At 43.4% G+C, this 53,974-nt stretch overlaps 3 protein-coding genes across 3 annotated transcripts; all 3 read left to right on the top strand.

The window, feature by feature from the left end:
* The first annotated feature begins 5,663 nt into the window (after window positions 1-5,663).
* On the top strand, window positions 5,664-13,200 carry LOC127215782 (keratin, type I cytoskeletal 26). The gene is made up of 8 exons (XM_051176281.1): window positions 5,664-6,205; window positions 7,055-7,137; window positions 8,012-8,168; window positions 8,279-8,440; window positions 8,526-8,651; window positions 9,670-9,887; window positions 11,913-11,956; window positions 12,834-13,200. The coding sequence occupies exons 1-8, from the start codon at window positions 5,768-5,770 to the stop codon at window positions 12,983-12,985; spliced, it is 1,380 nt and encodes a 459-aa protein (XP_051032238.1). The 5' UTR covers window positions 5,664-5,767; the 3' UTR covers window positions 12,986-13,200.
* A 9,753-nt stretch (window positions 13,201-22,953) lies between these two features.
* Window positions 22,954-29,685, top strand: Krt25 (keratin 25). Its single transcript, XM_051176253.1, has 8 exons — window positions 22,954-23,385; window positions 23,902-23,984; window positions 24,627-24,783; window positions 27,494-27,655; window positions 27,744-27,869; window positions 28,182-28,399; window positions 29,061-29,128; window positions 29,450-29,685. The coding sequence occupies exons 1-8, from the start codon at window positions 22,969-22,971 to the stop codon at window positions 29,557-29,559; spliced, it is 1,341 nt and encodes a 446-aa protein (XP_051032210.1). The 5' UTR covers window positions 22,954-22,968; the 3' UTR covers window positions 29,560-29,685.
* Window positions 29,686-46,808: 17,123 nt separating this feature from the next.
* Window positions 46,809-52,022, top strand: Krt24 (keratin 24). Its single transcript, XM_051176214.1, has 8 exons — window positions 46,809-47,452; window positions 48,330-48,412; window positions 49,435-49,591; window positions 49,841-50,002; window positions 50,099-50,224; window positions 50,824-51,041; window positions 51,248-51,330; window positions 51,893-52,022. The coding sequence occupies exons 1-8, from the start codon at window positions 46,889-46,891 to the stop codon at window positions 51,994-51,996; spliced, it is 1,497 nt and encodes a 498-aa protein (XP_051032171.1). The 5' UTR covers window positions 46,809-46,888; the 3' UTR covers window positions 51,997-52,022.
* Window positions 52,023-53,974: the final 1,952 nt, after the last annotated feature.

Here is a 53,974-nt window from a genome sequence, read left to right as displayed (position 1 = left end):
TCTTCAGGGCCCACCCTTATCAAAGGAGCTGCAAGTGGATAGTTGCCAGGGAGAAAAAAAAATAATTCTTTATTGAACATATGGCCTTTGGAGGATTTCCATGGACAGTCCACACCCGTGCACATATAAGCAGCACTAACTGGACTTAGTGGGTTGGAAAAAAAACTATCTAGTTGGGAGAGGGACATACCAGTTACTTTTCTGTCACTGCAATTTAATACCATAACTAAGGCAACTTACAGAAGAGAGAATTTCTTTTGGCTTACAAGGTTAGCATCCACAATGGCAGGGCAGAGCTAACAGGCAGGCATGGCGGCTGGAGCAGAATGCTGACAGCTTACATCTGAACCACAAGCACAAAGCAGAGAATTGATTGTGGTGAGCTTTAAGCTCTCAAATCCTACCCCCAGAGATACCGCCTCCAGCAAGGCCTTGCCTCTTAAACCTCCCCAAACCACTGCCGTCAAGTGGGGATCAAGTGTTCAAATGTCCAAGTCTATAATTGGAAGGAGAAAATATGACCATATTTCATTATCTACCTGTATGAAATTCTCAAGAATAAAGAAAAATTAAGGGAGGGATGGCTCAGAGGTTAAGAACACTAGCTGTTCTTCCAGAGGTTCTGAGTTCAATTCCCAACAACCACATAGTGGCTCACAACCATCTGTAATGAGATCTGGTGCCTTCTTTCTGGCCTGTAGGCATACCTCCAGGCCGAACACTGTATACATAATAAATAAATCTTTTTTTAAAAGAAAGAAAAATTAAAATTCATTAATTAATTAAAAATAGGGGCTGGGGTGTGGCTTAGTTTGTAGAGTGCTAGCCGAGCATACACAAAACACTTTTTTCTATCCCAGGACTATGCAAACCCTGAGTGTGGTGGCACACCCCTGTGTCCACATTCTGAGAGGTGGGTGTAGGAGGACCAGAAACTCAAGGTCATTCTTAGCTACATAGAGAAGCCAGCCTGGACTACATGAGACCTCACTTTAAAAACATAAATAACACACCTAGGTAAACCTAAAACAAACATGCTCACTTAACTTTCTGAATAACTGACTTTTACATCTTATACCCTTATATCAAAACCGGGGGAGAAGGAGGGGGGAGAGAATATCTTGCTGTACAGTTCTGTAGTCAAAAATACTTAGCCACTGTAGAAGACAGTTCAACAGGTTCTTACAAAGCTAAAAAAATACACTCTGACCGTTCGCTCCAACAATTACTGGAAACCACTAGATCCTTACTCCTGTAACCAAAGGAAGTGAAAACATTGCCACACACAAACCTGCACAGGAGGGGCTGGAGAGATATCTCAGTGGCTGAGAGCACTTGCTGCTCTCCCAGAAAACCGAATATATAATGGCAGATCGGAATGATGGGGCATTAACCAGAGCTATGAAGCCATGAAAAGACAAGAGAGGAAACGTCAATGTGTATTACTAAGTGAAAGTAGCTGGGAAACAAAACTATGGAAGCAGTGTGTTGATCCGTGGTTGCTAAGGATTGAGAGGAGAGGATAAATGGGGAGCAGAGGGATTCATAGGACAATGAAGTACTCTACATGCTACCATGAGGCCCCGCATGGGTCAGTACATAATTGTCCAATCAATGGGGTTCACCAGGAGTGCATTCCAACGTGAACCATGGACTCTGGTGAGTGTGGCACATCAATGATCTGTGGAACAAACATACTACTCCAGAGAGGACTGTTCAGGTGGACCAGTTTGGGCTGACAAGCAGGGAGGCAAGGTGATGGTGTATGCGGGAAACCTTTTACCTTCCTCTGATTTTTTGCTGTGAGTTAAAAACCGTTCTTAAAAATTCTTGATAGCCTTTTTAAAAAGTGACTAAATAGTTAGCTCAGATTTCTTCAGTGTTTTAGAATGATCACCAAATCATCCAAACTAAGGGAATAGAATGGTTCTACTGGAGCCGGGCTGAGAGAATAGTTGGGTATATCTGTGGCTTTTAAACTATAACCTCAGTGATAACAGATACCCAGAACCTGTGTGCTAAGCACTGGTCTAAAAACCACCCTATGAGTAGATACTGTGCTCATCATCAATTTATGAGTAAGGAAACTGAGTCAGAGCAGTGGAGTCATTTTCTCAAAGTCACACAACTAATAACTGGAGGTGCTGGAGTCCAGACAGACTGACTCACAGTCCTTGCTTAGCTGCAACCTAATGCCCTGCTGGTGAGAACCAAGGACTCTGTAGCTCCACCCTCCTTCTAGTGAAGAAGGGAGATCGCTCTAGTTTTCATCATCTCTTCCCCAGAGACGCCGTCTTGCGGGGGTGGGGAGGGGCACTAACACACCACAATCTGATTCCCAGAAGAAACTCAAGGAATCTGGTAACAAAACAAACCTCATCCACATCCAAGAAAAGTGTTTTTCAGGCTAAGTAAGGTGGCATGGGTAAAGGGTTGAGTTGGATCCCCAGGGTCTACATGGTAGAAGGAGGAAGGTGACACCTGGAAGTTATCCTGTGATCTCCACATGCATATTGTAAGTACACACATGTGCACACACACAAATATACATACAAACATACACACATAAAATGTTTTTTATCGAAAATGCTCTTCTAATAATAGCCAAGAGGAATATAAAATGCCCATCTTTAAAGTTTTTAAGTTGTTTTTTATTTATTTTGTGTGGGTGTAGATGTGGGTGTGTGGACACTGCATACCATGGCACACACGTGAAAGTCAGAGGACAACTTGCTTCTGTAAGTCCACCATGTGGGTGCTGGAACCAAACTCAGGTCCGGGCTTGGCATCAAGTGACTTTGCTTACTCCGCCATCTCATCCAACCCACCCCCCAGAATTTACATTTTAAACAAGGGAGTATTTGAAACTAAGCAAACCTGTGTGCACAGTGAGAGGTTGGTGTAAGATCATTAAAGTAAGAGAGCAATGAAAAGCTTCATGCCCATCCAAGATGTGAAAACGGCATAAAAGTTAAAGTTCCATTCAGTTCAATTTCGGTGGATACCAGCAACATGCACAGAATGCCACACTTTAATACCGAGCAGATTCTTGAGAAACAATGGATGATATGCCACGGGCACCGCTTTCTGACCAGGAACACATAATCTGAAGAAACCAAAACAACAACCGATGAGACCTTGGAAATTTGCTCAAGTCATCTTCTACTTCCAGGAAGGTCTAAAGCATGTTTACACTTTTAAAGTTTAGAGGGATAGAGAGATGGCCCAGCAGTTTAGAGAGCTGGCTGCTCATGCAGAGAACTTGGGTTCAATTCCCAGCACCCACGGGGCAGCTCACAAGCATCTGTAACTCCAGTTCCAGAAGCCCCAACACCCTCTTCTGGCCTCCACCAGAACCAGGCATGCAAGTGGTGTGCACAGATGTACATGCAGACAAAACATTTATGTACACACACAAATAATAAATTAAACTTTAAAACAGGAAATCTGTGAAGAAAAGTGAAGAGACATCCATGCATAAACCCTGACTGTGTTTCCGGAAGTTAAGTGTCACCCGTCCTGTTTTGTTGGAGATGTCTGTGATCTGTGTGGCCGTGTCATTTCCAGAGCCAGCTCATCTCCAAAATGGTTCTAATAATATATGCTTAACGTGTTCTACAAAAGACAGGTTAATTAGTATTTATAAGCTACCTGGAGATAGATAGATTGTGTTAATAATACTCTATCGTCTCATTAGCACTCTTTAAAAAAAAAGAAAACAAGTCTTACAAACTATTACTCTGCCAACACACTGTTTTGGTTCTTTCATTCGTGGGAAACATTGGCAAAAAAAAAATTATACTTTGACCAGACCACTGCAAATCACTAATAATTCTCTGGATTTAATTTAGAAATCTTATAGTACATTGATAAAGTCTGAATTATAATTTTGTGTCAATTACTTTTCAATATTTGTGCTTTTTAAATTCATACATTCTAGACCACTGAATAGCTCTTGTCTTGGAGTGACAAACATCTGCTACTTCTCAAACTTCAGTATCTACAACACTGAAAAATCTCACTGGGGAAAGAATTCATGTTTTCAAAACTAAACCTGTAATCAGTCAGCTGATCAGTTTGTCCCCATCATAAATGACAGCAACCTGGCCCTGTCTGATGTGTCCACCTTATTATAATAATACAAATAATTAACATGTATAAAGTGTCTGTGCCCTTCAGACTGTCTTATAGTCATTCATTATTAGAGCTGCTCACTGAAGCCTTTGACTGGCATTGTCGGATGTGATTATATTCATTTCTTCCCAGAGAAGTGAAGCACAAAGAGACGGACTAATTTCCCGAGGGCTTCATGAAAAAAAAAGAAAGCATCTGTTTCCCCATGATGACCAGTCACCTAGGTACCAGATTGTGGATTTCCTAGGGAGTGATGGACATAGCCCTTCCTTTCATGTGTTTCATTTCCCACTGATCAACGTGAAGCTCATGTCTCAAAGTCACACGCTTTATGTACACAGATGAAAACTAGAGAATCATGATGGCGTGGGGTGGGGTGGTGCATGCCTGTAACCTCAGCTTTGGGGAGGCAGAGGCATCAGGAGGATCAGACATGTTCAAGGTAAACTCCAGGCCAACCAAGGGTATATAGCGAGACTCTGTCTCAAAAAGGATTTTTTTTTAAAGGATAAAGGCAGACAATTTGGAGTCTTGGTAGTTCTGCTCCTAGATCAAATCAAAAGCTCTCATCGGGCTCAGTGACATGCATCTGCAATGCCAGCACTCAGATGGCTGAGAGAGAAGAATTGGAGTTCAAAGTCAGCCTTGGCTCAGTGAGACACATCCTAAAAGTTACTACAGAGCTTGTTACTCCTTTTCAACTTACTGCAAACAAGTACAAGGGGCTGCAGCCGAGAGAGCTCAGTAATTAGTGTTTGCCATACAAGTACGTGGACATGAGCTTAGTTCCCAGTAGTTGTGTGAAAAAGCCAGGGCCTTGGGCTTCTGCTTGCCATCCCAGCACTGAGGAGTCAAAGATATGCAGATCTTGGGGGGCTCCCTGGCTAGCAAGCTTGGCCTGCTTCACAGGTTCCAAACCAGTGAGACCCCCATCTCAAAAAACAAGCGAGGTGGCTGACGGGCAACACCTGAAGTTTCCCTCTTGCCTCCATACCTGTGTGCACCTATAGGCACACACATGTGGGTCAGCACATGCAAAAACATGAATGAGCAGCAAACGCCATGAATATGCATATACATGCACAAGTCAAAATAGACTAATTTAAGAATTCTTACTGGCAAGAGGTCACTAAATATGGAGAACTTCATTAAGAAAGGAAAACACTCAGTAACGGTGGGACAATTGAGACATTCTAGTGCATTTCTACACCACGGGAGCTAATATTTCTAATGTGAATTCATTGTTACATTGCGGAGGGGGAGGTCTCTGCTCTTTTCCGGGGGTCAAAAGGCTGTAAACTCTCATCTTGGTAACACAAATGATGGTGTCCGCTCTGTGATTTATGGGGCTATGATTTAGTGTTACTAAGACTTCAAGGCTGTGAATTAGGATCACTGTCCCTGGCACCTTTTTCATTCATAAAAAATACCCTTGGGGCACTTTGCCACCTACTGGACACTATTAAAAATCACCCAATTATGAAAAGCAGCAATTAGGATACAACTAATGTTTTATTTCAGATCGGCATAGTTGAGATGAAGTCCTATAAAAGCCAGTGGGGTTGTCACCCGTAGAAGATAGACTGGCTTTGCGCCTCTCTGGGGAAGAAAGTCGCTGGGTTGTGCTGTCGCTATGTCTTTTCGATTTTCTGGGGGATCCCGGGTCTGTTCCCGAGCTGGGTCTGTCAGGCTGTCCAGGGCAGGGGCAGGCTTTGTGGCTGGGAATGTGTGTGTGGGGCCCGGAGCAGAAAGCAGCTTTTCTTGCACCCTTGGAGGCATCTCTTCTGGAGGAGGCTTTGGCAGTGGCAATGAGATGTCAGGAAGGGCTAACAACACTGGTTTCCTTAACAATGAGCCTGGACTCCTCTCTGGGAATGAGAAGGTGACCATGCAGAACCTCAATGACCGTCTGGCATTGTACCTGAACCACGTGAGTGCCCTGGAGGAGGCCAACACTGACCTGGAGAAGAAGATCGAGGGCTGGTATGAGAAATATGGTCCTGGCAGTGACCGTGGACTCAACTATGACTACAGCAAGTATTTCTCAGTCATCGAGGATCTGAAAAGACAGGTAAGAAATGCAGAGTCCCATGCTGTGGTTACAGGCATGGGGCGGCCATAACTGAAAGCAAAGGAAGCCTAGGAAGTAGTTGGCAGTGGAGTGTGGTGGCACACACCAGTCATCGTAGCTACTGAAGAGGTGTGACAGAGGATCGCAAGGCTGAGGCTGGCCTGGAAACTTAGAGACCCTAACTCAATTAAAAAAAAAAAAAAAAAGCTAGGTATAATAGTAGACCTTTTGCCCAGCATGACTGTGATTCTCAGTTCAACCTCCAGTGCCATAAATGAGCTTAATTCATTCATTCATTTCAAATGTACTCACCAAGTACATAGGGTATGGAATTTGCTCACTCATTGTTCCTGGAGTTAAAGGGGTGCCTAATAATTTAAACAAATGTAGAATCAAATAGTGAAAGAGAAATAGCTTCAAAAATCACTATAATTGAACCAGACCTGTAATCCCAGCCAAACCAGAGGATCACAAGTTTGAAGCTAGCCTGGGTAATTTAATGAAACCCTTCTCAAAACAAAAACTGAGAGTTAGGGACATAGTTCAGTAACAGAGTGTTTGCCCAGCATGTAGAACCACAAAGACGTTGCACTAACTTTTTTTTATTTTGATATTTATTTCATACTTTTTGATGAACAACAATGAAATTCTCTGTGGGGCGCTTTATTGTCTGAATTTTACCCATGATTGTTTTGTTGTTGCTGTTATCTAATATGCTAGGCAAGATCTCTACTACTGAGTTATACCCCAAAACCAAAGTTCTCTGAATATCCAAATCAAGATACCAATATAAACATTTGCAGTGGAGTCACACTGATTCTGGAATGTACTTTGATCTGTCCCCTTCAGATTGTTTCTATGACCACTTTCAATGCCAACCTTATTCTCCAGAATGACAATGCTAGACTCACGGCGGATGACTTCAAGATGAAGTAAGTAGGTGAAAGTGAAGTGATTGTTATTAATAATGGCTAAAAGACTACAGCTGTAGTAAAGAGTGTATCTCTCACTTTTAAAAGCTATATTTTGTGTGTTTTATTTTATGTATATGGGTGCTTTGCATTTATGTCTGTGTATGACTTGTGTGCCTGGTAACTTTGGAGGCCAGAAAAGAGCATCAAATCTACTGAAACCAGAGTTACAGACAGTTGTTAGCCGCCATGTGGGTGCTGGGAAATCAGATGCAGGTCGGTCCTCTGGACAATGCTCTTAACCACTGAGCCATCTCTCCAGTCCCCCAAACAAACTATTTTAATGAAACCGCTCTATATTGACAAAGAAGTGGAATTTAATACATCCTTATAAAAAGATCTATCACAAATTTTTCAAAATCTGACACTATTTTATTATGATATGTTATTAGATGGCCAAGATCAACTGTAAGGAAATAACACCTCTAAAATAATGTATTTATAGGGGCTGGGATGTCAAAATTTTGCCACAAAATCATGAGGGTACCTAAATTCAGACCTAAAAAAAAAGAAAACAGCATATGTGTAAATCCTAATGTTGGTGCCATGGAGACAGTAGGGGCTTGCTGGCCAGTCAGTCTGGGCAAATTGGTGAACTCCAAAAAACAGAAGGTGTCGAGTTGGTAAGAAAGACCCCAATATTGACAATGCATGCACATGTACAAACATACTTACAAACTAATAGGTATCTCAAGCTATCTTAATAGTTTGCCATGCAAGAAGCCTCAGAAATACCAAGCAAAATCAGAACACCCCACTCCTCAGTAAATAATGTGTCTTTACAGGTTGTGTCCACTGGTAATCTGAATTCTAAAACACCTTTGCACCCTTTAAGGTATGAAAACGAGCTCGCTCTGCACCAGAGTGTTGACGCTGACACCAACGGTCTTCGCAGAGTGTTGGATGAACTGACGCTTTCTACAACCGACTTGGAAATACAGCATGAGGCTCTGAGCGAGGAGCTGATGTACCTCCAAAAGAACCACGAGGAGGTAAGGGCGCCTGCAGAACAACCTCGCACAACATTTCCTTCTTCAAGTCCATACCAGGGTGTGGATGTCAATCAAAATGCTCCCGAGTGTTAAGGATTACCCCTTTCCAGGAAATGGAAGTCCTGCAAAACGCATCAGGGGGGAACATCAATGTGGAGATGAACGCAGCCCCCGGCGTGGATCTAACCGCCATGTTGAACAACATGAGGGCTGAATATGAAGATCTGGCTGAGCAGAACCGAAAAGATGCAGAGGCCTGCTTTAAAGAGAAGGTACATCTGCAGCAGGTGACACGGGAGGGGCTGGTTCAGTAAACAGTCAAGCGCATTACTAACCCTTGTGACAAATCCTCTTCAGAGTGCGACACTACAGCAACAGATTTCCGATGATGCAGGAGCAGCCACGGCGGCCAGAAATGAGCTCACGGAACTGAAACGCAACCTGCAGACTCTGGAAATAGAACTTCAATCCATCTCAGCCATGGTATGTAAGAACGGAGCTGGAGGCGTGCATCTGCCCACTTTCCGCTACTGCAGAAAAACACCCCCAAGCAGGACAGTTTGCAAGGAAAGAGGGTTTATTTACTCACGGTTTTGGAAGCTGCAAACCCAAGCAGCACGGCCCTCTCAAGCAGCGACATCACATCATGGCGAGTGGCATCATCGCGACAGAAGTTTGAGCAACATGAGGCACGAAGCTAGAGCACAGGGAGGGACCACAATCAACTGTTTTAAAACAACTCTCTCTGAAGAACTGTGTCTGACTAGAACTAAATCACCTTACTCTCAGAGCAGTGTCCTTGGTGACTTAACCCCACCCCACCCCATCCCTACCTCCTAAAGATCCCCGCATACCTTAATATCACCATACTGGGACCAAGCTTCTGGTAGATAAATAAATCCTTGAGGGGACATACTCAAACTACATCCCCAAACCTAACATTATATGGGCACAGGTAAGTAAACACATATATACGATGGATATTTTTTAATACTTTATTTTATCTCTATGAGAGTTTTGCCAGCATGAGTGAATGCATAGCTTGTATGTGTGGAGCCTGTGGGGTCAGAAGAGGATGTCAGGTCCCCTAGAGCTGGAGTTACAGATGGTGAGAGCCGTCATGGAGGTGCTGGGAACCCAAGTCCTTTGAGAAAACAAGTGTCCTCAGCTGGTGAGCATCTCTCCAGCCCCTATAATATGAATTTTTATAACACTAAATGTAGTATATCTAATTAAATGAGCAAATATGCTACCTTAAGTAATGTGAGTTCCATAACTAAATGACTACCATATATTAAGTAACAGGAATCCCATCCATAAATATTACTACTGCACACCACTGCCAAAGGTCAACAATTCTTTTTCTGTATGAATCCTGCCAGTTTTGATTTCCAGTTGAAAATATGATATGTACACCTCGTACAAACACTTCCTTCTACCTTAGGAATGCTTCGGTGTGGACACGTCACCCTCTCTGCTCACTCCTCTGCCTTTCTTTCAGAAACAATCCTACGAAAGTTCACTGGCTGAGACGGAAGGGAATTACTACTCCCAACTCCAGCAAATCCAGGAGCAGATCAGGGTGCGGGAGGAGCAGCTGCAGCAAATCCGAACAGAGACGGAAGGCCAGAAGGTGGAGCACGAGCAGCTGCTGGGCATCAAAACATGTCTAGAGAAGGAAATCGACATGTACTGCAACTTACTAGATGGAGAGGAACGGTAAGAGCTAACGTGAAACAACTGTCGAATGGCTGGGTTCTTACATGTTCGTTATACATGTGCTACATACTACATAAGTGCTTAATATACATAGCATATATTACATATTTAGTACATGTTCTGCTTGTTTTGTAATTGTAGCATATTACATCTTAGAACTTCTTAAAATAATATGTGTATATATATATATATACACACACACATATATATGTGTATTTCCAATTATGTACATTATTGCATCCAATGAAATGAAAACAGAAGACAGAAATTTGAAATCAAAACTTACCAGGTTCTTTTGGATTGAGTGCTGTGGTTGTTGATGATGACGATGATTTTTTTGAGACAGGATCTCATTACCCTGAACTCCGTGTTCTTCCTGCCTCAGCCTCCTGAGTACTAGGATTATAGGCATGGGCCACACACATAGCCTAGAAATCAAATATCTTACTATGGAAAATATTTGCATGCATAAGTATATGAAGGGTAATTAAAAACAAAATCTTGATCATTCTACTACTCTAGTGCAAGAAAAAAATTGCTCTCATACGTCTATATTTAAATACATTTTTTATAACTTAACCTGTTTTATTACTTCCCTGGTTACCACACACACTCTCTGAATGATGATTAAGATTTCACTGCATTACTGTATAGTGGTGAGCACAGACACCCCCTGAGAAGATGTCATTAGAGTTTGTTAGCCAAGACCCCAAACGCCCCAGAATTGTAGTCCTGGGTGTGACATTCATCCTGAGAGAAGTTGAACACATGGATAAACCTCTTTGAACCACGGTTATCTTTTTGGTAATGTTGTGAATACAGCAAAACGTCTGTTCTCAGCTAAGGCACCTCACTGTGAAGGTGAAGTGCCTTGACAGAGGCTGACTCTCAAAATCTACTAGGTCATCAGTGGCTGCTACCAAACACTGGCCCATTTCACACTGAATAAGCTACCTTCTTCTTCAGTCTCTGAGGCCAGGCAGAGCCCGCCTCAGACTATTCTTTCTTTGTTTGTTGTTGTTTTGTTTCGTTTTGTTCTTTGTTGATTTTTGTTTTCAATATGTGGCAACCTCAATTTCTCCATCCTCCACTCCTCCCAGTACCCCAATACCTCCCCTCTCTCAAAGATCCACTCCTCCTCCTCCATTTCCTTGCAGAAAAGAACAGGCCTCTCAGAGATCCACCAAACACAGCATAACAGGATATAATAAGACCAGGCACAAACCCTCCCATCTAAGTTTGAGGCCAGCCTGGTCTACAGAGTGAGTCACAGGACAGGCAGGGCTACACAAAAAAAAAACAAAAAAACAAAAAAAAAAAAAAAAAACCCTGTCTTACATAACTTTTTACATCCATGTGTTGCCTTTCTAACATTACAAACTACTGTGTTTCTTAGATCTCTATTTTCTTTTTTAGTTTTTCAAGACAGGGTTTCTCTGTGTGACAGATCCCTGGCTGTCCTGAAACTAATTCTGTAGACTAGGCTGGACTCAAACTCACAGAGCTCTGGCTGCCCCTGCCTCTGCCTCTGCCTCTGGAGTGCTGGGATTAAAGGCACGTGCCACCATGCCTGGCTAGGTCTCTATCTTCTACAACACCTAGTCCAGCTCCTTCTATAAGCAGGCACTGAGCTGTTGAGGGGAAAGTCAGGAGAGGAGCTTGTGATGCCCATGTTTCTAGATGGAAGAGATGATGTCTGGCCATAAATAGCCATTTAACTTCTTTTAATTATGCTGCAGTCACAAAAAAAACTTATTAAATAGAACAATTTTAAACTTACTGAAACTAGAACTCCAAAATTATTATTTCTGGTGCTGGAGAGATGTCTCAGCAATTAAAAGTGAATTTAATTCCCAGCACTCATGTCAGACACTTCCTCTGGCCTCCACAGGCACCTGCATATATGTGGACATACACATGCACATGAATGTAACCAAAAGTAACTTATTAAAAACTATCAAATTCACAGCCATTTATGAGCTCTAGTTGAAAAAAATATATAATGCTCTACTCTTCTCTTCACAGAAGAAATGAGTCCACGAGTTACAAGCCTGCGAATGAAGCCAGTGGTATGGAGGGAATTTTAGCATAATTTTGTCTGAGTATGGGGGGGGGCTCCTCTGTGTGTGTGTGTGTGTGTGTGTTTGTGTGTGTGTTTGTGAGGGGACCTGCTGTGGGGGGGGGCTGCTGTGTGTGTTTTGTGTGGGCCTACTATGTGTGTGGGGGGGGCCCTGGTGTGTGTGTGTGTGTGTGTGTTGTGTGTGTGTGTGTGTGTGTTGTGTGTGTGTGTGTGTGTGTGTGTGTGTGATTTAATTAGGCTCTGTCTCAAAATAAAGATAAAATGAGAGCTGGACAGGCATCCAGGAAACCAGCCTTGGCCAGGTTCAACCTCCAGTTCTAATGGGAAAAGGGAGAGAGTAGGGGGAGGAAGGGAGGGAGGGAGGGAGGAAGGGAGGGAGGGAAAGAGGAGAGAGGGTTGATTGTTCCAGACCTGATGTTTTGGTTGGTTGGTTGCTTGCTTGCTTGCTTGGTTTGGGTTTGGGTTTTTTTGAGACAGGGTTTCTCTGTCTAGCTTTGGAGTCTGTCATGAAACTCACTTTGTAGGCCAGGCTGGCCTCAAACTCACAGAGATCCCCTTGCCTCTGCCTCCGGAGTGTTGGGATTAAAGGAGTGTGCCACCACTGCCCCACTTAGACAGACCTGATGTTTTAATGGTTTTAACACATACTTTATTTGTGCTTTCAAGTACCCTTTTGCAGAGAGGGGAAGAGAAGGGGATAGAATTCAATCAATCCTGGGTCTTGTTAAGCACTAACTTTAAACATAGCATTATATCCCAATTGTCTTCAAACTTGCAAAAACCAGTTTTTAAAAACAGACCTGCCAGGACTAAGTACCTTTCCCCTGTTAAGACTGACCACTGACATTTCCCTGTCTTCGCTGTAGACTCAACAGAAGAGTCGTTTATGAGAACGGTGGCTGAAGAGCTAGATCATCTTGGCAGCCTCCTTTCCCTGCGAGTGCACTCTGTAGAAGAAAAGTCTTCTAAAATCAGCAACATCACCATGGAGCAGCGGGTGCCCTCCAAAGCCCCGTGATGATAGGAAGATGATCCACAACACAAAAAGCTGCCTCTGCAAAATTCCATTGGCCGAGTAACCCAAGAAAATTATCCATGTCTGTTCTTAAACTCAAAAGGACTAGACTCAGGTTTCCTTTTCTTCATCTTCTCACACTGTCATTGGCAACACAGGTGGAGGTGCCGGGACCCTTCCATGACAGAGAAAAGAAATCCATGGAGAGCTGATATGAAGCAGAGTTGGGGACTTACAAAAAGGCATTTGATGAGCTGCATGTACCCAAGCATCAACCAGGAGTCTTTTGCTTTTTGTTGTTTAGATTTTTTTGGCTAAGGGTTTCTCTGTGTAACAGCTCTAACTGTGCTAGAACTTTGTAGACCAGGCCGGCCTTGAACTCACAGAGAACTGCCTGCCTCTGCCTCTGCCTCCCCTCCCAAGTGCTGGGAGCAAAAACGTGCACCATCACCATCCAGGAAACACTTAGGTGTCTTTATCACTGTGTATATATAGGATTTTGGTGCCTCTCAAGCTGTATCCCTAAAGGTTACAAGAAACTCCCCTCTTGTTCCTCTAACATTGCTCAAAGGGTACAGCTTCTAACAAGGTTAAAACTTAAGAGTTTCCTTCTATAAACAAGGTTGGAAGATGGATTGATGGAGATGTTGTTTAGATTTAGGAGTAAGAAAGGAGTGAAGGTGATAATATGACATGCTGGTCCTAAGTAAGTATAATTTAGCTTGACAAGTTGTCTTTGGGGAAAGTCATGTACTGTCTCTCTGGCCATTTGGGCTTCACCAGGGATTTCTGAAGTTCCCTCCCTTTCTCTGGAGAAAACGTGTGTCACACTCTGGGAACAAAGGCATACTTTTTTGTCCTTTCCTTCCATGTGACCATACTGTTCCTATCTGTCTATCCTGTCCCAGTGCTTTGGAAATGAAACAATCTTGGTAGTTTTTGTTTTTATTTTGTAAACCTGTGGCCATCTCATGAAGAGTTCTTCTGTTGCAAATTTTGTTTGTTTGTTTGCTTGCTTGCTTTTGGAGACAGGGTTTCTCTGTATAACCTTGGCTGTCCTGGAACTCACTCTGTAGACCAGGCTGGCCTCAAACTCACAGAGATCTGATGGCCTGTGCTGGGGTTAAAGGTGTGCGCCACTACCACCCAGTGCAAATTATTTTTATATATCTGCTTCTTTTTAATTTCCACAGCTACTCCTAATGTGACCATGCCAAGGCTGAAATCATCGAGCTTCATCTCACAGTCACATTTGCCTCAATGACAGTAGAAAGCAGAAAGGGTACTAGCCCTAACCTTGGGTCCCAAAACCCAGTTAACTGTGCAATGATTATTAGGTCTTCTGTGGGTGTAGAAGTTAATATATCCATTGATCATTAGGGTCTGGTCTTCTGTGGGTGTAGGTTAATATACCAGTAGATCATTAGGGTCCATTCACTCTTCTGATGCTCACATGAATGATCAGGGAATGTTCTGGAATATGAACCTGGCTAACTCTTTTTCCACTTGGTAATGCATGCACCTCTTTCCCCCAAGCCCATTGTGATGACTAAGCAAACCTAGAACTGTTCCACTCAAGCAGGACAGTATTGCTGTAAATAAGGATCAGGATAAACAAATAGACCGAATAGATGTTTATTCAGGGAGAAATAACTTACAACCTAGACAGATGAACACCAGGAAATTCAACCCGATCCTCTCCTGTCCGAGTCACGCCAGAAAGAGAGCGCCTTCCCTGGCCCCCTCTGACCTCCTTCCACAGGTCACTTCAGCCCATGGCTCCACCCCCCAATGGGCGTGGTCAGTGCCACAGAAGGACTATCTCACTACAGGACAGGGCTTCTAAATCTTACTGACATCCTCTGAGTATAAGACCATGCCTGACACTGTGCAATGAATAACAAAGAAACTCACAACTCAGCAAAGGGCAGAGAATAAATGCCCATGGTGTGTAGCACTCAGCCATAAATGGAGCATCCTTATTACATCCCCTGCCTCAAAGTTCAGGGAACATATCAGAAAAGGGGAAAAGACTCAAAAGGCAAAAAGTCATGGAGGACCAGACTGAAACAGTGTCTTTTGGACATGATCGGTCCACTGCACCCACAAACGCACTCAGCTGTGGTTGCCCACACAAGATGAGCACAAAAACAGGCCAGTCAACAAACATGAATCAAACGGAGGGCTCACAAGCCCCTACCCCTAGCTGAGGTACTACAGATCACTGATGGCTTCCAGGAGTAGGAAAGTCAGTTTTCGTTTGGGGGTGTGACCCCTATTAGGTATACCAATCTCCAGTGGGTGGCTACACACCAATCTGTAAATGAGAAACACAAATTGAACTAAATGGGTTATAAAAATTGGGTGGGGCATGAAGTTGGGAGGGGGCTGGAACATGGATGTGGGAGGAGTTATGGGAAGAAGAAGGGGTGAATATGATCAAAATACAGTCAGTGCACACAATAAATTCTCAAAGAATTAAAATTAATGAAAATAATAATAAAAATAATATTGTGCCTGAAAATCTGACACGACCTTCTTCTTGGGAAGTGCACCTAGGAAAACCACCAGAACATTCAGTTGAAGAAGTTTTTTCACTTGTGGCCAAATGAGGCAGGCAGCAATACAATAACCTGGTTCTCCAACACGCATGACAGGCACCACTGAAGGGCCTTAACGAACTGGAGTACAGGCAACATGAAGTTCAGAACAGAAGTGCTCACTCCTCTGAGGGTGCACCTCTGTCCTGATTGCAGTTTTTCCCAACTCCCATATGATATAATTGACTCCGACGTGTAGACAGTTTCTTAAGATGTTGACATAGCTGATTGTTCACTTGGCAGGACCTGTTGTCATGAATGACCCCACTTGTAATGCTCAAAGCTATAATTTCAGAGTGAGTTAGATTAAGTCAGGTTAGAAGTGCCACTAAGAGCAGAACTACAGTGGCAATTGCTTATATTTATCAAGTGTGCTTAAATATACTTTAAATGAATTAACCAATGTATAAATGAATTAACCAATGTAATCTTCTTTAAAAATTGTAAGCTCTGTTTTATTTTTAAGTTTATATGAGAGTTTATATGATATATATATGTATATGTATGTATGTATATATATATATATTACACATACACACACACACACACACACATATATATATATTTCAAAAAATTAAGGAACTTCCCAGCTGCACAGCTGATATATGATAGGACCAAGGTTCAAATCCAAATCTCCTTCTCACCCATGAGAGCCCTTGCGTTTATCCCTAGAGGGGCAGAACTGATAGAATAAGTATATATTCAAAGAGAATATACTAATCATCTTATGCAATACAGTCAGTGTAGTCCAACTGTGGCAGTCTTCACAATGAAGAGGGTAAGAACTCAGTAGCTACATAGTCCAAGAGGCTGTATGTCCCAGCAGTCCCAATCTGCTGCTAACAGACTGGAAGACTCCTGGAGAGCCACTGGTTTTCAGTTCATGTTGGAAAGCCAAAGGAACTGGGTTCTGATATCAGCAAAGGATGATGGACAGTAGGAGAAGCAAAAGCTGGGAGAGCAGCAGAGGAGATGCACTGGCCAGCAAGAAGCAAAGACAAGCAGGCAAAAAAGCAAGTTTCCCCCCACCTCAGACATTCTTATAACTAGGCTACTGCTGGAATGAGCCATCCATTCTATCACAGTCCTAATGTGCAAAATAGAATCAGCATGGGAATTTCATATTCTGTTTTCTTAGTGAGATTCTTCTGCCACCAAGGAGACACCACTAACAGGCAAGTTCTTCCACGCATAGTCACCAATGACCCAATGAAGAGTGTGGCAGGGTGAGGTTACACTCTACCCCCACTCTCCTCTTCTCTTCTTGCTACCCTCCAGCTCTTCCCCTGTACTGCCCTTCTCTTCCCCTACTCCCTTATTAAGTCTTATCATCGGATGCCTGCCCCCCACCTGGGGCTACTGTTTTTCGCATTTACTTCATTATTCTCATTCTGACCGTTAGGGTCACATTGAGGCTGAGTAGAGACACATACTCAGTTCTCTCAAAACACACGGCAAACTTACTATTTAGGGATCACAGCGGTAGACTCTCTTTATCTTATGACTACCAGGAATCTTATGATGCCACCTTATTCTCAATAGAGTTCCTTTCTTTCCAAGAACAAGCTAATTACCACTTTTCTGTGTTTACATTTTCCTTTTTAAGCAGACAGACATGCTTGTCTCTATGATAGGCAGATTTACGTAGTATATGTTTTTAATGAAAATACATTCTCCTTATGAAGACAGAAAAGTTTAAACAGTCTTCCTTGTTTTCAAAAAGTCAATATTTACCAAAAAAAGAAGAAAAGAGTAAAAGTCTCACCAATACAAAAATTTCACTGGACATTATTTTTCCCTCTTGTAATTCTATTATTTATTCTTTGAGAATTTCATACACACAACTTTGTCATATTCTTTCCCTAACTTCCAGATCTTCCCCCACCCTCTACCTAATTAGACATTCTTAACAGTGAGATAACAATAACATACCAGTGACTACACAACAGACAATTCTCTGGAGACAGAGGCAGACAGATCTCTTGAGTTCAAGGCTAGTCTAGTCTAATTCCAAGCCATCCAGGGATACACAGAGAGACCCTGTATCAAAAATAAATAAAAATAAAAGATGGGTCTTAAAAACCTAATAACAGGGGTTTGTTTAATCTCCTCAAATAATAGTGAGAATGCATACCAACTTCTTAACAAAGATGTCTTCGATATGTTAAAAATTCAAAATTACAAATAAAATTTATTAAAAGGTTCAACCACGCCATTAATTTAAAAAAAAACTTTAATTTAATTTATGCACGTGAGGCACTATTACAATCCCAACAAACTGAAAACAGCTTTAGAGTATCTGTCAAAAATTCTTCATGCTACTCCCAAATTGTTTCTGCTTTGGGAACACTATGAACAATGATTGACAAATTTTCCTCACATAAAATATCTGAAATTACTCAACCAGAGAAACAAAAATAAAGGAAAATGAATCTGGGTATGGTGGCACATGCCTTTAACTCCAGCATTCAAAAAGCTAAGGTGGGAGAATTGTGAGTATGAAAGTAGTCTGCACTGACAGAAAATTCTGGGCCAGCCTAGGCTATGGAACCCTCAGGAGAAGACTAAGGAGGAGGCAAAGGAGGAGGAGGAGTGACCTGGACCAGAAGGTTATTTTTTTCAGTGACAGCATCCTGAGAGAGAGGACCAAGGCATCAAAAGACAAGGTGATGGGTAAGTTTGGAATTGAGAGGTCTGCTATGTGTTGTGCCAGACAAGCGTGTTCAGAAGTGCAGCACCTCGTGTTTTATTTCCATGGGAGAAATGGGACAGAGTCAGTAGAAAATATCATGGGATAGAACAGTCACTATGAGGCTAATCATGCAACGTTACACAAAGAGAACACAGGTTGTCTCAAGAGCATTATAGACCATACACACAGCAGCATTGGGACTGGTAACTCCAGTCTCTTCCTTAAGAAAAACCAGGCTACCAGGAACAGAAATTTAACTCCTTCAAGGCCTTGGCTCTAGCCCCAGACTGACCTTGCCAAGTCTGCTATTGGGAAAGGATACAGAATGAATGTTCCCTTTGTTCTTCCATCAGGGCTCTGAGAAACCCTTGGGTCAGCTTGGCTCTCAACAGAGGAGGAAGGTGGGAGAGGGTGAAGAGGAAGTGGAGGAGAAGGAGGAGGAAGCAAAAAAGGAAGAGGAGAAAAAGGAGGAGGTTAGTTTGGTTAGTTTTAAAAAAAACAATTTAAAGAGGAGAGGGTGAAAGGAAGGATAACTAAAACTAAGAGTGTTTTAAAAGGCCATATGAAACCTATTATTATATATGCTTTGTGATATATATAGATATATAGATATAGACATACATATATATACATATATATATGTATATATATGGGATACCTCCATCAAGTTGTTGGTCAAGGGTATCCTGGAGACCCCTCCTGTCTTGGAGTTTTTATTGCTGTGAAGAGACATTATGACCACAGCGACCCTTACAAGGAAAACTCGCTTACATGTTCAGAGGTTCAGTCCCTCATCATCATGGCGGGAAGCATGGTCGTGTGCAGGCAGACATGGTACTGAAGAAGATGAGAGTCCTACATCTTGCAGGCAACAGGAAGTCGACTGAGACCCTGAGGGAAGCTTGAGCAAAGTAGACCTCAAGGCCCACCCCCACAATGACACGCTTCCTCCAACAAGGCCACACCTACACCAACAAAGCCACACCTCTCAGTAGTGCCATTGCCTTTGAGGGATATTTTCTTTCAAACTGCCACACCTCCCAACAATACAGACGATTGCCATCACTCTTGGTTGCCCAAGAACTTGATGATAAGAACCTGTTGCTGAAGACAACACACACATTGGCTATATGAAAAAGAAATCACTTTCTTAGAAAGTTTCCTCCCTCCTGGCAAGCTCTCATAGTATTGGAAAATGTTACACCGGCTTCTGGGGCAGAAAAGATAACAACAATAATAACAACAACAATCGGTAATCTTACTTAGCTGTAAACCTGTGAAACACCCATAGTAGGTGCTGGGAACTGAAAGTGCATGTTCTTAACCACTAAGCCATTGCATCAGCCCATCACTATTCTTTTTTAAATCCTAAATAGGAATAGGGAGAAGCCTCAGTGGGTGACTTGTTTGCTGTGCAAAGTTTGGATTCCCAACTCCCATGTAAAAGATTTTGGTTGCATGTCTGCAATCCCAGTGCTAAGGGTATGGAGACAGGAGGATCCTAAGGGCTTGCTGAACATCCAGTCTAGATAAAATGGCAAATTCCAGGTTCAGTGAGTGATCCTATCTCAAAAACTAGAGATGGGTGGCAAGACAGTTCAGTGGTTAAAGCACCTGCCATGCCAGCCTGAGGACCCACGCTCAATCCCTAGATTCCAAAATAAAGGTAGAAGGAAAGAAGCAACTCCACAGAGTCGTCCCCTGACTCTATACACAGACATCATAAATAGGGTAAGTGCACATGTACACACAATAATAGTAACATTCTTAAACACAAGTAGAGAACAATAGAAGAAGTTGACCTATGATATGTATACACACACACACAGTCCTATAATGCCTTATCAAAATTTTTGGAACCAATACATGAATTCAGTAAAGTTGTAGAAACAATATCCATGTATGTGACAAACAGCAATATCTCTACTCGGTAATCACAAAGCATCACAGAACAAAACAATCAATCCCCGGACCATAGAACAAAAGCACCTAAGGAAACTGCAATGCGGGAGCTAACGGATCCTTACACTAATAAGAGAGGAGCTGCAGACCCTTGGTAGCTTCTAGGGGAGGGGGAATTCATCTTCTTTTAAGGGTATGGCTCCTGGTAGGTTATATGATGAGTAGTCTCTTCATAGATGTGCTCCTGGCTCCACACCTAGGAGTATATAGGCAGCACAAATGGTAGCCAAAGGGCTATTTTTTAAAAGAGGATACAAAATTGGAAAGTTAGGGTGGTGAATCTTGGAGGACTTGCAGGGTTAAATATCAAAATACATAATTTGAAATTCCCAAAGTAATAAAAAAAATTTAAGAATTATTGAATAAAGTGAAAAAGACAAGAATAAATAGAAATGTATCTCATGTTCATGGATAAGAATTGAAATTATTAAAATGTTCACATACAGATTCAATGAATCCTCCATTAAAAACCACAGCACACCTTTTCACAGAGATAGAAAAACAACCTTCAAGTTCAAGTGGAACCACAGACAGCCTTCAACGGTTAGAAGAAAGAATGAAGTTGTAGGCATCACTTCACTTGACCTCAAAACTTACCACCCATGCCAGTAATTCAAAATAGCATGCACTAACACAAAAACACACCAATAACAGGGCAGAGGAGAACAAAGAACCAAGAAATAAACCCACGCATTTACAGTCCTTCTTTTTTTTTTTTTTTTTTTTTTTTAAGATTCCAAGATTCCACATTGAGCAGTCTCTTCAACTGATCATGTGGCAGAAACTGGAGAGAAGACAAAGACTTACCTTATCCTACATACAAAAATAAACTTGAAACGGATTTAATACTGCCTGAAAATTAAGGTTACTGGAGAAATAAGAAAAACACTTCCTGACATGTCTGGATAAACTTTTTTGGTTTCTGTGTTTTGAGACAGGTTTTTTCTGTAGTGCTTTGGAGCCTGTCCTGGAACTCACTCTGTAGACCAGGCTGGCCTCAAACTCACAGAGATCCACCTGCCTCTGCCTCCCGAGTGCTGAGATTAAAAGTGTGTGCCACCAACGCCCAGCTTGGATAAACTTTTTTAAGATTTATTTTATCTTTAATTTTATATACATATGTATGTATGTGTATCGGTATGTGTATATGCCGTGTGTGTGTGTGTGTGTGTGTGTGTGTGTGTGTGTGTGTGCGCGCGCCTGTGGAGGCCAGAAGAGGCATCAGATCCCCTGAAGCTGGAGTTTCCATCAGTTGTGAGCTGCCTGATGTGAGTACAGGGAACTTAATTTAAGTCCTCTGGGAAAAAACAAAAATACAGTCAACAAATGCAAAACTGGAAACATGATGGAACTACAAAAAACTATAAAGCTTCCTCCGTACAAAGGGACAGAGTGAAGGACTGACCGGCATACTGTAAGGAAATACCATGAACTTGGTATCTAGTAAGACTGTTAATATCCAAGGGACATAAAATACTTGACAATAACAAGAAAGCAACATGATTTAAAAGACATTCCTTTAGAGAAAGTGCCAGTGGGTCTTTGGAAAGATATTCAACATCACTAACCACATAGAAGTACAAGGGAAAAATGTTGGTCTAAGGCAGAAAACCAGTTAGGAGAATTTAAGTTCAGGAGATGCATTATACAATTAGGTGACAACCTTAATAACAATGCATGTTTTGCTTGAAAATTGCTGAGTGTATTCTAACTGTTCTCACTGCCAAAATATGTGAGAGGATGACTATGTTAATTAGCTGGACTCAGTCATTCCAGCGTGTGTGCGTAACAAAACATCATATCCTATACATATATGTGCATAGGTACACGTAATCCAAATTGACATTTAAATGTGGGCTTTCCATGTAGGGTCTTCAGTTAACATCTATGAACCCACACCCAATGAATAGTTACCACCCCATGACTTTTACCCGAGCTACATAGGCCACATAAAGATGAAATTATTCCTTCCAAGTTGGTTTCAAATTTTGTGGGGTCAGGAAATACATTGATGTCCTTCCAAACTCCCACAAAACATAACAGCAATTAGAGGTGTGTTCCTAATTACCAAAATGGATGAGTGGAGGAGACAACTGTGCTCACTCCTAAGTGTCAACATAGATTGTTGACATGTCAGCAGGATGGAAGCTAATTTCCCATCAGAAACCATGACAAGAGGAACTCAGAACAAATGGATGGACCACAACCTAGGGGTTGAATGGGCAGGGAGAGGAATCATGACCACTGTCCTTCTCAAGCAATGTAGGAGGGATTGGAACAACAAAGTGGAATCTCAGAAACATCCAAACTGCCTTGGGGTGACAACCCAACCCCCACCCCTACCCCCACAATGCCAAATTCCTGTTCTGTGACGGAGCCCCGAGCATTATCTGCTTAGGCTAGGAGCGAACTGTGACTCACTGGCAATTTTAAATTGTAATAATGAGCCTGACATTGCTCCACCCGGATCCATTTCTCAGATAAACACCAACCTAGGGGCAACTGCCCTTCTACAGAAGGGAACCCAACAAACTTAGTTACTAATTAGAAAAAATCACCCAATTATGCTAACTTGCTGAGGCTGGCAAGCCGGGCTTTACTCTATGTAGGCAGAATTTCATAGAACACCCTTGAGAATTGTCTATAAAAAGGCCAACTAAACCATCAGGGTCAGAAGGCACTCCGTTCTGACTTTGAAGAACCCAGCTCTGCGATACCCTTGCACCAGGATCATGTCTCTTCGATTTTCCAGTGGATCCAGGAAGTCCTACGCCCGTCCCAGCACGGGATCACTCAGGGGAGCCAGCTTTGGCGCTGGGAATGCTTGTGGTATAGCAGGCATTGGAAGTGGCTTCTCCTGCGCCTTTGGGAGCAGCTCCACAGGAGGAAACACAGGGGCAGCCAACTCCTGTGCTGGCTTCACTGTGAATGAGGGGGGCCTTCTCTCTGGCAATGAGAAGGTGACCATGCAGAACCTCAATGACCGCCTGGCCTCCTACCTGGATAATGTACAAGCGCTACAAGAAGCCAACGCAGACCTGGAGCAGAAGATCAAGGGCTGGTATGAAAAGTTTGGACCAGGCTCCTGCCGGGGTCTCGATCATGACTATAGTAGATATTTCCCAATCATCGATGATCTTAAAAATCAGGTAAGAAATGATCTTTTTGCTGTCACGTGTATCTAAATTTCTCTTTACTGAAAAAGACATGCTACATCTTTATTTGTGGTAATTTTAATGGCATGCCACTTTAACACTGGAAATAATCTTGAAATAGATTCAAACGTTTAGCCTCGTGTTTAAAATGCCCTTGATGATAGCCTAATTTTTTTTTTGTTTGTTTTGTTTTTGTTTCTGTTTCTCAAGACAGGGTTTCTCTGTGTAACAGCTCTGGTTGTCCTGTAACTCTCTATCTCTATAGACCAGGCTGGCCTTGAACTCACAGAGATCTGCCTGCCTCTGCCTCCCCAGTACTGGGATTAAAGGCGTATGCTACCTACTTAATTTTTTGGTTGTGAGCCTAGCCTTTAATGGCTGAGCCATCTCCCCAGCCCTCCTACTTAATTTTTATCATTTTTAGCATCTTCTGACATTAAAAAAAAAAAAAACTCCGCCTTTTTAACTGTGATACATGGCCTTTTAATAAATCACACTTGTGGTTTCCAGATCATCACTTCCACCACCAGCAACGCCAATGCTGTTCTGCAGATTGACAATGCCAGGTTGACAGCTGATGACTTCAGACTCAAGTAAGTCGTCACAGAGTGAGGGGATCCACCGCGATTCTAGTGGTCTTAATTCAAATTCCCTTTTTCATCCCTCTGTGGGATATTAGTTGCTCTCACCCCCACAGTGGAAAGCCCTTGGATTTAAAAGAAGCAGTATGAACACAGAGAGGGTGGAAAGAGATGGGAGCAGTACTATGAATGCTCTGGACATGGCACAGCCATTGCCTTCACATCCTCATTGCAACTATAGTTATTTGAATGAAGTCAAGCCAATAAAATCAGTTGGCACCCTAGCAGGCGGCACTGATTAGACACTAAGTTATTAAAAAAACAAAAAAAGTGGGAGTAGGGAACTCGGGAGTTACAGATGGGTATGATCAAGACACATCTTAAATTCTTTTAGAAAAGAAAAGAAACAGAATGCTATTGCTCTTCTATACATTGGCTAGTTTCAGGGATTATCTATAAAACTAGCACCCAATAACCTACTTTTTTTTTTGTCAAATACTGCTCACTTTTTTTTATAAAAAGGATAAGTATATAATAAACTTCAAAGAAATCACAAAAGTGGCCAAATTTGCCACTTCAGACATCCCGAGTTTGGTGTATATCTATGATGGGTGACAAACTGGAAAAAAAAAAAAATCATCGCTACTCTTGAAGGTACGAAAATGAGCTGGCTCTCCACCAGAGTGTAGAGGCTGATGTCAACGGGCTGCGCAGAGTTCTGGATGAGATAACCCTGTGCAGGACTGACCTGGAGATTCAATACGAAACCCTGAGTGAGGAGCTGACTTACCTCAAGAAGAACCACAAAGAGGTAAGGGCTGGCAGGCTGGCTCTGCTCCTTCACACTGTCTGCCTCTCTGCAAATAACACTCCCAACACCCCCAACTCGAAACTAGTTTGAACACTCATCATCAAACCCACAGGAGGCCAGCTTGAGGTGTTGCATAGTCTACAGTCCCACATTCTTGTGCCCATTTTCCCATGTCTGGGAGGAAAGAACCATACTTTCCAGGCCACTTCTAAGATCAGCCGCTGGCTGTCATTATAGCCTTTAAGTGGTCTACTTAGACAATTACACCTAATTAGACAAAATGGATGTGCTTTAAAAGCCATTCTAAGAAAATCTGATCTTAATTTCCTCACAACAGCAGTACACATTACCTTCAAACATTCCGTACATAGCCTTAATATTAAGATATTATTTTTAATGATATTTGTATTATTTGAGAATTTTAAGCAATAGATGTTGATCATATTCACCCTTCCCCCCCAACTCCTCCCATAACCATCTTCTCCATCCCTCACCTCCCTACCCAACCAACTTTGAGTTTTCTTCACCTCTCCCCTCATCAAGTAGTTTGTGCTGCTTGGGGCCAGTCCTGGAGTGTGGTCACTTCCGGGGTCACATCATTAAAGAAAAATGACCCTCCCAGAAACTACCAAATGCCAATAGCACCTCCACTGGGGGTTGGATCTTGTACCCAATTCTCTTGCTCCATGCTGGGATTTTATCTGATTTGAGCTTGTGCAAGTCTTTCAAATGCCATTACAACCACCGTGAATTCATGCATGCAGCTGCCCCATTGTCTCCAGAAATCACTGGCTTGTCCAGCATTCTTTGGCATTGTGCACCACCTCCAAGTCTTCCAATCATTCCACCCCCTCTTCCACAATGATCTCTAAGTCTTGAGGAGAGGCTTCTGATATACAGGTCCCATTTAGCACTTAAAATATATCCTTCTATTTCTTTTTTGACTGATGGCCTTGGGTTTTCTTGTTGCTTTGTTTTGTTTTGCACTGGTGTTTGGCCTGCATGTATGTCTGTGTGAGGGTATCAGATCTTGGAGTTACAGACAGTTGTTAGCTGCCATGTGGGTGCTAGGAATTGAACTCAGGTCCTCTGGAAGAGCAGTCAATGCTCTCAACCACTGAGCCATCTCTCCAGCCTCCAAAATGTATTCTTAATAGACACAGTGATAGATGTGAAACTACAACTACACTCTTACACTAGAATGTATACTTCCTAGCACATAGCATCCTTCTGAAGTGCTCACTTGACCACCAAGCATTGTTTTTACAGTCCCTATTTTCTGCCCTAAAAAGGAGGGGGGCATCTTTTAAATACCTTTGGTATTTTTTTAAGTGGTTGAAGATATCCACAGTTAAGATGAATGCTTAAATCCAGAGCAAAAGCTAAAAGTCTACTTGGTTAGTCATGAGGCTAGCTTGTAAATTACACTGCTTGGATTTGGATTGCAGCATCCATTTGGTGCTAGGCGTTTATGTGTGGTTATAATCCATGGCAGTTACTCAATAAACTGTTGATGAATTAGGAACAATTGGTTTTTTAAATACTTTGGTTACAGATGGACCCACAGATACACGGGTTGTCCTTTGTTTTTTCTTTTCTTTTCTTTTCTTTTCTTTTTTTTTTTTTTTTCCTCCTTGCTTGGACTGGGAAAGTTTTCACTCAGCCCTCTGGCCTTTAAAGCCAAGCGCAGAGACAGATGAAACAGTGTGTACCAGGAAGGGACGAATGTGAGGAGCACCTGGGGATTGGCATCATGGATGAAAAAAAGCTGCCCTGGTTCAGGAGTGGGGAGGGAGGATTCGGCAGGAGACAGCCGAGGCTGGCAGGGACACCCACTGTCCATATACTTAGAAGGAACCCAGCCAACGGCAGGCCACTCAGTCAGAACACTGTGTCATCTTTGGCAGCCGAACAGATTTCTGTGATCACAATGACAGGAACCATAGTAACCAGCATTCACATGTCAAACAACATTGCCAAGCCACTGTGTTACTATTAATCCTTCCACTGCTTTTAACATCGCCCAGACAAGGATTCTTTAAATTAGCTCCAATTTTCAGATTAATCATAACTTTCCCAAATTAACACAGCTACAGCTGACCAGAACCAGAAATCACACAGAGATCTGTGTGACTCCAAAATCCAAAAAGGCACTGTAACCATAGTGCAAACTTTCTTTCCCTGCACACACACACACACACACACACACACACACACACCTATTTATATCATTAATTATATGAACTCAACCTTTTGACCATGCTCAGGCTGTATTCAGGGAGTAGCTGAGTCGAGAGAACTTTCAAGATGGTCTCTACCTGCTTGAAGAAGACAGACCAAAAGGGTGCATATTTAAACAATCCAAGTAAGAGCCAGAGGACAGTTCTTTTAAGTGGTTTAAGGACTTGTGCTTGTGAAGGAATCAAGACTTATTCTAGATAGGAGAAGGGTTACAGTGATAACAATAAAGTCCTCTGGAGCCTCTAAGATCCCCGCCACCCCACCCCCACCACCCAATGAAGCAAGGCTGACTGATATTTCTTCACCAGCCTTGAGAGGTAAGCCAAATGGATGGGAGTAATAAAATGTGGAAAGATGGTCACTGCAGAGCCAGGGTGAGGAAACCAGGATGAGAACTCCACCAAAGCGAAGCTTCTAGACTCCCTGGAAGTCCTACTGGACTTCAGCGCAACACCTCTATGCCCCCCAGGAAATGCAGGCTCTGCAGTGTGCGGCCGGAGGCAACGTGAACGTGGAGATGAACGCAGCCCCTGGCGTGGACCTCACGGTCCTGCTGAACAACATGCGAGCTGAGTACGAGGCTCTGGCTGAGCAGAACCGCAGGGATGCCGAGGCCTGGTTCCAGGAAAAGGTAACTCTCCCCTGACACCATCCCTATGTGTTTCAGTGATGTTCCCAAGCTAAGATCTGTCCCTCTTGGTTGTCATTTGTCATTTCAGAGCGCTTCGCTGCAGCAGCAGATCACCGAGGACGTGGGTGCCACCACCTCAGCCAGGAACGAACTGACCGAGATGAAGCGCACGCTCCAAACCCTTGAAATTGAACTTCAGTCTCTTCTAGCCACGGTATGCATGGAAGGAGTATGTTATTGCTCCCTAAGTTTGTTTTAAATTTCCACTCACTGGTTTAAAAGCCCCACTTGTTGCCGAGAAGATATCCACATATACTTTTGTTTTGTTTTATTTTTTTTGAGACTGGGTTTCGTATGTGGCTGTGACTGGCCTGGAACTCAGTATTTTAGACCATGTTAGCCTGGTACTCGAGAGATCCACCTGCCTGTGCCTCCTGACTGTTGGCATTAAAGGTGTGCGCCACTACACCTGACTGGCAAACACGTCTATACGTCCTTTTCATTGGCTCTGTACTCTTCCTGACAGAAACACTCGCTGGAGTGCTCCCTGACGGAGACCGAGGGCAACTACTGCACACAGCTGGCTCAGATCCAGGCTCAGATCAGCGCCCTGGAAGAGCAGCTGCACCAGGTCAGGACTGAGACCGAGGGCCAGAAGCTGGAATATGAGCAGCTGCTGAACGTCAAGGCCCACCTGGAGAAGGAGATCGAGACCTACTGCCTCCTCATTGGGGGAGATGAAGGGTAGGTGAAGGGATTTATATGCAAAATGCCATACCCATCCCATCCTCCATGCCCACTTATTCCACGGCAGTGGATTCCAACACCCACAGCAGGAAAATATCACAAACATTACATTGGTGCTGGACAAGCACAGGCTCCCTCTTAATTGTGCCCTAAACCTCAAAACACAGTGGCTACGTGCACAGCATTTGCACTAGAGTCGACAGTGTAAGTGACCCAGACATGCAAGGTAGAGGAGGACTTGTGGGAGTTCTTTGTGAGGACTATGCCATCCTTGTGATGATATTGGAACATCCTTTGACTCTGAATCCATTACAGCCATAGAACCTATCTCCCCTGATGCTGAGGGATGACTGTCCAGAAATGCACTTAACAATTAGATCTGTGATGAGCCTGTAACCATGAACAAATGTGGCTATATCTGTTGCCATGGGTGCCAGGGTTAAGCATCACACTCCATTGCCAAGAAACAACTCAGCAGCATTTGGCAAAAGTCAAACACAACAAGGAGTGGAGATTAAAACTGTCACTTTTTAATGTTAAAGGAGAGTGGTTTCCACTGTAACCCAGTGAATATTCTCCAAAGAGCAAAAGAAATTCCAATACTGGGTCTATAACAGAACAGATCTCTCCATGTGACTCTTCTGTGATGTTTTTGCAGGGCTTGTAAGTCTGCCAGTTACAAATCTAAAGATTATGGATCTGGAAATGCTGGAAATCAAATCAAAGGTAATGAAAATAAAATTCCATTGTTATGTCAGCCCACATCACTGCCAGTACATGGATCATTGTTGTCCTGCTACAGTAGGACTTAGAGCAGATACCATTGCACACTAAGTGTCTAATTTTAGACCTGTGTGCTTATTTTAGATAAAGTCAAACATCAGCATGATTTGGCCTAACCAAGTAATCAACAATCACCAAAAATGACGTATTTGTGCTTTCTACTTACTCAAACCTACATTTGGAAAAAAATCTTATTGTTCCTTTATGTAACTTCTTATTCATTTCCCCCTAGCTCTCTAAAATCTTTTAACTTGGAATTTTCAGATTCAGCCAAAGCCATTGTGGTTAAGAAAGTTCTAGAGGAGGTGGACCAGCGCAGCAAAATACTTACCACTAGGCTCCACTCCCTGGAAGAGAAATCTCAAAGCAATTAACAAAGATCATTAGCAAAAGAAAAAAATTAAAACCTCAGAGAAGACCAGGCATGAAATGCATCTGGGAAATGAGCAAGCCTACGAAGACTGTCTGTCCTGTTACCTTCTGTTCCTTTTTTCTTTCTGAGCCATTGGCAGCGGAACTCCCCATCCATCTGGAGAGCTGTCACGTGCAAACCTGAGGGCTCACCCAATCACCCCACAGCTGTCTGCTAGCAGTTCTTTACTGTCAATAAACCTTCCTTGAGCAACTGATCCCTGGTGCCTGGCATTGTCTTATCTTTGAAAGGTTCTTGGACAGGCTACAGAATATGAACACTTAGCAGCTTTGGATTTCTGTGGAAAGTTTACAAACCAATTAAGAGGTCTTCCCTCTAAGTTGTCACAAGGTCAGAGAGAATAAAAGCACTCCCACTGACACATTAATCAGCCACACTTGGACATAGGAAGCCTGTTTCCTGTCATAATAGGTACATTGTATGCGTGGAGCTTTCTTCGTCTGTAACTAGGAATAAAGAAAGCCTTTGTTTTAAATTATTGTAAAGATGAAGCAAGACACTGTAAAGTGTACTTGAAAATGCTAACTTCAGTTCAATTTCAATACTTATAATAAATAAATTTTCAAAATCGTTGTTCTTATGAATATATAGTAAAACAATATTCCAAATATGAGAAAGATTAGAGCAGAAGTTGGCTTAGAATCCAAAGCATACTAATAGAGCCATCCACCTGTGGCTTTGTAATTGTTCTTTATTAGCTTAAATCAATATTACATAATAATGTGTTGAACCATGACATTTTAACATAGTGCATTTTGTGTGTTTTATATATACACTTGTATATAGTATATTTTGATCCTATTCATTCCCCAGTATACTATCTTGTCTCCTCCACTCCTGCTAATCCCCTTCCTCTTCCCAATGAATCTTCCTTCTTTCTCTCTCTCTCTCTCTCTCTCTCTCTCTCTCTCTCTCTCTCTCTGTGTGTGTGTGTGTGTGTGTGTGTGTGTGTATTTCAATGAGTTTCATCATTAAGGTTGCTTACAGGCAAATAGCTATCATATCAATGAATACAACAATGAAGAAAAATGCCTCCCCCCCACCCTAAACTGTTAACTGCCTAAACTCCTCAGAGATAGATGGGCCTCTCATCCATTTGTCTCTTAAGGTCATATCATAACAAACACTTAATAACTATTTACCCCAATAAAGAGACATATGCTAGTCAGGGGTATTGACTGTTTTGACATCATAACACAGTATTGTCATCTACAAATGTGTTGGGCTGTATTCATAACTATCCTCAGACACATAGGGCCCATAGGCCACAGGTTGGACATGCCTGTTAGATAAACTGTAAACATGAATTTCCTTGTGTCCAATGTAGTCTCTTATACTTAGCTGAGCCTTGTATCTCTGTGGATGAATTATCTACATTATAATCCACTTGGGAAATTTTAATTTGGAGCTCTATGTGAAAACATCAAACAGAAAAGATGATGACATCACTTAAACACAGTGTAATTACTCCTGAATTGCTTTTGTGGTCATCTGATACAATCTTAGCTATAGGCCACTAAAGCCAGAATACCAGGTTATGTGAAAAGAAAACATTACGATCTCAGAGAAAATTCCACTTCAAAAGCTACCTCATAATTGTCAAAAAAAAAATACTGAAAGCAAACCACGTCCCTCTTCTCTGCCCTCCATCCAATCCACCATCATTAGCTACACTGATGCTCCCAAATGTAAATCTGTATACAACTATACATTTATTATCACAAACCTATGTATCAGAAAATGGAAAATTTAACATATGTAAATAAATTATACATGGTGGTCTGCTGAAAAGGCTTGTCATCTCCTGAGAGATTTCAGAATATCTCTTCCCAACTCCTTTGGCGCCATGGTTCTCCAGCTTAATATCAGCCCTTGGAAAGTATTTACACCAAAGAAATTGGCAAAAACTACAAAATAGGACTTCTGTCTCCTTTGCACACACATGTGTAAACAAATCTCAGGCTTCTTAACACCCTCCAGTGGGTTTCTACTGTACATGGCACAAACCTTAAGCATCTTTCAGGTCTTCTTATTTGACAGTTAGTAGTTGCTTATCTTGAGAACCCAGTATGGTGGGTTTTATCGGCTTGGCTGTATAATAACGCATGCTTGTTTCAGAGTCTACAACATGGTTCAGTGAATAAAGATGCTTGCAACCAAGCCTAATGACCTGAGTTCAATCCCTGAGACCCACATGCCAAGCTGAACCTCCAATTGTGTGCTGTGGCATATAAAGGAACACACACACATACACATATACATGTCCACATGTGCGCACACGCACACGCACACACACACACACACACACACACCACTAATTGTTTTGACAAAATTTCTCCTTGTCAAAGCCCAGGCATGTCACTTCAAGGACTGAAGTTTTTAGACATCCAGCTCTTTTAGAAAGACCACCACATGTGTGTTGAATACAAATGGGCTGCCACAGAGCACACTGTGGTCTTCATAGCCACCAGGGGCCCTAAGTGACTGGGAGGCGCTCTGATGCCCAAAACTACCTGAGAAGATGAAAGCAAGGCACAGAGAGGGGACAGAGACAAGTAGCCGATGTGGCTGAGAACAGTCAGGAAGCAAGGTTCAGCTCAGAGAGCTGGAGAGCTTTCTACGGGCAGTAAGAAATGAAGGTGGCATCTGGAGACTGGAGGTCCAGGGTTCCGGAGGCTGAGGCGGGAGGACCAAGAGTTCAAGGCTGATTTGGGTTACATAGGGAGACCCTGTCTCCAAAAGGATCTTAATAAAACCAACCCACAAACCAACCAATCAGGAGGCAGTGGTAAATGGGGAGATTATGCTATGCTGTTACAGAACAGCAGCATTAGAGCAGTGTGCCGTTTGCAATTTCCAAACGTAAAAGTTTGTGATTACAGGCAAACGGTGTCTGAAAATGTATTAGACATTTTTATTATTAGTATTATTTGGGGGATGAACCAATGAAGAAAAACAATGGTCGGGGCCAAAAAACTAAAGAGGCAGTAAAAATTGTTCACAAATTTCAGAACTCACTGTGTTGCTGAAGAGTGTAGTGTTTCAGACCACAGTGTGCAGGCAGGCAGCCAGCACCACAAAGCACAGTGAGGACATGACCCAGGCATGCGCAGTCATGCTTAATTATTTTTCATAAAGATATAACTGCATATATTTGTTAAGTAGACAAGAAAATAGAGCTTAACTATCAAAAGTATCATATGGGTCCAGCCATCTACAAAAGGATCTACGTCTTCATTCCTGCTTTAAGATTAACAATGAGGTGTTAGGGGGACCGGACGCAGTTTCCCTAATTCTCACACAGTGCTGACTTCAGTGGCTCTCACTCAGCACTGTGTCCCTCCTTCTGGGACTGTCCAGGGAGGTCTGGAGACGATGACTTCCAGAGAGTTAAAAACTACAACCCTTTTTATTATTTTATTTTAAAGGTAAATAACGACTAGTGGTTAAACTCCTAGTTATTGTTAAGTGGGAAAGGACAGAATAGTTTTTATATCTTCGAAATATCATTAAATATCAAAAAAAGGCACAGGCAGGGCAAAATAGATCAACTTGTCAGGGTGCTTGCTGCTAAGTCTGCCAAGTTTGATTCCCAGAAACCACTCTACAAAATTGTCCTCTAACTTCCACACTTGCTATATGGCATGCACACTTGGGCACATGCACACACATACACACACACACACACACACACACACACACACACACACACACAGAGGTTTTAAAACAGTCCTCGGTTTTAAATGAGAGTCGTAGTCCAAGAGTAATTTGTAAAATAATAATAATAATAATGAAATTTTTGAGGCAGGATTTCACTATGTAGCTCTGACTGACCTGGAACTCTATATGTAGACCAGGCTAACCTCTAATTCCTCTGTCTCCTGAGTGCTGGGATAAAAGGCACACAGCACCACACCTTGATTTGTAGATGTTTTTATTTTCCACACTTCACACTTACTGATTGTCAGCCATTGCTCCTGTCCTTACAAATAAAATGTACGATGTCTTGAGTAGCCCTCCAAAGCTGGGACTGGTGTCTTTGTTTTACAAATGGGTTGTAAAGGTCCAGAGGCATTCTCAGGGTCACAAAGCTAGTCAAACGCTGAATAAGTTAGGAAACTGAAAAGCAAAACTACAGCTCCAGGATTTTCCGGGGTCACACCATGCTCGCTTTTTGGAAACGGAAGGTATTTCCCACGGACACAGTTGTATAAAGCTATGAAGTTCCATATCAGCCTACTCAAAGCCCATGGTGCTAGACTGAAATTCTCTAGAGCCATGGAAATGCTGCTCATGCCCCAGCTCAGTACCTATCTCAGAGCGCCGGGTGATGTTTGTTGAGTTTACCACGATACAGACACCGCACGTAGGCGTCAGCTCTCTAGACCAGTTTGGAGCACACAGAGACAAGGATTCGAACCTATATATCCTTCTCATCATCATTCCCCACACTGGTCTCAGCAGTTGGTAGTGAATGGGATTTCAGTGGTTGACAACAGTCATTCACAGCAAGTGACAAAGGGGGTCTTAGCAGCAGGAGAGTAACAGGCAGCTTGGCAGTGACTTACTGCTAGGTCAGGGGATATGGCAGCAAGTCTGTGACAGCAGGTGTGGAATTAGAAAGTGGAGTGGCAAGGAGAGCCCCTGGGGCCAGCCCTGAGGAAACTGGGTCTCTAACTAGGGCAGCTGGTGGTCAGCAAGAGGAGACAGGAAATTGGCCATCTGCAGCCAAGAGACAACATCTAGGTCAATCTCAGTGAGTCACCTTTTCTTATGTGCGGGAGGGGAGGTTGCTTTTCTGACACTTTCTCAATATTGTGAAAATACAAATAAGAAGCCTGCCTATGTCTGTGTAAAACACTTGGGGGGGGGGCGGGCTCTGAGGTGGGCAAACATGAAAACAGCTTTTAGTGCTCTGAGCACTTGCTTGGTTTGAGGTTCTGCATACATAGGCATGCCTTTTGCAGCCTGGTTCCTTCATCTGCCCAACCACTCTCCAAACAATGTGTCTGGCCCCCTCACAAGCCTGACTCATGCCTGCATGGGTGCACACACTCCTGTCCCCAGCCCTAGCAACAATCAAATTTAGATAATTTCTGAGAATGATCACTCCAGGGACTGGAAAAGGGACGGGGCTGAAGAAGGAATGAAATGTTATTTCCTGTCATTCACAAACCAAAACATTTGAATACCTAATTTTAAAAAAAAAGAATATTTGTACAGGGAATGGAGAGATGGCTCCATCAGTGTTTGGTATACATGTGCAAGGACCCGGATTCATAACTGCTGGACCCACATCAGAGAGTGGGCATAGCAGCACAGTTGTAACCCCAGTGCTGGGGCGACAGAGACAGGAGGCCTTGGGCTTTCTGACCACCTAGAGAGCACCAGGTTCCATGTGAGCCTCTGTCTCACAAAATAAGGTGGATGGCCTGGTGGTGATAAGCTAATATATATTAGTTCATATACATATATATGCATAAAAATACCATCATGAAATTCACTATTTTGAGTGATCAGTAGACATTAATTTAATAAAAGGTTGTTTTAGCTGCCATTTGACCCCACCTGCTGTCTGAAAAAAATGTAATTACATTAACCAGTCATCTCCAGGGCTCGGTGCAGAATGGAAGCCAAGAAACTGTTGCTGTGGGTCTAAATTCCCATGAAGGGTTCTCGTTGCTCTTGTCATATGTGGCCAAAAGACAGGCTGAACTCCTCAAAATGTGAACTTGACAACAGATCTATAAGCAAGCCATAACAGGGACAGTAAGAAATGAGCCCACCATGTGCACGAACAATTCATGGACTAGGAATGGCCATGCAGCATTGTGTTTCGCATCACACCAGCATGGGCAGGAAGGCAATAAGAGATGCCATTTTCAATCCCTATTTGTTTAATAACAGTAAATACCCATTGAAGGCAGAGTTGAACTCAGTCCACCAGACCCAAGATAAATGAAAATTAGGTATTTATTAGGGAAGCACTTACACAAATAATAGAAAATAACCATAGCAGTCTTCCTGCTCCAGAAGATGCCATCTCTGCCCTTCCCATGCTCTCACCACAACCCAAGAGAGTGAGTCAAGCCCTCCTCTACCTCATAAGGGGTCACATCTGAACACCTGAAGCCTTGCACCTAGGATGTGGCTACCACCACAAGTTCACTGGAAAACACAAGAGACCGCTACAACCCATTTTATCAAAAGAGAATGGAAAAGACGCTAACACCGTGCGTGGTGGAGCATGAGCTGGCAACATCATCGTAAAACAATACAGCGACAGGCTCCACATGGCTCCCTAGAGCCAACAATTCCCCTTCCAGGAATCTGTCCTTACACAATCGATTATTAGTAGCTGTCTATTCTTCCCAGCTCCTTTATCGTTCTGAAACCTGAGACATAAATCTATCTATCAGCCAAGAGTAAGCAAGCACACTTAGAAAACACTAGTCAAACTCCATCTCAGGGCCACTGTGCAGCTGCTGAGGATGCTCAAGTTAATTCACAGATGATTCTCTCCCCCACCCCCAGATAACCAGAATGACAGACTATTAATTCAAAATAGCAAATGGCCCTGACAGAGTCTTTTCTTTGGTGGTGGTGGGGGGGGGGGTTCCAGACAGGATAGCCTTGGCTGTCCTGAAAATCACTCTACTGTAGTCCAAGCTGACCTTGAATTCACAGAGATCTACCTATCTCTGCCTCTGCCCCCCAAGTGTTGGGAATAAAGGTGTGTACCGCCACTGCCCAGCCCTGATAGTCTTTTAACTTTGATCTGAAACTTCACAAGCCAGGCCTCCAGCCTCTGTACTGCTCTCAATATTCTTGTCTTCCAAGCTCCTAAGGAACAGCTCACTGAGCTCTCAATGACTCCATGGCTTTTCTAGCCCAAAGTTCCAAATTTCTTTCACAATCCTCCCAAAATCATGGTCAGGCCTGTCAGAGCAATACCCCCCTATCCTGGTACCAATTTGTCTTAGTTAGGGTTTCTATTGTTATGATGAAACTCCATGACCAAAGCAACTTGGGGAGGAAATAATTTATTCGGTTTATACCTACACATCAATGTTCATCATTGAAGAAAGTCAGGAATTCAAACAGGGAAGAATCCTGGAGGCAGGATCTGATGCAGAAGCCATGGAAGGGTGCTGTTTACTGACTTGCTCCCTACGGCTTTCTCAGACTGCTTTCTTATAGAACACAGGACAACCAGTCCAGATGTAGCAGCATCTTGTTTGAACAGCAGACTTTTGGTGGTGGCTTTCAGGTGTGCAGACATGACCCCCTTATAAGGAAGAGAAAAGTTGGCTCTATCTCTTTGGTGGTAGTATGAATTCTAGAAGCCATGCCCCTAGGATTCCACCACCACAGCAAGCCCACTGGCAAAACAAGATGCCACTATAGTACCACTCATGGTAACCTGGGCCCTCCCCCATAAATCACTAATTAAGAAAATGCTCTACAGGCTTGCCTATATGAAGGCATTTTCTCAACTGAAGTTCTCTCTTCTCAGATGACTTTGCTTTGTGTCAAGTTGGCATAAACTAGTTAACACATCATGTAAAGATGGTAGGTGAGAACCAATTATACTGAGATATCCTATGACCTCCATATGCATGCACACACACACATACACACACACACACACACACACACACACAATTAAGAAGAGGGGGAGGACAAAAATGAGGAAGAGAAGCAGAAAAGGAGGAGGAGAGAAGAAGAGGATGAGGAGAAGGAAGATAGATGGACTGGGACCCTCTAGAAATCATCCTCAGAGTGAGGGATGTTTTCCTTCCTCTGTGTCTGTGTGTCATGCCTTGTGCCCATGGAGGCCAGAAGAAGGTATCAGATCCCCTGTAACTGGACTTACAGATAGTTATGAGCTGCTATGTGGATGCTAGGAATTGAATCTGGGTCCTCTGAAAGAGCAGCCAGTGCTCCTAACTGCTAAGCCATCTCTCCAGCCCCTGTCAATTTGAAGAACTATCCACGCAAATGCTAAGGATACTATGTGAGAACCACCTCATTGTATTACTAATTGCAAAAGATGAGTTGAAATGAGTAAAGGGGACAGTTTAATGTAACTTGAGTCATCTTCCCCCAAACCCAGACAATGCAGCTATATTCACTACTTTTCCTGTCACTGTAATAAAAACGCTAACAAAAATAACTGAACAGCAGAAGCATCTACTGTGGTTCACATTTGAGGGTTTAGTCTATCATGATGGGGAAGCCACTGTGGCAAGGGCTTAAGGTGTCTGCTCACATCAAATCTACAGTCCAGAGAAGAGGACAGCAGACACTGCCACTCATCTACACTTCTCCATTTTCCTCAGTCCAGGACCCCAACTCAAAGAATGGGTACCACCCAGTTAAGGTGAGTCTCCACACCATTAACCTAGTCAAGATAATCCCGCCCAGCATGCCCACGGGCTGGTCTCTGGAGATTACAGACCCTAGCAAGTTGACAGTATTCACCATCACAGCATCACAGAGAGGTGCATACCAACTGCTTCCGGTCACAGCATAGTCATGGAGTCAACAAATTCAGGGAGACTGAAACCGTATCAAACACTTTTCTAATCACATTGGTGTAAAACTAAAAGCCAATAACAAGAGGAACTTTAGAAACTTTAGAGATATGTTGTAAGGAGTAAGGTTTTTCCTCCTGCTGCTGATCTTGTCCCGTCACCATGCCAGCCCCAAATAACACACAGAGACTATGTATTTGATATAATTCTGTTGGCCAGGTACTAGTTTCTTATCGGCTAGCTCTGTCTTAATTATTAACCCATTTCTATTAATTTAAGTATTTCTACGTGGTCTTATCTTACCGGGGAGTGGGGCTGGCGTCTGATCTCCCCAGTCTCTCCATGTTGACTCTCCTTACTACTTCCTCTTTCCTCCTTGTCGCCTAGTTCCACCTGTCTTGCTTTCCTATTGGCCAACATTGCTTTATTCATTAACCAGTATGAGAAACATATTTACAGAATGACATCTCCCATCAATATGTAGCCAGTCGGTGGTGCCACACCAAGTTCCAGCACTTAGGAGGCAGAGGCAGGTGAATCTCTGAGTTTGAGGCCAGCCTGGTCTACAGAGTGAGTCAGTTCCAGGGCAGCCAAAGCTACCCTGTCTTTAGAGAGAGAGAGAGAGAGAGAGAGAGAGAGAAATAAAAATGACAAATATATGAAAATTAATTACATTCCTAAACAACCAATGGATTGGTAACAAATTTAGGAAGGGAAATTAAACATTTCTTAGAGCAAACAAAAATGGAAACACATACTTTAAAACCTTAGAGATACAGCAAAGGCAAGAGAGAAGTTTAGAATGACAAGTAACTACATGAGACGAGGTCTGGTTGGGCATGCCAGCTTTGAGGTCAGCCTGGGCTACATAAGAAGTCCTTTAGGCCACCCATCCTGATGGCATGAGCTCCGCGGCCCAAACTCTTACAAGTTATCCTCTGACTTACACACACACACACACACACACACACACACACACACACACACAGTGACAAATGGATATTCAAGCATACACGACCTGTACGTGCATGTACTCAGTCATCAGTTAATTTAAAAATTGGGGAAAATATCTCAAACATGGACGCTGAGGTCAATCACAGCTTAAGATGCTAGTAAAATAAGAACAAACTTAGTTCCAAGTTAGCAGAATGTAAATAGCAAGGATGGAGTTGACACTAGGAAACTGTGGAAGGGATCAACAGGAGCTGGGTGGGGCTCCATCAGCACAGCGCTGGTCTAACATGTACAAAGCCCTGGCGTAGAACCTCAGAGCTGCATCAGACTGGGAGACTGTCCCCGTAATCCCAACACTAGAGAGGTATAAGCAAGAGAATCAGAAGTTCAAGCTCATCTGTGGCTACATTAGAAGTTCAAGACCAAGCTAGGCTACATGAGACCCTATCTCAAAAAAAAAGTTGATGATTTTTTTTTAAAGATGAATGAAATTAACAACGCCATTTCTTTTTTTATTCTTTTCTCATATATTACATCCCAGCCACAGTTTCCCTCCCTCCCCTCACCCACCCCCTATCCTTTCTCCCCACCTCCCATCTCCCCCCCAGATCCACCCTCCCTCTGTCTCCCCAAAGAAAAGAGCAGGCCTCCCAGGGACACCACCCAATCATGGCATAATATGCTACTATAGCACATCAAGGCTGGACAAAGCAACCCAGTAGGAGGTAAAGGGTCCCATAAACTGGCAAAAGAGCCAGCAACTTTCCCCTGCTCACACGGTTAGGAATCCCACAAGAACACCAAGCTACTCACCCATAACATGTATGCAGAGGACCTAGGTCAGAAACCAGGCTCCCTGATCTCTGCAAACCCCATGAGTCCCGGTCAATTGATTCTGTGGGCTGTGTCCGTGTGATGTCCCTGTCCCCTTTTGGCTTCTCCTGTCTTTCCTCTCCCTTTTCCCCAGGACTCTCCAATCTCTGCCTGATGTTAGACTATGGGGCTCTGCATCTACTTCCATCAGTTGTTGGATGAGGTCTCTCTGGTATCTTTGATGAGGATTCTGCTGGGCTCTGGTCCCAGAACACTCTGCAGACAGAACCAGCTGTTTGATGAAGGTTTTGTGGTTGGGTTGATGTCCCGATCCTTCCACTTGCCTGGTTACAGAAGATGGCCAGCTCAAGCTCTGTGTTCCCCATTACTTGAAGTCTTTGCTAGGGTTATTCTCATAGGTTCCATGGACTTTCCCTTGCACCAGGTTTCTACCTCCCTCTCAAAGTTTCCCCCAATTCCAGTTATTTCTCTATGCATTTACTCTCCACCCTATTTGATCCCTCCTGTTCCCAACCCACCTGTTGGAAGACCCTGACGCTGAAGATTGACATTCACCGTGTCCAATAGCACTCTGAGCTGGGCATAATATGGAGGACTCCTTTTGTAGCAGGTCCCTCCCTACCGTATTTGGACAGTGTTCTAGGCCTGGGTGCCTGGCCTTATTTGCAAGCTGTTCTTGAGCTTGGATGCCCAACTTACCTTAAGTATGACCTTTGACACAGTTCCCTACAAACCCCCCCCCACACACACAATCTACATGATAACTAGGTGATGTATGATAGGACTATGCTGCTAACTGCAAATTAGGTGGTACCCTAGCTGCTAGTTCCTAACAGTCCCCATCCTATATATTCCCCTCACCCTGAAATGAAGTTGAGCTGTCTTCCAGGATGCTATCTGCATCATACTCACGGCCATCTGAACTCTGCTCACTTCTTCCCCCTACCCCATCGAAGACCGGGAGTCAACAATCCCCAAGAGAAAGGAGACCCACACAGTCCACCCACAAAACCTATTCCAGTTCCCCTTCCCAGGGAGAGTTTTTCATTCCCACCTCCTCGTTATTTAGCCTCTCTGGGTCTGTGGATGAGAGATTGGGGGATATCCTTGAACAAATTGGCACAGGAGACAAATTCCTGAACAGAAGGCTGATAGCACAGTCACTAGGTATGTACTTTTACATATGTTCGAGACATTTTGTATATTGATACAATGTGGGATATTAAGATCAGCAATTAATAAATGGGACTTGGTGAAAGTGAAAGTTTCTGTAAAGCAAAGGACACAGTCAGCAAGACAAAACAGCAGCCACAGAATGGGGAAAGATCTTCACCAACCCCACATCTGACAGAGGGCTGATCTCCCAAATACATAGAGAACTCAAGAAACTAGACATCAACAAACCAAATAATCTAATTTTTAAAATGAGGTATCGATGTGGACAGAGAATTCTCAACAGAGGAAATGCAAATGGCCAAAAAACACTTAAAGCAATGTTCAACATCCATAGCCATCAGGGGAATCAAAACTGCCTTGAGATTCCATTGTGCACCTTACAAAAGGGACAGCTCATGTTGATGAGGATGCTGAGTAAGGAGAACATTCCTCCACTGCTGGTGGGAGTGCAAACCTGTAACACATATTGGATATCAATATGGTGGTTTCTCAGAAAATTGGGAATCGATCTACCTCAAGACCCAGCTATACCCTATCCCAAAGGACACTCCATCCTACCACAAGGACACTTAAACAACTATATTCACAATGTCCAGAAGACTGAAAACCACCTAGATGCCCTCAACCTAAAAATAGATGTTTACACAACAGAGTATTATTTAGTTGTTAAAAACAATGTCAGGAAATTTGCAGGCAAACGGATGGAACTTGAAAAACAAATCATCCTGAGTGAGGTAACCCAGACCCAGAAATACAAACATGGTATATGCTCACTTATGAGTGAGTATTGGCTGTAAAGTAACAGCCCATTTCATGAAGGATAAAAATCACAAATAAATAGCTAAACTAAGAAAAATTAAAGACTCAAGTAAAGAGAAAGAAGAAATGAAGAATGTAAGAAAGCAAAGACGTGGAGGAGAAACAGTCACAAGGTATAATGTCATCTCTTACCGTGTATGTGTGTGTGTGTGTGTGTTAGTGTTTTGTCTACGTGTACATCTGTACAGCACAAGCATGCACTTCCCACAGAGGCCAGAAGAGGGCACCATATCCCTTGGTACTGGAGTCACAAAAGAAGTGATGCGTGATCCTGTAGATGCTGGGAATTGAGCCTGAGTGCTCTAGAAGAGCTGCCAGTACTCTTAACGGCTAAGCCCTCTCACTAGCTTTCCTTTTATTGGTAGTGTGCAATTTCTCTGGTGCCCCACAGAACACTGGACTGAAATCAACTGATGGACACTGCGAGGTCCACTGAGTGGCTTCTAAGCACATATACTGAAACAAAACATGTATTTCTTTCAAGTGGTTGAACCTGGAGACACCACCAAAAAGCCATTCTAAACAATGGCTCTGCACAGGTGTGGTCCAATGGCCTTGCTCATCCCCTCCTGTCCCATTTGTACTCCCCACCCCACCACCATCTGACACCAAAAGCCCTAGCAACGGTGAATAAATACTCTGAACTTAGGTACTCCCCTTACCTACATTGATCATAGGCCTTGTATGAGAAACACACACTCCAATATTCTGGGACAGACAGGACATATAAGTTGAGTCCCATTTTCAACTATGCAAAGATTCATCAGGAGCAATAAGCCATGACCATCCAAAGGTGGAACTCTTATTGACCCCCCCCCCCACAAAAAAAAAAGTGCAACACAAACATCTGAAATTAAAAACTAAAAATACCCAGCATCTATTTGCCAAGAATTAAAGAAAATATTGCTGCTTGCAACTAATTCTGCAAAGAGCATACCCTATAAGAAGTATCATTTACACAAGTCTCTACTGGTCAAGGCAGCACATAAGGTAGGCAGTGCACTGGGCTGACAGCCCCAGAATTTGCAGTTTTGTCCTTTATTTTGAGCTCTGGACCAGACAACCCCTGGCTAGCTGCCAGACACCCAGACTGTCACTTCTGAATGTTCTAGTCCACTGAAAACTCACTAGGTTCTTGATGCTTCCAATTAGAGTTGAAGAAAATGCCAAGAACTAACTTGTTATCTTTGGCAGGTCTTTATTGCAATTACAGTGAGTGTTCCATGTGAGGGTGTCTGGAAACAATGGGGAGTAATGTTTACTAACAAATCCTAACACCTCAGTTCAGAACAGAGTTGCATTTAAATGTGTGATTAAAAGGCTTTGATCCACTAAATACACTAGACAGTTTGCAAATCACAGGTTAGTCGTACCCTGAATAGATTCGATAGGTAGAAGAAGGCCACACAGATGCAGCGGAAAGAAAGTGTGGAAATGCATTTAAGAGAGACTAACACAGAGAAGGAAATCCTGCAGGTTATCTGTGTGTTCATTTCTATACTGACTCATTATCCAAAGCACTGGAGGCAGCGATTGTTCTCATCAGTCAACGCCTGCCCCATCCGGTCCATTCTGAAAAGACCCAGGGAAGTACTACCTCCTAAGAACTTAATTTGAGAGATGAGGATTTGGCTCCATGAATAAAGAATTCCTAACACACACACATGAGGACCTTAGTTCAGATGCCCTAACCCCACATAAAAGCCAGGCATACCTGTACACACTTGTAACCTATCCCTGAGGGGACAGAGACAGGTGGATTCCAGGGGCTCGCAGGGCAGCTGGTGCCAATGAAATGGTGAACCCCAGGTTCAGTAAGAGTCTCTGTCTCAATGATGATGATGATAATGTAGAGAAATGAGTGAAAAAGACTCTGAAGTCAGCCTCTGACCTCTACACTCTTCTGCACAGCTGGTTACACACACACACCAAGACTTAATTTTGAATGTCAATTTAAAAGACAAAAAAAAAAAATTAGGGATGTTGATCATTGGTGGTCCCTGGGCCCCTGGGTCCCTGGGTCCCTGGGTTGGAGCCCCAGCATTGCAAATAAGTAAAGCAAACAAGGAAAGAACAAAATAAGGGAGGGAGAGAAGGAGGAAAGGAAGGGGAGGGAGGGATGAAGGGGGAGGAAGGGATATCAGAATTATAAACCATATCAAGAGAAAAACTAAACTAACACAAATTAAAAAGAACACCTCTGCCATCCCATACTTCCTCAGTTAAGACCCGAAGGCTCAGATATCCCAAAACACATCATAAATGAAGCTATTAAAAATCTCCTTCACAGATGACAGCTACGGAAACCGCCATAAAAACAGAGGAGAAATTTGACGCCTTTGAATGCTGTTTCACACTGTTCGTTCAGGTAAAGCTCTCTGCCCCAGGCCCTTCAGCTTCTCAGTTCCATCAGATTTCATGCATTTCACTTTGTTCCTTTCTTAATAAAATCTCCTCAGCCCAGTTTATCAGAGTGGAAAGATTCCACTTATTAATCTACAAAGGAAGAAAAACTTACTCACTTGCCAGCCCTTGCATTTAATTCCCAAAACCTGTGTAGCAAAGGTAGGCACAGGGAGGTAGAGACAGGCAGATCCCTGAGGCTTTTTAGCCAGTCAGTCTAGCCCATGCACGCGCACACACACACACACACACACACACACACACACACACACACACACACACACACACAAATAATGAAGGTAATTATCACCTAATCTAATAATGAACATACAATAAAAATCAGCTTAAGGAAACGTTAATGAAGGGAGAGGTTGGATAATGATTAAAGCATACCCAAGATTTAAAACACTGCCAAGATAAGGGAAAACATTTCAAATATGAAAACTCAGTCAGGAAGACTCATAAGCATTTACACCTTTACAAATGACACCTTGTTAAAACTGTGATGACATACACACATCAGGCTTCCCATCATAATCACTTGTCATACACAGTTGACAGTGTTGAGCACACTCAGGGTGTCTATGTAACTAACCTACTGAATCCCTGCCCACTGCAAGGCTCACTCTCTACCAATTCAACAGCCCCCCCCCCCCCGCTACTGGCACCACCACTCCACTGTCTATGAATTTGACTCCTCTAGGAACTTAATACAGGTGGAGTCAAATATTGGTGGTCTTTTATATTTTTCAATTTACACACGTTTATTTTGTGTGTGTGTGTGTGTGTGTGTGTGTGTGTGTGTGTGTGTGTGTGTGCCCTGCAGTGAAGTCTGTAGGTCAGGTGACAGCTTTGCAGCAATCAATTCTTTCCTTCCACTTGGGTCCAAGTACCAAATTTGAATGGTCAGACTTGGCAGCAAGCATCTTTATCTGCTGAGCCATCTCACCAGCCCCATTGCTAGCCTTTGTCTGTTTTTTGGGGTTTTTTTTGTTTTGTTTTGTTTTGTTTTTGTTTTTTTGTTTTTTTGTTATTTGGGGGGGTTTCTAGGCAGGCTTTCTCCGCTTAGCCCTGACTGTCCTGGAACTCAATCTGAACATCAAGCTGACCTCAAACTCAACAGAGATCCACCTGCCTCTGCCTCCCAGGTGCTAGGCTTAAAGCCTTGTGCCACCGCCTCTCAGAGTTGCTAGTCTTTTAAAGTGACACTTTTAAACCAGAGGAACTAGTAGCCAAGACAAAAGGAAATATCTATACCACAAAATGATAGAACAACACAAACCAGAAAGTGAACGGGAAAGATCCCAGAACTGAAGATCCTAAGATATGATGATCCTAACCATATTATGAGTTATCAGAAATTAAGGTCCTCTTTTCTAAATATCCCTTAGAGGAAAAACCTAAGCAAAGACTGGACACATTGGAACAGTGTGTAAGTGGCTTCTTTGTATATTAACAGTTGCCTCAGATTCCTCTTTTCCAGTGCCCTCTAAAACAGAGACAGGAGCAGGAAACATCACTTCCTCTCCATTTCTGAAGAGTTGGTATCTTGCCATCACTGTAAGATCAGAGCAGAGGGCTAGCGGTATCTCTCCGTTGGTATCTTGCTTGCCTAGGGACCACAAAGCCCTGTGTTCAGTCCCCAGACCAGTATAAAACTAAGTGTGGTGACACATGCCTATATTTGCAGACCTCCAGAGGTAGAGGCAGGTGGATCAGAAACTCAAGCACTTCCTCGGTCAGCCTAGACCATACAAGACCTTATCTCAAAGCAGGAAATCGGGCAAGGAGGACCAGAGTTCAACCAGAAAGGCATGGATGAGGTGTTTGTAGCCTCACCCTGGTTCCATGCTAGAACAATCTGAAACCTTGTTGGGTCAATATCCACCTGAATGAACATGTCCCTGGGAGCCAACAAACCTCTGGGGGAAATGTGTGATTAGCTTTTCTTATCAACTGTATAAAAAAAAAAAAAAGTTAATAAAATAAAAAGTGTCAGTTCATCTTCAATTATCAAGAAATAACCAAATCAAAAAGGAGAGAGCCTCATTAAATACAAAATAGATTTTGATGCTAACACTAATTTTGACTTTGATAAAAATACAAAAGCAAAAAGCCACATGTTGAGAAATGCTCCCTCTCATCTCTCCGAGGGTTTTAATTACATTTGTTAGTCTGGGATACACTCTGACATTGGGAAACCAGGAAGAAAATTGAATGGAATTATATTTTCTGAAGGAATTACCAGTCATCAAAACCTCTCAAAGCTTAGGACAGTAATTCTGAGAAAAAAAAAAAGAAGAAGAAAATTGGCTCCACCTTATTTTTTCTGTCTGACCCAGCCTCATAAAAAGAGCCAGTAGAGTAGGTTCATGGAAAAGAAATTATCCAATTAGGGATTAAGAAAACTGTAACAGGGATTAGGAAATGACAGAGAAAAGGAACACCCTGCTGGTGTGGATATAAGGGCCAAAAGGCAGACTAGAACAGGCCATTCACTCCACCTTTCCCAGTCTCTGGAGACAACTCAGCACTGGCAGGAGCACCATGTTTTGCTCAGCTCAGAGAGGGTCCTGCTCCTCCTACTCCTCAGGGGCCAAGGGCAGCCGTGTGTGCGCTGCTGGAAGCGCCTTCAGCAGCGGAACCGGCTGTGGCCTGGGGGGAGGGTCTTCCTGGGGCTTCCAGGGAAGCAGCAGCAGCCGTGGCCTGATGGGGGCGTCTAAGGGTGGCTTTGGAAGTGGCATTGGAGGGGGCTTTGGTGGCTGCTCAGTAAAGGGTGGATTGGGAGCAGCCTCTGGCTTTGGTGGGGGCTCTGGCTTTGGTGGGGGCTCTAGTGGAGGCTTCTCTTGCTATGGAGGTAGTATGGGAGGTGGCCTTGGTGGTGTCAGTGGCAGCGAAGGGGGCCTTCTCTCTGGAAGTGAAAAGCAAACCATGCAGAACCTCAATGACCGTCTGGCCAGCTACCTAGACAAGGTGCACGCCCTGGAGGAAGCCAACACGGACCTGGAGACTAAAATCAAGGAGTGGTATGGCAAGCATGGGTCTGGAAAAGGTGACTCTGGAAGGGACTACAGCAAATACTGGCCAATATTAGAAGACCTGAAGAACCAGGTGGGACTCTAGCTGTGCTCCTACAGCACACCTTTCACTTTGACTCAGATCATATATACTAGTATGAATTTCTTTTTACGTGTGTGTGTGTGTGTGTGTGTGTGTGCAGAAGGGGCATGTATGCCTTTGCACAAGTGTGGAAGTCAGAAGACAACTTATAAGAGTTGTCCTAGGGATCAAATTCAGCTCATCAGACATGGCAGCAAGTGCCCTCACCTGCTGAGCCGTGGTAGGGGGGGGAGGATAATGAAATGCTAAGTCAATGAATTATTCACGTGTGCAAAATGAGTCGTCCTGTATCTTGATTATGGTGATTCTGCATATAACAACCGCCAATAGTTTTCTGTCTGAATCCCAGATGGAATTCCTACAATGATGGATAGCCACCTGACAGGTACATAAGAGTGATGGTACCAAATGGTTAATTGGGGTGACCTAATTACTTCATGACTCATTCTGATTGTGTCTTTTCGGATTCATCTTTAGGACTATTCTTCCTATAGAATCTGGTGAAATGTTGCATAATGTCATAAACTGACATTTTCAGCCCCAGGTGTATGGGTCGTGTATTTGTAAGTGAGTTTATGTGTTCAACATTAGCTTCTTCAATTGGTGAGGAAACGATTGATCTTCCAACAAGAGAAATAGGCAGAGGACGGTTTTCTATAGAGCAATGTCGTGTGTCTACCCCAATAACTATGCAAGCTGTTTCCTGTCGCAGAGCCATGTAGTGCTAAGTGCACATGTGCCACCGAGAAAGAAGTCTGCAGACCAACCCACCTTTAACGGCATACGAGATGTCTACTCTCACAAGTAGGTGTCAAAAGTAAGAGGAAAAAAAAAAATCAGCGAGGATCCGGTCTTCCCTCTTTCCTAGGTCATTTCAGCCACCATCGAAAATGCGAGGATGGCTCTGCAGATGGACAATGCTAGACTGGCTGCTGATGACTTCAGGGTGAAGTAAGAAACATGAAGTACTTGAACACAAGTGTCATAGGGGATAAAACAGTCCAATTGCTGAGGGGAAAAGAAAAACTTTTGGGAGATCACGACCTAAATTCGAAAACAAATCAGGGGTGAACCTGGATGGTTTTCTTTTACTGTTTTACTATTTGTTTGGTTTGGAGGGGAGTCTGGTGTGTTTGTTTTGTTTTTAGACAGAGACTGGTGTAGCCCAGAATGGGGTCAAACTCACTGTGGAACGGAAGTCTTCATCTTCCTGCCTCTAGCTCCAGACTGCTACGTTACAAGAGTCCACCCCCATGCATGGCTCACAGGAGCAAACTCTGGAGACCACTGTTGGAAGAGAAGGGAGGGAAGAGAAGGGAAAGCAAGAGAGAGTGAGAGAGAGGAAGGAAGTGGAAGTTGGAAACTACTAGAAAAATATTGTACATGACTAGAATAATCATTTTATTTGTGAGATTTTAAAAACCATCAAAGAAACCTCAGCCAATTTTATTTATCAAAATACTCGGGGGTGAGCCAAGCGATGGTGGTGCATGCCTTTAATTCCAGCACTCGGGAGGCAGAGGCAGGTGGATTTCTGTGAGTTTGAGGACAGCCTGGGCTACAAAGTAAGTTCCAGGACATCCAGAGCTGTAATACAGAGAACCCCTTCTTGGGAAAAAGAAATCGCTGGGGGGAGGGGAAGCTGGGCATGTGTAGTTCAACAGTTAGGGAGTTTCCCTGAAAAGGCCAAGGGCCTGAGCTCCACACAGAAGGAAAAATGAAAAACTGTTTCCAGGGATGTGAAAGAGAGGTACTCTAGGGCTGGGGAGATGGCTCGGCCGTTAAGAGCCCTGGCTGCTCCTCTAGAGGATTGTGTTCAACTCCCAACACCCACACGGCAGCTCACACCTGTCTGTAACCAGGTTCCAAGGCTTCTGACACCCTCACAGACATACATGCAGATAAAACACCAGTGCGCATAAGATAAACTTTGAGATGAGTCCCCTCGCCTGCCTTCCTGCCACCCCATACAGGTATGAGCATGAACTGTGCCTCCGGGAGTGTATAGAGGCTGATATCAACGGCCTGAGGAAGGTGCTGGATGACCTTACCATGACTCGCTCTGACCTGGAGATGCAGATAGAGTGTTTCACCGAGGAGCTGGTCCTCCTGAGGAAGAACCATGAGGAGGTAGGAACAGGCTCTGGACGCATGAACAGCTCTGCCGTCCATATTTTCTATGGTATCTAGTCTACAAAAGTAAACCCCAGTTTTACTAAATGAACTCCCTACACACCAGAGAGCACGTTGCATCTTGAAGTTCCTCTGGGGTGTCACAGTTTCGAATGTTTACAATGACACACGCACTGGAAAGTGGCAGCTTACCACTCATCACTGTGATGCCTTCTCTCTCTCTCTCTCTCTCTCTCTCTCTCCTAGGAAATGAAATGCATGCAAGGAAACTCAGGAGGGGATGTGACAGTAGAAATGAATGCTGCCCCAGGAACCGACCTGACCAAACTACTGAATGACATGCGAGCACAGTATGAGGCGCTGGCTGAGCAGAACCGCCAGGAAGCCGAGAAACAATTCAATGAGAGGGTATGGTGTAGCGCCAAGCACCTCGAGCTGTGGCCCTGCTTAAGCCACCACCTCTGTCCCTGCAGCCTGTGACCACTGTGCTTCATTTCCATTTAGAGTGCATCCCTGCAAGCCCAAATCTCTAACGATGCAGGGGCAGCCGATTCAGCCAAGAATGAAGTAATGGAATTGAAGTGCTGCATGCAAGCCCTGGAAATTGAGCTTCAATCCCAGCTGGCCCTGGTATGCGTGTACTGACCATTGTTTGTAGTTTGTTTTAACCCTCCAACAAAGAGTTAAGCAAATGAGTTGTCCTTCTTTGCCAAGATGCCCCCCCCCCAAATCCCATAACCACAGAAGAAGGAAAACGGTGTAGTCTGGTGGACAGCATAAAGAGTCAAGCATGCTGCTCTCTGGCGCTGGGGAGATGGCTCCCTGCGAAAAGTACTTGCTGTGCAAGTGTGAGGACCAGAGTTCAGATCCCCAGTACCCATGTGAAAACTTGGGGAGGAGGGCGTGCATGGAAACAGATGGGTCCCTGACTAACCTAGCCAAATTCGTGAGCTACAGTTTCAGTGAGAGACGGTGTCTTGAAATGTCTAATGCAACAGAGGAAGATATGCGTATCAGCTTCTAGCCACACACACACACACACACACACACACACACACACACACACACACACACAAAAGATTTAATTTGAGTCATGCCAAGGAAAGCTAAAGAAGCAAAGATAAGACAATATAGATTGTACCCACCGGAAGCATACCCCGACTCATACAAAATCGGATGTTTTCCCAAACCACCCACTGACTTGTTTTCAACCTGAATGTTTATTTTAGAAATGTTCTCTGGAAGGGACCCTGGCTGACACAGAAGCTGGCTACATGACTCGGCTGTCTGGAATCCAGACACAGATCAGCAGCCTGGAGGAGCAGCTCAGCCAGATCCGCGGTGAGACACAATGCCAGAATGCGGAGTATGAATGCCTGTTGAACATCAAGACACGCCTGGAGGAGGAGATCGAGACCTACCGTCGCCTGCTCAATGGGGAGGGAGGGTGAGTGAAAGCCGCTGAGATGCATGAGGTGGGCTTCTGAAATCAAAGTCAGAGGGGGAGAGGTCAGACATGGACTTATAAAGTAGGAAGGTAACAGACGCAGCCCACTCAGAACACATCCAGGCCTGGCGGGGGGAGGGCGCGCTGGATGATTTCTCCCACTTTAGCTGCAGAGGAAAATACCATTTTTTTCTTCTTGCCTCCAGAGGATGTGATTATAGAAACTTAATATCCAGTCATGTGGCATTGAATGACTCAAGATCTGGGAGCTGTTCTGGCCAAGGAAAAGGTAGATATGTTCATAATATTGATGACAGTGTTACCATCTACAAGTGTTTTTATAATGGATTGTTGCTGAAGAGTATTTTACAATGAAAAGCAGGCTTTACATGTATCTTCTTACTGTTAGGATGGAGAAATGGCTCAGTCAGAAGAACTTGCCTTACAAGTTAAAGGACCTGAGTTCAACCCCAGAATCCCTGAAGGGGGTGGGGAGGTCAGGGAGAGGCAGCTAGGCATGGTGCCACAGACTAATGGACTTGTAATTCCAAGGCTGGGGAAGGTTTCAGACTGGTCGCCCATTTGGCAAGTGAGAGACCCTGACTCAAAGAAAAAAAAAAATCAAGGTGGACATTGCCTGGGAAACCACAGCTGAGGTTGTCCTCTGACTTCTATGTGCATGCATGTCTACCCACCTACACACACACACACACACTAAATAAATAAATGTTAAAATGTACACAGCTGACAATATCTGTGCAGAGAGAGCACAGTCAGCAAAACCTGAGCTTCTCCTGCTCTGGACCTCAGTGACCATTTTCAGACTGACCCAGTGGTCCTGTGATTTTCAGATCCCAGCAAGACAAGAGTGACGAAGACCATCATAGAGGAGGTGGTAGATGGCAAAGTTGTCTCCTCTCAAGTCAGCAACATTTCCGAAGTGATAATAAAATAAGCAGTTTCCAGATCAGCAGGGGCGTCAAAGAAGCTATTGAGTCAGTGAAGAGCGGCACCAACCTGACCATCACATGGCTCACTCCCAAGAACACCTGTCATTCAAAATTAGCTGAGCAGCCCAATTCCTGCATCCCCTTATTTTCTTTAACAAGTAGAAAGGAGAAATTGGCTCTGACTGCTCCTGTGTTTCAATAAACTTACTTCTGCAAACTAACAAAGTCATTCCTGGATATTTATTTTCCTAAGAAGTTTAATGTTTTACTCGGGGATGGAGTCATGATCTGACAGCTCATTGTTGTGTCATTAACCTTAGTTCATGATTTATTTGATGACTTCCTAGATAAGTGAAGATCAGCCATTTAGCATGTAGGTTTTAACATCACACAAGACAGGAATAACACCATAGCTGAAAGCAGACCTCAGTGTCCCGAACACGGTAACCAACTGTCTAGCTCATCAGGCAAGGATTAAATTGTTAGAATGACCAACTTATAATTCATCAATGCCTATTTCTTTATGCCAGTCACTGAACAAGTGTTTCACAGGTTTAGAAAAAGATGCACAGGCTATGCCAAGCACTTAAGCAGGCTCACAGCGGGCCGTGCCTATTCACACCTGTAATCTCAGCCCTTGGGAGGCTGAAATGGAGGAAATGCCACAAGTTCCAGGCGAACCTTGGTCACACATTGAATTCCAGACTAGCCAAGGCTACAGAGTGAGATCCTGTCTGAACAACAGTGCAAAGTTTGCATTGTCAGTGAGGAGGAAAACTAAACATGAAGATAGCAGGGACTAAAGGGTGCTCATCGTAAAAGACTTCAGCCCAATATGGTAGCACACAGCTATAAACCCCAGCACTTAGGAAGCAGAGGCAGGAAGATCAGGAACTCAAATGTCATCCTCAGCTACACAGCACGTTTGATGCTAGCCTGAGCTATATGAAACCTTGTCTCAAAAAAAAAAAAGTGTAGGGGTTGATTACACAATATTTGCCAAACACATCATAGAAATGAGACATTGTGTGTTTGGAGACAACAAGAGATGACCAAATAACGACCATAGGAAAAGATGATTGCACATGGGATGTGGGATCTGATTTGTTAACACTTGAAAAGCCCCAAAGAGAAGAAATGCTTGGAACTTGTTCCTTTGCCAATTGTATTCAGAACTCTAACCAAAATTACCAGTCAGCAGAGCTGGTATTCCTTTCCCCACTCTCCACACTGGAGGCCTTTTATCCTACAGGTAGTCAAGCCCTGTTCCTTCACTTGCAAGGTATCTCTGAAGGTTCTTCCTGTTTCAGGCCCCAGAAAGAGGCAGGCTGAAGATCTAGGCAGACTGGGCAACAGTACTTCACACAAAGAATTTCCTATTGACCACATCACAAGTTGGAGAGCTGACTCCAGAAGCCAATCTTTAATGGGGGAGAGGGGAGGATTCACAAAACATGACACAGAGAGCCAAACTTAAAATATAAAGCAATGAGTCTAGGATGGAGCCACAGCTCAGCTGGCAAAGTGACCTGAGTACAGTCCCTAGAATTCACATTTTTAAAAGCAGGTATGGTGTGTGTACTTGTAATTCTAGCACTAGGGAGGCAGAGACGGGCAGATGGGTCCTTGACCCTCCCTGACTAGCCAATCTAGACTAACCAACAATCTCCCGGCCAGTGAAGAGACCCTGAACACACACACACACACACACACACACACACACACACACACACACACGAATCTGAACTTCACAAAACCTATAACTTCTAGTATAAAACCAATAAGAATTATATAACATCAACCTTAATCATCAAAACAACTGAAAATGTAGGATTTCGTAATCTAAGCATACTGAAGAAAGCATTAAAAATGAACACCATGGCTGGAGGGATGGCCCAGATGTTAAGAGCACGTACTATTCTCGCAGAAAACCACTTGTAACTCCAACTCCAAGGGATCTGATACCTTTGCCCTCTATAGGCA

The sequence above is a fragment of the Phodopus roborovskii genome, unplaced genomic scaffold, assembly GCF_943737965.1.
Source record: "Phodopus roborovskii unplaced genomic scaffold, PHOROB, whole genome shotgun sequence".
Lineage (NCBI taxonomy): Eukaryota > Metazoa > Chordata > Mammalia > Rodentia > Cricetidae > Phodopus > Phodopus roborovskii.
Note: the sequence above shows the minus strand (reverse complement) of the source record. Positions and strands in the feature narration are given on the sequence as shown.

Bases quoted from the DNA above. Each gene is read 5' to 3' on its own strand.
- LOC127215782 (XM_051176281.1), top strand. From the start codon at position 5,768: ATGTCTTTTCGATTTTCTGGGGGATCCCGGGTCTGTTCCCGAGCTGGG. The intron at 6,206-7,054 runs GTAAGAAATGCA...TGTCCCCTTCAG, and splicing joins TCGAGGATCTGAAAAGACAG to ATTGTTTCTATGACCACTTT. The intron at 7,138-8,011 runs GTAAGTAGGTGA...GCACCCTTTAAG, and splicing joins GCGGATGACTTCAAGATGAA to GTATGAAAACGAGCTCGCTC.
- Krt25 (XM_051176253.1), top strand. From the start codon at position 22,969: ATGTCTCTTCGATTTTCCAGTGGATCCAGGAAGTCCTACGCCCGTCCC. The intron at 24,784-27,493 runs GTAAGGGCTGGC...TATGCCCCCCAG, and splicing joins TCAAGAAGAACCACAAAGAG to GAAATGCAGGCTCTGCAGTG. The intron at 27,656-27,743 runs GTAACTCTCCCC...TTGTCATTTCAG, and splicing joins AGGCCTGGTTCCAGGAAAAG to AGCGCTTCGCTGCAGCAGCA.
- Krt24 (XM_051176214.1), top strand. From the start codon at position 46,889: ATGTTTTGCTCAGCTCAGAGAGGGTCCTGCTCCTCCTACTCCTCAGGG. The intron at 49,592-49,840 runs GTAGGAACAGGC...TCTCTCTCCTAG, and splicing joins TGAGGAAGAACCATGAGGAG to GAAATGAAATGCATGCAAGG. The intron at 51,331-51,892 runs GTAGATATGTTC...TGTGATTTTCAG, and splicing joins CTGTTCTGGCCAAGGAAAAG to ATCCCAGCAAGACAAGAGTG.